The sequence below is a fragment of the Rhinatrema bivittatum genome, chromosome 4, assembly GCF_901001135.1.
Source record: "Rhinatrema bivittatum chromosome 4, aRhiBiv1.1, whole genome shotgun sequence".
Taxonomy (NCBI): domain Eukaryota; kingdom Metazoa; phylum Chordata; class Amphibia; order Gymnophiona; family Rhinatrematidae; genus Rhinatrema; species Rhinatrema bivittatum.
The window spans coordinates 47,547,430-47,598,242 of NC_042618.1; the positions used below are offsets into that span (position 1 = coordinate 47,547,430).

General features: G+C 45.1%; 1 long non-coding RNA gene across 2 annotated transcripts; it reads right to left on the reverse strand.

The window, feature by feature from the left end:
- Nucleotides 1-9,201: 9,201 nt before the first annotated feature.
- On the reverse strand, nt 9,202-39,550 carry LOC115089789. 2 transcript variants are annotated; one of them, XR_003856235.1, is made up of 3 exons: nt 39,444-39,550; nt 38,165-38,291; nt 9,202-10,203 (listed from the first exon to the last, which is right to left on the reverse strand). It is a non-coding gene; the product is annotated as an uncharacterized LOC115089789 (long non-coding RNA). The 2 variants fall into 2 exon arrangements; XR_003856234.1 differs by having other exon boundaries at nt 39,410-39,550.
- Nucleotides 39,551-50,813: the final 11,263 nt, after the last annotated feature.

The window sequence follows — 50,813 nt, forward strand, 5'->3', positions numbered from 1 at the left end:
ATTCTTGGAAGAATGACGGCCTCCGCTAACCACTGCCGACTGGCCTGGCATTCCCGGGATGGTGTGGGCACTCCCGATCGCCATCTTGTTTCGGGAATCAGTCGCGCGCGCGCAAGGGCCACCTTTGTACATGTCATGGCGGGAACCTCGGGGGCGTCCCCTCCGGATGATGTCAACCCGCTACGGTACTTAAGCTGACTGGCCCTATGCTTCAATGAGTTAACAAGGAGTTCTCTCATTGCTGAATCCACGCTTCTTGGACTTCTGTTTCCAGTCCTTCACTTGGCATTCGAACGCTTTGGGTACCCGCTCCTCGGAGGGCCTTCCTGCCTTGGACCGCTGTCTGTCCTGCTTCTCGGGACAGTCTCCTGGAACCTCCTCCTGTGAGTACTACTCTCTTCTACGACATCTTCCCTACTGAAGATTCTCTGCGGTGTACCCCGTGCCTTGGGCCACTACCATGACTCCCTCAGTAGGAGTCGCTCCAGTATACCTGCGCTGCATTGACATCCTCTGCATACCGGATCTACATGTCTGAGGTATTGCTACGCTTCTGAAGAGACTTCCTGGTGTACCCCGCTCCGCGGGCCACTACTGGATCCTCTCATCGGAGGTATCACCCTCTGCTCAGAACTATACTTTATTTACATCTCCCACTCTGCAGGCTCTTCTTTCTTCCTTCATAATAAAGTCTCCATCTTTAGCTGTGACCTACGTCACTGAGAACATGCCTACCAACGGTGAGGCCCACAGGGCTCCTCCCTGTGGGTGGAGACACCTCTCACCTTGCCCAGGGTTCACATCCTTACAAAAACATAACAACTTCTTGCTGGTGGACATCTTTTTTCCTGTCTGGACATGTTAAGGTTAATGGTGTTTGGGTGGATCCTTGGACACTGTGGCAGCTGACCACGTCCACTGGGGCAGTCCCGTGAGGGACCACAGTGTCAGGCTAAACTCCGGACAGACAAACACAGATTTGAATCTTTTAATAAACAGTTTATGGAACCACCAGAGGTGGCAGTAGTGAGTAGTGGTTGTAGAGCCCAGCTGGGCGCGTCTCTCACAGAACACTGGAACAGCAGATCCTCTGTAGAGCAGTGCTGTAGTGGAAAGAGACTGAGATGAGCACACAATAAGATTAGCATTCAGAGTCACAAATAGAAATAGGAGAGCTCTGAGACAGGGAGAGCAGGCCCTCGAGAGGCTAGTAGCTGATCCCTTAGAGCAGAGAGACTCAGTAGCGTTGTACTCACTAGCAGTAGCAGAGATTCCACTAGACGAGAGCTCTGGCACTGGAGCAGAGAGCAGGCCCTCGAGGAGCGAGTACCTGATTCTGGCAAAGCACTACTGTGGAGATAGATGTTTTCTGTACTCACTGATGGTGACTGTAAGTTAGTTCTTCCAAGTAGAAGGGTAGAGGTTGCAGGCAGCGACACAGGGCACATGGGTCCTCGAGGAGCGAGTACCGGTTTCCTGATAGCACCTGAAAGAAGCAGAGAGGCCCCCGAGGAGTGGGTACCCAGTTAGAGACCCCGAAGGGTAGTAAGAGTTCCAGATAGAGCTGGAGTGGCAGAGTAGCTTAGGAACGGAGAGCGAATCCCATCCATACGAATCCTGTTGCTAACTCAACGAGCTAGCAAATACTGTCTTCTTGTTTCCAGTTTGCTTGTGTTTCATACTTAGGGACCTTCATTTTTGGTTTTTATTATTTTTTAATTTTCATGGGAATTTATCAGGGTTTATTATGAGAAAAACAGGAGAAAACCAGTAGAGAAAAATGACTGTTTTTCTAGGTAAATATTGAAGTTTATTTTGGTGGACAGAAGCCAGGGCAGTAAAACATTAAGCAAATTCTCCTACCCATCCACTCAGCAGGATACTCATCTCTACCCTCAACCCTTGCCTAGCCTGTCCCTCTTTCTCCCTGCCCTCACCAATAATCTCCCTCTCCCTTCCCCTCCTTCCTCGCAATTGCAAAATAATTCATTCTTACTGAATAATTCATTCAGCCGAGCGCACTGTATAACCCGCAGTCGGTCGCAGGTGTTCACAACCGGCAGACCGCCGGTAACCACGGGGCCGCGTTAGCAAGGAGGCGCTAAGGTCGCTCAAACGACCCTAGCACCTCCTTGCTAGCACAACCCCCTAATTTGTTTATTGCATGGCGCCCCCCCTTGTGGGCACCATGCAAGCATTAAGCAAGAGGGCGCTGACGCTTTCCGCATTTAATATTGCATCAGCCCCTTTGGTAGCACGCTTGCTGTGGCTCCTGCACTCTGCAGCACTGCATTTCTGCTTTTGTACGAGCTAGGAAGCATGTTGGGAAGGGGTTCCAGTGGGGAGTGGAGGTTCGGGGGGGCGGTCACTTTAAATGTTGCATCAGTGGCACTAGACAGCAGGTACTTTGGCTGGCTGAGGAGGAGAGTGGAGGCAGAACTTGACATGGTGCATCAGCAAGTGCTTTCACAGGTTGAGAACATGAAATGCAGCACCTGCTGTGGCCCACGTTAGCTTTCAGCAGTGGTGGAGGGCTTGAAATGCTGCTCTTTAATCACCCTAAAAATTGGGTGAAAATCAGTTTAAACTGAAAATGAAGGACCCTATTCCTAAAGCATTCCTGCAGTGTGAACTCTGGATGCAGGACTTCAATGAGGGGGGGGGGGGGCAAAGAATCAAGCTCTGGCAATCTGCCGACTGGAAGGCTGGAAATCCTATATGTTCAGACAGAATAGCCGACAATAGTAAGTGCAGGCCTAGGAGCTGGGAGAACTGACCAGTTAGTCTCCAAAGCCTAATGGGGCCCCAGCTGGCAGGAGGCAAGAACTGCCTAGCAGAACCTCACACTTGGACCTTTAAATGATGTAACTTTGTTTATTGACTACCAGCATTCCACACCCTGAAACTATCAGTATCTTGTGGCACAATTTGAATGAGCAACTCCATTCCACTTTGAATACTTACAAACTTTCAGTGTGAACTGGTTTTGTTTGCTGTATATTAACTTTTTTTTTTTTTCAGTTTTGATCAAACTTTCTACAGCAAATTAATGGAACTGCTATAGACACCACTATGATGCTGTAAGTTGCAGATTTCTATGTGGGTGATTCTGAAGATCAAGGATGATATTTTGATGCTGTGGGTTGGTGATTGGGACACTTTACAAGTTTTTATAGATTAGCCGCAAGGCCTTGATGTGAATTTGAAATTTACTTTACATTATGTTCACATGTTGTTTCCTTTCTGGACATCATCATTTCTTTACTTATAGGTGTTTATCATGTTCAGCAGCTTGCGAGATGGGCCGGTGAGCCACTTTACACACTCCCGACACCGCCAACCAAGGAGCGGTATCAACCGCAGCCCAGGACGCTACCATACCGCTGCTTCCCTGACTCTCCCTAAGCACGTGCACATGCTGATGTGCACTCTCTTAAAGGGCCTACGGCGGGAAGATAGCCGTGGCGTCCTCTGATGCTATCACAGAGGCTCTCCCTTATAAGGCTTTATCAGAAGAGCATCAGACGCCTCAACAATGGGTCTCCTGCCTAGAGCAGTACACATTGTTCCTGTGTTCCTGACTCTTCCTGTGTTCCTGGTTGTTCCTGATTGTTCCTGTGCCTTGTCCAGCCTGCTTCATCTAACCTTGCCCTGCCCAGTTGTCTCCTCCAGTGTCTCTTATGTGTCTTCATCCATCCTTGGCCTGAACTCCTGGTACTGACCCAGGGCCGGAGGAGCCACTAAGCGAGCTAGGCCTGTGCCTAGGGCGCCGAGACTTAGGGGGCACCGTGGCAGGTGGCAGAATTTTGAAAGGGCAAAAAGTGCCCTTTCAAAATTCTGCCAGCCCCCGACTCGCCCTGCCTCCCCCCCAGTGCCACCCTCCCGATGCTCCCCTGGTGGTCCAGCGGAGGGCTTGGGAGCGATCTGCCACTCCCGGGGCCTCGGCTGCCACTAACCAAAATGGTGCCGGTGACCTTTAGCCCATACCATGTGACAGGGGCCAACCAATGGCACCGGTAGCCCCTGTCACATGGGAGGGGATGAAGGCCACCGGCGCCAGGGGTGGATTGGCCTATCAGGGGATCGGGCTTCCCTCAGTGGGCCGGTCTAGCTGATCACATGGCCGAAGTCTCTGGCTGTGCCGATCTTCCTTCTGTGTGTGTGTGTGTGTGTGTGTGTGTTTCTGTATGGGTGTATGTGATGTGAGAAAGGAATGGAGGTTCTGTGTGGGTGTATGTGGTGTGTATGTGAGAAAGGAATGGAGCTTCTGTATGGGTGTATGTGATGTGAGAAAGGAATGGAGCTTCTGTGTGGGTGTATGTAGTGTGTATGAGAAAAAGGAATGGTGCTTCTGTGTGTGTGCATGTGGTGTGTATGTGAGAAAGGAATGGAGCTTCTGTGTGCGTGCATGTGGTGTGTATGTGAGAAAGGAATGGTGCTTCTGTGTGTGTGTATGTGATGTGAGAAAGGAATGGTGCTTCTGTGTGTGTGCATGTGGTGTGTATGTGAGAAAGGAATGGAGCTTCTGTGTGTGTGCATGTGGTGTGTATGTGAGAAAGGAATGGAGCTTCTGTGTGGGTGTATGTGGTGTGTATGTGAGAAAGGAATGGAGCTTCTGTGTGGGTGTATGTAGTGTGTATGTGAGAAAGGAATGGAGCTTCTGTGTGTGTGCATGTGGTGTGTATGTGAGAAAGGAATGGAGCTTCTGTGTGGGTGTATGTGGTGTGTATGTGAGAAAGGAATGGAGCTTCTGTGTGGGTGCATGTGGTGTGTATGTGAGAAAGGAATGGAGCTTCTGTGTGGGTGTATGTGGTGTGTATGTGAGAAAGGAATGGAGCTTCTGTGTGGGTGCATGTGGTGTGTATGTGAGAAAGGAATGGAGCTTCTGTGTGGGTGTATGTGATGTGTATGTGAGAAAGGAATGGAGCTTCTGTGTGGGTGCATGTGGTGTGTATGTGAGAAAGGAATGGAGCTTCTGTGTGGGTGTATGTGGTGTGTATGTGAGAAAGGAATGGAGCTTCTGTGTGGGTGCATGTGGTGTGTATGTGAGAAAGGAATGGAGCTTCTGTGTGGGTGTATGTAGTGTGTATGTGAGAAAGGAATCTGCCAGTTTAAAAAAAATGAAATGTGATAATACATATACCTCAACTTCTGTGCTGGTAGTGCAACTTTTGAAAAGTTGGATGAAAGATGAAATTACTGAATTTTAAGCATCCCTCTTCTGGAAAATAAAATTTAACTTACAGTGGGTAGAGACAAATACTTTAATTTTTTTTTTTGCTTTAGTATTTAAAATGTTCATCTCAACAAAACCACAAATTTAAGATACTGATGCCAGGTGGGGTTTGGTTTTTTTTTTAAGCATAATTTAAGCTTGAAGACTAAAATAGTTCCAATCTGAAACGGTTTTTGCTTTTTTTTTTTTTTTTTTAAGCCTTTAGAAAATGTATATTTTTAAATGACTAAGACTGGAATCTTCTCATTTAAAAGGGAAGCTGACTAAAGATGTCTTTCTGTTCCATATCTCCCACATGAATAATCACACGACTGATAGTTTGAAGAAAGACACTTGCTTTATTGCCTGAAAGTGTAAAACAAGAGAAGCTGTACGGTGTGGGTGGCTGTCCCTTTGGAGGACAGAACCTGAAGGAAGAGTGTCATTTTGCCTTCTAATAGGAATGTGGTTTTCTTATTTAAGGGTTGGGAGCATCACTTTCACTTTTAGTAAAAGTGAAAAATCATGCAAGTCTGAAAGCAAGGTGCTTCTGTGAGAGTGTAATATGTATGTGAGACAGGGAGGGTGCTTCTGTATGTGTGTGGTGTATATGTGAGTCAGGGAGGGTGCTTGTGTGTGTCAATGTGTGTGTGCAAGAGATATGGAGCATGTTTTTGGCTGGCTTGTGGCTGTGAGAGAGGGCATGTGTGTGAATGAACCTGTTTGTAAGTGAGATAGAACATGTGTGTGATTGAGAGCTTGTGAATAAGTGAAATAGAGAGAGCATGTGTATGACTAAAAGCCTGTGTGTAAGTAAGAGAGAGCGAGAGCATTGTGTGATTGAGAGAGACTGGCCAGAGAGGTGACGTGTGTATGTGTGAGACTGATCAGGGAGATGACTGGTATGTGTGTGCTTGTGTGTGTGAGAGAGAGAGACTGGTTGGGGAGATGATTAGTGTGTGAGAGACAGAAACTGGTCCTGAGGGTGTGACTGGTGTGTGTGTGTGTGTGAGAGAGAGAGAAGAGAGTGGTTGTGGTCCCTAAGGAAGAAGACTGTGAGGACAGCTTCAGCAGCTACTGTTACTTCAGTTATGGCCTGCAAGGGAAATGAGTAGAAGAACTGCTGGAGAGGGTAAGTAAAGGTAGTTTTTTAAGTTAATTTTTCTTGATTGACTACCATTTTAATTATTGGGTAGTATGTGATGTGTCTGCTGTTTGAAATATTTTATTGGTGTTTGGTAAAGCTTCAAAATTTGCATGAGTCTTTAATTATTGGATATTCTATTCATCAGCTGTTTTGAAATTATTTTATTTGTATGATTTTATAATTATGATTAATGATTTATATAGCTTGATTTTATTGATTTGTTTCATGAGGAAATGGTGCTTTTTTGTTTTTCCATTGTTACACTGACGTGATGCGTTTTACAGTTCAGTTTTTGTCTGCACATTTCTATTTATACTTTATGTGGCTTTATTCTGTATTTGGTGAAGGTTTGTGTTCTGCATGCAAAGACTGAGATGAAGCATTATTTTAGCATGTGGTTTCTTTGTAGGGATTTGTAGTAGCTTGGCCTGTTTTGTTTTCCTGATAGGAGGTGTATTGATATTTTAGATTTTGGTGTAATATTTGTGGTATTCTTTTTCATAGGTGGGGTTGTTATTCTTTGAGTGTTGTTACGGGAGGACCATGCCGAAATATATCACAATAGGTATGATGCCATATGAATTCCAAGATGCAAAGTTTTCTTGTTGGCATCACAACAGTGCATGAAATTATCACAATGACTTGTATATTAATTTTACCTCAGAATGTCAGTTTTCATGTAAAATATGTTATAAATGCATAATTTTAAATTGTGTATGGGGAGGGGGCGCCAGACTGTAAGTTTTGCCTAGGGTACCTAATACCCTTGCACCGGCCCTGTACTGACCTCTTGCTTTGGACTTGATCACAATTGCCTGCTGCTTGGACCTGACTATGCTTGCTTGCCATCTCCCCCGACCCTTGGCCTGTTCCAGTACTTCCAGCTTGCTGCCTGTTCTGACCTTGGTGTGCTCTTTGACCTACCAGCTGCCAGAATCCAAGGGCTCAAGCTATGGGGAAGGCAGCTGGTATAGGTGAAGTTCCAGTCTGTCCTGCTACAGGGAGCATTCATCAACTGTCGAAGTAGGCCTTGTAGGATCGCCTACGAGGCTGTGTTGACTACGCCACAGCATAGAGGGCTCACGCCCACTCCACTCATCACTGTTTTTTTTCTTTTCTGTGTACTGTAAGCCTACAGATAAGAATATGTTCTCATTTTTAAGTTGTCATCCAAAACATCTATGAGATTGCCAGTAGGGCAAGTCCTTCAACTTCAGAAATTGTTCTACCAACTCTGATTTTAAGATGCATGTCTGGGAGATGAAGTGTTGCTTCTACGAACGCAACTACCCTTATAGGCTTGGTGAGAAAAGCATCTATTAGTGTCCTGTGGGCTAACTGTGATTTACATTTACAATCTAGTAATTCCCAATCAGACTCTAGGATTGCATTTGTGCTACCTTTCTTTCCTAAGACTCATTTAATACAACAGAGTATTAGATGGCACTGGGAAGTTCTGAATCTATACATGGTTTTTCAATAAAAATCTGTGTTTGCATTAAGTAGAGAAGGTTACTCATCCAGGTTGGGGACCATGCCACGTTGGACAGCTGAGAAGGACCCATTACCCTTTTGGTAGATACTCTGTTTGTGCCTACTCCTTTCATAGCCAATGTTTAGCTTTTTCTTCCATCTCATCCATTTAAATCGCTTCTTGCAACTAGACTGATGTAGTCTGTCATTTGGTATCTGTGCACACCATTGAACGTTGGTAAATCCAAACACGTTTTATGGACAAGGATTCAGGAACACTTCAGTTGTATCTAAGAACATAAGAACATGCCATACTGGGTCAGACCAAGGGTCCATCAAGCCCAGCATCCTGTTTCCAACAGTGGCCAATCCAGGCTACAAGTACCTGGCAAGTACCCATAAACTAAGTATATCCCATGCTACTGATGCTAGTAATAGCAATGGCTATTTTCTAAGTCAACTTGATTAATAGCAGGTAATGGACTTCTCTTCCAAGAACTTATCCAAACCTTTTTTAAACCCAGCTACACTAACTGCACTAACCACATCCCCTGGCAACAAATTCCAGAGTTTGTTTATTTATTTATTTATTTGGCATATTTATATACCGTTTTACCAGTATTGATACTGACCAAAGCGGTTTACAATAATATAGTTATAAAACAAAATCAAAATCAGGTTTAAATATAAGATAACTAAATAAGATAATAAAACAAAGTTTCATCATAGTAAGAATAAAAATAAAATATATTGTATTATCAATAACATAAAAATTAAGGTGACATAAAGATTAAGAAATTGGCAATTACATTAAAAAACTTAAAGAACAGAAATTAAGACAAGTAAAATAAGAGTATTTTAAATATCAACTGGTCAATGATAAAATTATATCTAAAAAAACGACTCACCTAATGCTACTTACTCTGACTAAGAGTTTCTATATCCCTAAATGCTTCCTGAAACAGGTGAGTTTTCAATGCTTTTTTAAACTCCTTTCGACTGGGTATTTTATTTTATTTATTTATTTTTAATTTTTATATACCAACATTCTTGTATAATATACAAATCATACCGGTTTACATTAAAACAGGAGATGCAGGAAAAAAGTTACCTTTGTCAAATACATTTAACATTAATAACAATGAAAATTGTTAACAAGGGATAACAACTATGACGGTAGCCCCTGTGACATAGTAAGGGCAAAGGCTATCGGCGCTATTTTGAATTCCGGCAGCCGACGGCCCAAGTACAGGAGATCGATCCAGGACCCCGCTGGACCACCAGGGACTTTTGGCAAGTCTTGGGGGGGTCAGGAGGGTGGGGGATTGTAGTTAATTAAATTTAAAGGGTTAGGATGGGGTTTTTTTTTTGTTTTTCCAACTTTAATGGAAAACGAATACCGAATGCAACTAATGGACGAATCGAGTTTCCCCGAAAACTGATGTAACTGATTTGGGTCCCGGCACAATGAATACCGAATAGCAACACATTTTTTCCTTTTGCACATCCCTATTCTTCATTGCTATTGGACAGATTAGTGACAAATATGCTGTACACAATGGCCAAGCTCCTGAGGTCACTTCTGATACTTTTTTGAAACTGCAGTCCTACATTGAAAGCTTATGTTGGAGACAATTGTTTATATATATTTAATATATGTGCTGTATATGGTTGTTGTTGAACATTTAATAATTTATGGTTTTGTTGCAGTTGTTTTTCACTATTGGCCCCCGAAACAGGCTTGACAGTTGCCAAACCACTGGCAGTGTTGGGCAAGCTGGAGAATCTTTGGCTCCTATTGTGAGTGACTTTATTTCTGGACTTTTGTTGCAAAAATGAAGTTTTTATTTTTATTTAGATTTTGCCTTTTCATTGGTAGGTGAGATACTTGCAGATACTGTACATATTTCCCTGTCTTCAGGGTGCTTGCAATCTAAGGTGATCATTTACTACCTCAAAGTATTTTTCTGTGGAGGGGGAAAATACCATGGGCCAGGGAAAAATACGACAGGGGCTTTGCAAGCTGCAGTACTGGGTGTGACAGTTCTGAAACCATGCATGCAAAGCAGCTCATTTAAATATTCACTTTATTTGGCCAAAAATATTGTGCGGTATTTAAAATATCATGCAGTGTTGCCACGATAAGCTTTTATTGTGGCTTAGTAAACATACCCTCAAGTGTGTACCTGAAACCGTGGAGGGTAAAATGATAGAGAGAGTTGATGAGTAAACAACTTTCATATTGAACTGGTTATTTACTGTGGATCAGGATATCCATCTGGACAGCAACAGTAGTAGTAAAGGTGGCCACAGCTTTGGTGATGTGATGTTTGCTGGCCATCCTTTGGGTGTTAGGAGCTTCTAGCACCTGTTACAAAAAAAAAAATATAGAGAACTATCAGAGTCCCTATCTTTTCCTCAGCAGTCCTGCAAGTAAAATCAGCTAGCATGTGGAATCTAACTTCCATCACCATACTTTGAATTCCTGTTTGCTGTCCTGTTTGCTTTCAAACTACTATATGTAATATGTGTCTGTAAGATGTATAGTTTAGCGTTGCTTCCTTTGTAGAATCTTGTTGTTTATGGTAAACCAGACCAGCTAGAAATAATTACCATAAGATCTAATAAGATGCTACTATCAAGTTCCCTCTGAAATTTATTTTATTTTCTGTTTTGTTTACAGAGAACAAAAATTTGACCTAAATCACTTACTTACTCTCCCCTTTCTAGTACAAAGCATTATTTTCCCCAACCAATGACAAGTAATTCTTCCTAATCTGTTTTCCTGTGATCTATAATAGACTATTTCTTTTAATTTTAGTAGTGGTTAATTTTGCTTTTATTTGTGTAAGGCCACTAATTGATTACTATTATGCAAAATGTATTTCCCAGAACCCTAAATGGGCAGTATTCTATATATCAATTCTGAGTAAGGGTTTATTTTATACTTATTTGTCCAAACTACTGCTATATAAATTTCATTATTTTTTACATATAGTATATAGAAATTTTCTCCCTGCCCCTAATTGGGCAATAGTCTATTGTATAGATTTGAGACAGATGGGTGGGTAGTAAAAACAAACAAAGGAAATAGCTCAGACACACTCCAGAACAGAAAGAAATATAATTCAAAGTACAACCAATCTCCCCAGCGCAGCAATATTTTTTATAAGCAAATTAGATTCCATTCTCAGCAGCTCTGGTTTCCATTTATTTCATTCATGCCTTTTCATTGGCAGCTCGAGGCAAGGTACATTTAGGTACTGTAAGTATTTTCCCTGTCCCCAGAGGGCTTACAATCTATGGGCCTGATTCACCAAGGCTTTTCTCCCATTCTGTATCGATGGGAAGGTTGCTTAGTAAATGAGGCCTTAAGTGTATACCTGAAGCAATGGAGGATGAAGTAACTTGCCCAAGGTTGCCTAAACATCAACTCCTTCATTTTTACTTCTATGCTGAATATTCTTTTTTCTTTTTGAAACTGAATATGTGCCTCAGTAACCATTTTCCTTCTCCCCTGGTTCTGATAATTTTCAGAGACTGTAAATGGTTTGGTTTCCAGAATAACCAAAATATGCACATTATTTTCTTTTTCTTCATTAGATACATTGTATGTGAATATTCAAGAAATTAGATCTGTTGTAGCCTTTTAGTACCAGAAGTGGGTCATCCCTATTCCAATCCTGGTTTCATATTTGAGGAAAGTCATTATTTCTCCATTCAATTTATTCTGTGACTGTTTTTTTTTTGTGTCCATCTGTTAAATGTTTCAAAATTTCCCACTGAGCAATCTGACTCTCTTGACAAAATCAGCTATTTTAGGTAATATAGTTTTCATAAATTATTGCAAAACTTTTCATTATAATGAGAAAACACCTGGCCATAAGAAAATTGGGGAATATATATAACATGCATTCCTAAGTGCGAGCTCTGTGGGTGCTTGAGAACACTCAATACTGAGGAAACTCATTTCTTATATCCAGGGAAGGGCAGTTTGTGTTGTCTTTAAGACCTTCAATTATTTTGAAAAGTTGGCTGCTATGTGTAATGCAGCAGATTTGAAAATGAACTGGGAAAATTAAATCTCTTAAGAGAAAGCAGAAAAGCTTTTGTGTGTATCTGCATTATTAGAATACAATTTCATATATTACCTATACCACTGGTCTCACAAACTTCAGTAGATTCTAACTATTGTCATTAGTTTGATCTAAAATGCCTGATTCCCCAAAGTTTTTTTTTCTCTTTCTGCGTCTATGGGGAAAAGGCCTCAATAAAAGGCCTCGATAAATCTGCGTACTTCTGTGACTTTAAACTTTTTTTAATTGTTGCCTCCTGCTCTTTTGGGCCTTCAGCTCAGTCAGAGCCTGCGCTTGGATTCTGGTGCCAAGAACCCGTGTTTGCAACTTCCTGGGAATTTCTCCCCTATTTTTTTAATCCCCTACCAACATACCTAATCTGATCATTGCAGCGACAGTCCTCCACTGGGGATCATGCAGCAGGGTTTTCTCTGGAAACTTGCCCCAATTTCCAGTCTTAATGTTTGATATTGTTTTTTGTATTTTTCTTTTGCATACCTGTCAACTCAGTCTCAAGTCCCGTGTGGGACTTTTTATGCCATGGTGGAGTGGAGGTTTAGCCTAGTGGTTAGAACAGTGGGCTGAGAATCAGGGAAGCCAGTTGCGAGGTAATGCCCATAGTGTTCCCCTAGGAACTGGTGCAGGACCAGGCTAGACTCCTGGTCCACCTTAAATCCCTTAAGGATTTAAGCTGGATTATACTCTATGGGCAGGATCCTGCAGGGCAGGTAGGGTTCAGAGGGTTTAGCCAGAGACTGAGGAATAAGAACTGGGATCCAGGTGGGGATAACCAGACTTTGGTAAGGCATTCAATAATATTGCTGCTGCCACAAAAACAAAGTCCTTTTTTGTGGGTTTCTTGCAATTTAACTCTTCACACAGAGGGCACCTTATCCAAACAAGCATTGGCAGACTGTAACATTCTAATTGGTATATAATGGAACAAACAACCTTGACAAATAGTATTAATCCTCACTGTAATTTATTTTATGCACTAAAACATAATTTTTAAATAAAATTCGCTATGATCCAGGTAACCAATGCAAATTCTTAAGACCTAGTATAATACTAGACTTCCGGCTAGATCCTGAAATTGTTCTAGCTGCAGCCTTTTGTGTGAGTAGAAGTGCTTTTATTGATTTGTTTATTGCTCCTAAATACAATGAGTTCCAGTAAGCAATAGTAGATAATACTAAAGATGGCACCACAAACCTAAAATCAGACATTGGTACCAAATCTTTAAGGATCCTCAGCAAGCGTAACGTGTAAAAGGCATATTTAGCTACAATCTTTATTTGTGAATTAAAAGTAAGCTTTGAATCTAATATAAATTCTATATTGTTGTCAATGGGAGCAACAGATTTTCAAATGCAACTTTTATTTCCCTATTTATAAAACCTCAGTTTTTGGTAGATTCAACACCATCCCATTATCCAACATCCATTGCTTTATAGAATTAAAACATTGGGCTAGCTTCTTCAAGAAAATCAGTCCATCTGTAGTACAGGGCAAAATAAATTGTATAGCATCTGCATATATATAAAATTTCACTTCAAAAGCTGACAAAATCAAACATAATGGTTGGAGACACATATTAAAAAGAGTGGCTGACAACACCAAGCCTTGAGTGTACACAAGACTGCGAAGTCTTCCATTGTGAAAAATCATTTCCCTGCCTTACTTGCTGATATTTATTGTTAAGGAAAGAGGCAAATCATCTCAAAACACTTCCACCTATTCCAATTGTCTGTAACCACAACAGTAATACATCATGTGGGATAGTATCAAAAGCTGCTGTTTCATCTAACATCAATAGAGCCATTTACCTTGATCCAACATTGGACATCACATTTGTTAGTATAACTAATTAATGTCTCAATCTCTTGCTGTTTCCTAAATCTGAATTGATTATCATCAAGGACCAAATACTCATCCAAAATCTCTTCCAATTGAATCAATACCCATTTTCCCAGAAACTTACTCACTATGACTAAATTGGAGATAGAAGGATAATTAGTAACATCTGATTTAGGATTTTTCTATTGTTTTTTAAACTGGGCATATCATAGGTGCTACCCTTTCTTCTAATAATGAATTTATGATCTTTACAATTGGATCAAACAATTTAAGCTTCTTTAATAAAACAAAATGGGCAAGGATCCAATGAACAATATGTAAAAGTAATTCTTGGAAGCAACTGGGTCAATTCAGCAATATTAATTGACCTCAAATTTTACCACAACTCTCTCTGTAACTCTGCCTGGTTTGCAACGCATGACTCTGACAGACTTGCTTTTTAAGATTTGCTACTTTATTTTCAAAATAACAGACAATCATTTCACTCTTAACCTGATTTGGTTTGTTGACCAATAATTTCAGCATATAAAATAGATTTCTAGGTTGATTTAATGATGTTGATATTTCAGAATAATGTTTTTCTTGGCTACTTGTACATTTTCTCTGTAAATACCCAATGCAGTCTCCTAAACTGCTAAATGCACTTCTTGTTTTGACTTTCACCACTTTCTCTCCAATTTTCTCAGCTCTAATTTCTTCTTTTTCAACACATCAGAAAATCATCATTCCTTCTTCCAACTAATCTCTCTTGTTCTGTCATCCATTCATGCTGTGGTTTGCTTATTTCACTCCACCCAAGTTGGCATTGTTTGGAATTAGTGCTGTTCTCAAACTTAAAGCCGAGTACTGCTGTGCACTTCTGCCATGAGACACCTTCTATACATTCCTTGGAACAAATCCAAACTCTGGTGAAAAACAAAGGAAGCTCTGTTCGGTCTGCAGTAATCGAAGCCAGAGCTCTCAGGGTAGTAGCAAAGCTCCAAATTTAGTGCTTGTGATTCAGAAAGCTGGAAAAGTGTTTTGCTAAGGAGGGTAAATGATTCTGTGTATAGATAACAGAGTCTTTCCCTTCTAAGTTGGTGTAATGATTCTGGCTGCTAGGTGGTGCCCTGTCAGCAGGGGCCCTCATTGGGCCACTCTCAAACCCGTTCTAGCCTCCATCTTGAAGGCTGCATGATATAGCAAGGCTGATCCTATAAAACCCTCCCTCACAGGTTATTCTCCGCCTCTGCATGGAGTCTACTCTGCTTGTGGCTTCTTGTCCATGTATTCTTTGACTACTCTGCTCTGGGATTCTTTGTTCTTGTATATCTTGCCTGGTTCTTTGCTCTGTCTTCTGTTCGTCCTCCCAGTGGCCTTCCTTTCCTGTGTGTTCCTAGCTTTTCTCCTGTCCTGTGTTAGGCCTTTCAGTGGCCCCTTCTTCATGTGGTTCCCTTGTGCTATCTGTAGTTGTTACGTGCTTTGTCCAATTTCTTGTTTGGTCTCTGGTCCTACTCTCTCTTGTGCTTACTCATCCATCCCTGTCTTGTCAGTACTCACCCCTGTTTATATTCAGTGTGGCCAGGGAAACTTCCGGTCCCTTGCTTCTTGCAGCCTGCTGGTTCCAGTGTGTGCCCTGTCTATAACCATGTGCACTGCTCCCCATAAGATCTGCTAGCCACAAGCTGGAGGTCCCAACCCAAAGGGAAGGTGGCGGGTCAGGCAGAAGACCTACACCTGCCCTACCTGCTCCTGACCCCCGCACACCCCTGCCTAGGGGGGTACCTTCAAATCGATCAGTGCAACTGTGAGAGTTGATAGCTGAAATCTGTGTGAAGCTGTGAAGTTCTAAAAGTCATCACTATCTGAAAGCCATTTGAAGGGCAACACATATTAGAAACATAGAAATGTGATAGCAGAAAAAGACCATACAGCCTATCTAGTCTGCCCTTTCAAACCAACTAATTCTGCTTTACAATCCCTATCACTCCCTCAGAGATCCCTGTGTTTATCCCATACTTTCTTGAATTCAGATACTACTCTAGAGTCCACCAACTTCATGGGCAGGCTTTTCCATGCAATCAGTACCCTCTCTGTAAAGAAATATTTCCTTAAATTATTCCTGAGTTTACCCCCTTTCCAGGACCAGTGCAAGAGTATTTGGCACCCTAGGCTTATCTTTGGTCATTCATCTCCCCTCCTCTCCACTCACCTCCTGCACAGTGCTCCCTCCTACCAGCAACAGTGATTCCAGCACAGCTCTCCCTTCTTTGGTGGTATTGGCTCTCACGCAGCATCCCTCTGGGCCTCATGCTGTTGAGATTTTGCTGCCTCTAAAACTTTGGCGCTCTAGGTGACCACTTAGTTTGTCTAGTGGAAGTACCGGCCCCGCCCTTTCACTCATCCCATGACCACTCGTTCTAGAGCCACCTTTCCAATGAAAGAGGCTCACCTCCTGTGTGTAGAAACCTTCGAGGTACTTAAATGTCTCTATCATATCTGCTCTATCTTGCCTTTCCTCATGGGTATACATGTTCAAGTCTCTCCCCATAAGCTTTAGAATGAAGGCCACTGATCATTATAGTAGCCACCCTCTGAACTGACTCCAAGTCGTTTATATCCTTTTAAAGGTGCAGTCTCCAGAATTGTATAAGGTAATCCAAATGAGTTCTCACCAGGGACCTATACAGGGGCAGTATCACCTCCTTTTTTTTCTGCTGATCATTCCTCTCCCTGTGCACCCTAGCATCTTTCTGGTTTTTGCTATCGGCTTATCCACCAGTTTAGCCATCTTAAGTTCATCAGATAGGATCACCCCCAGATCCCATTCTTTTTTCATACTTACAAGAATTTCTTCCTCTATACCAGAGGTGGCCAACTCCAGTCCTCAAGAGCCACAAACAGGCCAGATTTTCAGGATATCTACGACGAATATACATGAGATAGCTTTCCATGCACTACCTCTATTGTATGCAAATCTATTTCATTCATATTCATTGTAGATATCCTGAAAATCTATTCATATTCATTGTGACTTTTGAGGAATGGAGTTAGCCACTTCTGCCCTATACTGTAAAACTCCTTTGGGTTTTTGTATCCTAAATGCATAACTCTGCATTTTTTAGAATTAAATCTTAGCTGCCAGACCCTAGACCATTCATCAAGCTTTGCTAGATGTTTTAACAGAAAAATAGAAACATGAAGGCAGAAAAAGACCATATGGCCCATCCAGTCTGCCCATTCAATTAATTTAGCATTATAATTCTTATCACGTCTTTAGAGATCCCCTGTATTTATCTCATGCTTTCTTGAATTCAGATACTGTTTTTGTCTCCACCACTTCCACTGGGAGACTGTTCCACACATCCACCACCTTCTCTGTAAAGATATTTTTAAACATTACTCCTGAGTCTACCCCCTTTCAACCTCATCTCATGACCCTTCATTCTAGAGCTTCTTTTCCATTGAAAAAGACTCATCTCCCATACATGGAAATCTTTGAGATATTTGAATGTCTCTATCATGTTTCACCTTTCCTCTAGGGCAGTGATTTTCAACCTTTTTTGAGCCGCGGTACACTTTTTACACTTAAAAAATCCCGGGGCACACCACCAACCAAAATGGCACAAAATGACACTAAAACAGTACATATTATACATATGTTTAAAAATATAGATTCTAAATGTATCTATACTCATTCAGTGTGAAACCTGGGCCTGTTTCGATGAACACAAAAGGGATATCCTGGCAGGAATGGTGGAAAGACACACACGAAGCTCTTCCTCAACAGTTCTCAGTCTCTCCCTGTTTTTAGTTTTTATGGCAGTCAAGCTTGAGAAGCCCAGCTCACATAGATATGTGGTTGAAAATGGGAGCAATGTCAAAATAGCTTTGTTGGCCAGAATGGGGAACTCCTTGGCAACAGATAACCAAAAACTGTCTAAAGGAAGATCAGCAAACTTTAGCTTTAAACCGCGATCTTGCTTCAGTTCAATGAGTTCCTCTTGCTCCTTTAAAGTCATGTCCTTTCCAGCAACGGATAATGAACTGTATGGGTCCCTAACCCAGTCAAGGCATTCTGTGAAGGCTGAAGAGAAATAAAACGACAATTTCTCCTCAAGAGTTTTCAAATGTCTGCCAATCACCTCGCACATTGCAGCAGTGTTGCCATCATGCAGTTTCTCGGTGAGCGGGAACATCTGAAGGTTGCCACCCTGAACATGTTGTTGCCAGAGCTGCACCTTTAAACGGAATCCGTTCATTTTATCAGTGCTTGTAAGCAGGTTTTCATTTCGGCCTTGCATCCGTGTGTTCAGTTCATTCAGATATTGAAATATATCAGCCAGGTATGCCAGCTTTGTACACCACTCATCACTTGCAAGCAGCTTTGAAAAATCGGACCTCTCGTTTGTCAGAAATATTTTAAGTTCCTCTCGCAACTCATACACACGGGCCAGCACTTTGCCGCGTGACAGCCACCGGACCTCCGTGTGGAGCAATAAGATTTTATGTTCCGCTTCCATTTCTGTACACAAAGACGCAAATAAGCGACATCGCAAAGGTCGCATCTTCACAAAGTTCACTATGCGCACAACATCATCCAACACAGGAACTAGATCTGCTGGTAAGGTCTTTGCAACGAGGGCCTCACGGTGCAAGAAACAGTGGGTAACAAGAACATCTGGGTTTCTTTCTTTAACCCTACTTACAAAGCCTTTGATGCGCCCGACCATGGCTGCGGCTCCATCAGTGCAGACACCTGTGCAGTTTTCCCATGTAAGCCCACTTTTATCAAGATATTCCGATGTGACCTGGAATATTACCTCTCCTGTTGATTTTTCTGGCAGTGCCTTGCAAAATAGGAAGTTTTCTCTAATGGCTTCTCCATCCACAAAACGCACATTGGCCAACAGCTGACAATGTCCACTGATATCCGTCGACTCATCAAGTTGCAAGGCAAATTTCTTACTGATGTGCACCTTTTCCAAAACAACTGTTTCAATGTCAGCAGACATGTCATCAATCCGTCTGGAAATTGTGTTATCAGAGAAAGGCACTTTAGCTATCTCTTTGGCTGCGTCAGGGCCAAGCATCTCATTTACAATAGCTTTACAAGCTGGTAGTATTAATGTTTCTGCCACAGTGTGAGACTTTTTTGATTTAGCTATGAGTTCAGCAACAAGGTAGCTAGCTTTGAGGGCTCTCTCATTTACCTGTGTGCTTTTTCTCAAAAAAGTTGCTTCTTTCTCATTGTTTGTACGTAAGCGTACAAAATACTCCATCGGCTTGTTTTGAACGGAAGAGTGTTTCGTTTGGAGATGGTGTTTAAGCTTGCTTGGCACCATGGCGCTATTGGATAGCTTCTCACCACACACCAAGCACAGTGGTGTTGGTGCTGTCGCATCCCCAGTGAAAGTAAATCCAAATGAAAGATAGCTTTCACTGTATTGCCTTGAGCTCACCGTCTTGTCTTTTTTCTTTTGTCGACCTCTCATACTAGGGCCTTCATCTAGGTCAGAATTGTGTCCAGGGTCCTGTTCGGCATTTGCCTTTTCCATTCTCAAATACTTCTCCATCACTGCTGAGATAGTGTGCACAGCCACACACTAAAATAGAAGAGTATTACATTATCTGCCACACTTAAAGGACCTCTGCCAAGCATATACTGCAATATAAAGGGGTACAATGAGAAATACTATGGTCATGAGGCCAGAGTACAAGTACCAGCTCGGTGATGTCATTAAGTCGCGCGAGCGTTCAAAGCTCGTGCATGTGTTATTGTACACGGCTCCTACACTGTAGGAAGCGTGACTGCGCATCGTAGGGGAACAAAACACAGGGGGCACTATAGTTTGGGGAACTTTCCCCGCGGCACACCCGACCATGTGTCGCGGCACACTAGTGTACCGCGGCACACTGGTTGAAAATCACTGCTCTAGGGTATACATGTTTAGAGCTTAAGTCTATCCTCATATGCTTTAGAACAAAAAAAACACTGTCCAGTTTAGTAGCCAACTTCTGGAGCAACTCCATCCTATTTATATCTTTTTGAAGGTGCAGTCTCCAGAATTGTATACAGTATTCCACGTGGGGTCTCACCAGGGACCAATACAGGGGTAGTATCACCTCCCATTTTCTGCTGACCATTCCTTTCCCTATGCAGCCAAGCATCTTTCTGGCTTTTACCGTTACTTTATCCATCTGTTTGGCCTGTAGTTGCCAGCCTCTGCCTTACTTCCCTTTTTATGAATAGAATCCACATCTTCCCTTTTACAGTCCTCTGGAACTACTCCAGATTCTAAAGAAGCATTGAAAAGGTTAGCCAGCGGAGTTCCTAGAGTATCTCTAAGTTCCTTTAGTATCTTTGGATGTATCCCATCTGGCCCCATCGCCTTATTTACTTCGTTTACTTAGCTCCTTATGAACACACAGTTCTGAAAATTGATTGAGGTTTACCTCACTTCCAGTCTTATTTGTGTTTGTTTTATGTGATCCTGCTACAGGCTCTTTCATAGTGAACATCAAACTGAAATATTTGTTAAGCAATTTTGCGTTTTCCTTATCAGGAAAACGCCACATATTCCTCCCCTTCATCTTTGAGTCTCACAATACCACATTTGCACTTCCTTCTATCACTAACATATTTTTCTGAGATCTCTTGTATTTTATGAATGTTAACCTTTTCTCCCTTACCCTTTTAGCTTTTTCTTTAGAAAACCATGTCTTCTTTTTCACTTCTCTTTATTTACATTCCTAACAAAATGATTAGTTGCACATATGAAATCTCCTTTTAGTTTTGCCTACTGCCCTTCTACTAGGGATGTGCATTTGTTTCAATCAAATTTCAAAAACGAGATGAATAAGGGCAATTTGTTTCATTCGGGGGCCCCAAAACAAATTGGGGGCCCTCCGAATGAAACAAACCTTATTTGTTGCATTTGTTTGAAAGGAATGCATCGGGCCTAAGCATAGGCCTGAGGCCAGGGCCTCGAGGCCGAGGCCCAAAGTAGGAGCTGAGGCTTGGGTCAAAGCGTGATTTCGGGTTCTTGGCCTAGGCCCAGCCCGATGCTGAGGCCTTGGCTGAGACCCAAAACAGATATCCATCGCGAAACCAATAGCAAGGCAGGGGCTTGGCCCACACCCAGGCCCAGGGCCGCCATCAGGAATTTTGAGGCCCCATACAGCAAGCAGACAGCGACGGCCCGCGCGCTTTGCCGGCGCATACTGTCTGACGCGGCGGTGACGTCACAGCCGCGTCAGACAGTGAACGCTGGCAGGACAGAGCGCGCGGACGAGTCTCTGTCTGCGGTGCTCTGTAAATCAATGCTATGTGTGTCTAAAAGACACGCATAGCATTGATTCTCTCCCTTCTCTGGGGCCCGCACCCAGGGCCGGCTCCAGGTTTCAGTAGGCCCCTGGGCGACAGACTGTCGGAGAGAGCCTCAGTGGGCCTCTTTGCCATGAACTAATACATCCCCCAAGCGCACCTGCCGCCTGGCGGCTGCGGCGGGCCCCCATATGTGGCAGTAGATCCTGGGGCCCCATACTGCAGGCCCAAGAATACTGCCCTGATGGCGGCCCTGCCCAGGCCTGATGCCATGACCCAACCCAGAGGCCAGGTCCCAATGCTGAAGCCTCAACCTGGAACCAGGCCTGATGCCACGACTGATCCAGAGGTTGGGTCCCAATGCATGGGCCTCGGGCTAGGCCAGAGCCCAGACCCAAGCCAGTCACCATGATCTGGCCGGATGCTGTATTGGGTCATGGCATTGGGCCCCTGTCTGGGCTCCAGGTCGCAGTGTCAGCCGGTCTCAAGCCTAGGTTGAGGCCCAGATATCAAGCCTGGGTCCGGCCAAGGTGTCGGCCTTGAGTAGGCCGAGGTCATGGCGACATATGGCTCTCTCGGCCTGCGTAAGGCCAAGGCTTCAGCTTTTGCCTAGGCCTCGCCAGTGGATCCCTACTGGACTGGGTAAGTGGGGGCCAGGAGGCCTCGTTTTCATTTTTTGGCTGGTTTTTTTTTATTATTGTTTGCTTCGTTTTTTTCTCACAGACGAAACCATCCACAAACCAAAATTTGTGGGAAAAACCCCTCTCGAAAACAAAACAAAAACCAATTTTTATCCCCTGCATATCCCTTCTTCCCCTAGATTTTTCCATCTAGCTAATGACTCCTTGAGGTCTTCCCCCATTTTGAGAAAGTTAATTTTCCTGAAGTCTAGAACACTCACCTTAGAATGAACCTGCATCTCTTGCATCCTAATATTGAACCACACCATCCAGTGGTCACTGGTTCCCAGATGATAATCCACTTCAACATCAGAAATACTGTCCCTGTTGGTGAGCACCAGGTCCAGTATTGCCCTCTCACATGTAGATTCTGTTACTGTTGCGCTGGAGGTGGACCCATGGCCTGGTGCAGGATTGGTAAGGCCCTCTGGTCAGACCCCGAGAGTGCCTGCCACCAGGAGGCAGAGCACAGGAGGAGATAGAGGCTAGCTGGAGCTTCGCAAATAGAAACCCGGGGTTTCCACAGGTTGAGCCCTTGGGTACCTGGGCCACCTGATCTTAGGTGGGCCTCCTAGAGAGGAAGCACAGGGTCGTGCCCACCACAAACAAGGGTGCGTGGTCGATGTCCAGGCGAGAATGTTCAGAGGTCACAGGAGGCCAAAATAGTGTCCTAGTGGATAGCTAGGATCAAGGCCAGAGTATCAGTCCAGAATGGTCAGCAGAAGCAGGGGTCAAAATCTTTAGTCAATCCGAGAGTAGTCAGGCAGATGTCAAGTTCCAGGCAGTGGTCAGACGAGGTCAGGTTCCAGGCAGCGATCAGACGAGGTCAGGAATTGTGGCCCTCGATAGGAAACAATCTCTTTGGGTAACCCATGTAAGCGGAATATGTGGGTTAAGAAGAGTTTTGCCAGTTCAGGAGCCGAGGGGAGGCTTGGAAGTGGAATAAAATGTGCCATCTTTGAAAAGTGGTCAATAATAACCTAAATTTATTTATTTATTTATTTAGATTTTTTATATACTGTGTTGCCCTTTGTTGGGGGTAGCTCGACGATGAAGTCAGTAGAGATGCTTGACCAGGGTTTGGTGGGAGCTGGAAGAGGTTGGAGGAGTCCCCATGGATGGCCAGTCAGGGATTTTTGCTGTGCACAGATGGGACAAGAGTCCACATAACTACGGGAGTCTTTAACCATGCTGGGCCACCAGTAGTGTCTTCTTAACATCTCGAGGGTCTGAGCCTGGCCAGGATGGCCGGCCAATTTCGAGTTGTGGGCCAAGCGAAAGATGCGCTCCTGGAATCGGCGTGGGACCACCTTCTTCCCGGCTGGTACCGTGGTGGTAACAGTGAGGGATATGCATGCTGGGACTATGATGTGTCTAGGAGTGTCGGGCATATCCTCTGGTTCAAGGGAGTGAGAGAGAGCATCCGCTCGGGTATTCTTTGCTGCTGGGCAGTAGCGGAGTTCGAAATGGAATCGTTCAAAGAACAGCGCCCAGGGGGTCTGTCTTGGGTTCAAGAACTGGGCTTCCTTTAAGTGTTCGAGGTTCTTGTGATCTGTAAATATCGTGAATTTATGTTGCGCTCCTTCTAATCAGGGGCACCATTCTTGAAGGGACAATTTCACAGCTAAGAGTTCATGATCCCCAATCCCCCTCCGCGGCAGAAAACCTTTGCAAGTAGAAGGAGCAGGGTATTAAGACCCCCTTGGAAGAATATTGCTCAGGACCACCCCAGCCCCAATGGCGGAGGCGTCAACTTCGATGATGAAGGGGTGGTTAGGATCTGGGTGTCGTAGACATGGTCCGGTACAGAAGCCCTCTTTCAAGGCATGGAAAGCAGATTGAGCCTTGGGGCTCCAAATTTGGAGGTTACTACCTTTCCTAGTCATGGCCGTGAGTGGAACAGCTAGTGTGGAGTAGTTAGTGATGAAGTTCCTGTAAAAGTTTGTAAATCCAAGGAATCTTTGTAAGGTTCAGAGGCCTACTGGCTGGGGCCAATCTCTAATACCTTGAAGTTTCTCAGGATCCATGGTGAAGCTATGGTTGGAGATGATGTACCCCAGGAATGGAAGGCGGTTCTCTAACTTTGTGTAGAGATGATTGTCTCTGAGGCGTTGGAGGATGGTCTGAACGTGTGAGCGGTGGGACTTCAGGTCTTTGGAAAAGATCAATATATCATCCAGATATACCATGACAAATGAGTATAGTAGATCTCATTCATCAAACGTTGAGAGATCGCAGGGGTGTTACAAAGTCCGAAAGGCATTACTATGTACTCGTCGTCCCTCATATTGAAGGCGGTTTTCCAGATGTCCTCTGGCTGAATTCGTACAAGATTGTATGCCCCTTGGAGATCTAACTTTGTAAAGATCTGGGCTCCTTGTAAACGCTCAAAACGTTTGCTGATGAGGGGCAGATGGTAACGATTCTTGCGAGTCACGGCGTTTAACCCACTGTAGTCTATGCAGGGACATAGACTGCCATCTTTATTCTTCACAAAGAAGAATCTGGCTCCTGCCTGGGAATTGGAGGGTCTTATGAATCCTTTATCTAGATTCTCCTTAATGTACTCTGACATTGCTTGGGTTTCCGGAAGTGAGAGGGGGTAGGTTCTGCCCTTGGGAGGCGCGTGGTGCCTGGTAGGAGCTCAATGGGATAATTGAATTTTCGGAGTGGAGGCAGGATGTCAGCATTTTGTTTGGAGAACACATCTTTGAAGTCAGAATACGGAGCAGGTAACCCAGAAAGGGTTGCAGAGTTCAGAATGGTGACCGCTGGAGACACCTGTCGCAGACAGCGGTTCTGGCACTGGGGACCCCACTGAATTATCTGCAGGGATTGCCAGTCGAAATGAGGTGTGTGTACTTGGAGCCACGGAAGTCCTAAGATTACCGGGTGCATGGAACACTTCAAGACAAATAGCGAAATTTCCTCTTCAAGGAGGGTTCCCACGGTGAGGCGGAAGGCCATGGTGCGATGAGTAATGCGTCCTGGATGGATGCAATGCAGAGAGGCACTTCCAGAGATTAAGTGGGATCTGGAGTAGAATGATGATGTCCTCCAGAATAAAATTACCACTCACCCCAGTGTCCACGAGTGCAGTAGTGGCAAAAGAGTGAGATTCCCTAAAGAGGGACAAAGGGAGCACCCAAGCTCGGGACCCCCACCGGGCTTAGGCTTTGTAGTTTCCTGGCCGCACGGGGCAGGATTGCAGAAGGTGTCCAGAACCACCACAGTATAGGCAAAAGGCCTTCTTTCTTTCGTTGGAGGCGCTCCTCATGAGACAAGTGCCAGCGATTGATCTGCATCGGTTCCTCTGGTGAAGGAGGAGGTGCTGGTAAGGCCTTTAACTGGGGGCTTGCAGCACGAACTGGGTGTACGGCAGTAGGTCGGAGGACCTTTACCTCTTGGTGTTGCTGGCGTAGGCGGTGGTCAATCTTGCCGACCAGGGAAATCAGGTCCTTGAGAGATGTGGGAATCTCACAAGCAACCAGCTCATCCTTGAGGGCAGGAGACAGGCCCTCCATATAGATTGCCCGTATGAGCTGGGTGTCCCCCAGAACTCAGAGAGGCCAACCACATACAACAAGAAGAATGGAGATCGCAATGGATGACAGAAGACTCAAGATACTGAGACCAATCCCTGTGGACACTCCTGGCAGGCCACAGGCACGCCTTGCTACTGTTTTAAATTGGGCAGATCTCTGTGTCAGTTAAACTCCAGGGCCATTCAGTTTAGATGGGGTTTAGGTATTGCTAAGGATATTCTGACCCATTACTCAGAGCTTTTTCTTGCCTATCTTGTTTTTCTGTTTGCTAGTCCTGAGAGGACCAGCGTTTCATGCATGTTCAATTACATATTGTTTTGACCTATGTAAATATAGATTAGCACACTGCCTCTCATTAATTACAACACATGTTATTTGTAGCTGAACATCTTCATTCCTGAGATTTGGCCTGTGAAAAGACGACCTATCCCATCATTGGTGGGATATTCTCACTGAAAAATCACCCTCAGCTGCAAATGTGTAAAGTGGCTTACTCATCCATTATTGATAACTTTATTCAGTAGCATTGCATTAAATATGTGGAATTGTGATTCGACTCGTAAAATATAGAAACGACCAGAATCTGTAAGGGCAAATATGATAGCCTATAGCAATCTTAAGCTGAGTACTGCTCGTATGATACATACCACAACTCAGGTCGAAGATAGAAGGGGTGAAGAAAGTAAGAGTAGTTAAAAGGGAGGTGTTAAGGAAAGCTTCGTCCCCAGACTGAGAAGAACGGCTCTCGTCTCTCTGCTAGTCCCCTGTGTGAAGACATGAAGACTTGAATACCAGTGTGAATCAGAGGCCCCTCTGATTCAAGGGAGGATTTGTTGATTTGTTGATTATACCCGGGTTCAATCCCCGGCCTTTCCACCATTACTGAACATACTGCTGGTATGGAAAAATACCAGCAGGCCCCAGAACACAAACCTGGGACCTTGAATGCCAGACAAAGCTATAAAACTGTTTTTGCAGGAATACACAGACACCAATCAACAAAATTAAGCCACAGGATGGGGCAGGAGATATCGCAGAGAGTACGCAGCAAATAGTCTGTGGGAAAGAATGCAGGGGGGAGAGAGAGATAAGGGGAGACAAACAACAGCTGCAGACAGCGTAAAAAATGTAGTGGTGTGAAGCATGCAAGCAGAAATCAGATAATTAGCTGACTTTGTATTTTTAACCTATATAAGAAAAGCTGGTATGTAATAGGGCTGGCACGGATTCTGTATCCGTTGCAGAGCCCAGCGCTGAGCTCTTTTATTATGTAAGTATACATTATTTCTGCTTCCTGTGTACTTTTTGCTTCCTGGGTATTTATCTGTTTTGTGTATGCATATTATATGATTTATAATAAAGATTCTTAATTACCAGTAGTATCAGGGTTGTTCTTTTAAACAATTTTACCTCTGCGGTGGGATTTTAAACAGCAGTCCTCTTCCCAGCCCAGTTTGGTAGCTAAAGTCCTGAATTCTACCGTGAATTCGGTGAGCGAATGCGAGCCTTGATGGAGGTGAAGAAGATGGTGACCAGCAATCGCCTATCGGCCGGGGTCCTCAAAGGTCCGCTTGAAAACGGAAATGAAGTGGGAGAGATGATTGAGGATGTCATCAGAACACTCCCAGAGTGGGGAAGCCCATGCCAGAGCTTTCCCTTCAAGGTGTGAGAGGATGAAGGTAATCTTGGTGGTCTCACTTGGAAACAATGCAGGCTGCAGTGCAAATTGCATAAAGCACTGATTGAGGAAGCCTCGGCAGAGGCACGGATCCCCATTGAAATAGGGTGGAGCTGGAAGGACCAATGATGTCCTCAGGGGCAGGGTTTGAGCCAAACCCCCTGAATTGGCCATAGCAAGATCCTGTAGTTGAGACTGTAGTCTTTCCACAGATGAAGCCAAAGCTTCTAGGGTTCGCTGTTGTTCTCGGACATGAGCAGCTATGCCAGGAATGGCCTGCACAGCGGGAGACTCCGCCGAGTCCATGGCCTTGGCAACCTGTTGTGTTGGAGGTGGACCCTGGGCCTGGAGCAGGATTGGTATGGCCCTCTGGTTGGACCCAGAGAGTGCCTGCCACCAGGAGGCGGAGCACAGGAGGAGACAGAGTCTAGCTGAAGCTTCGCCAATAGCAACCCAGGGTTTCTGCAGGTTGAGCCCTTGGGTACCCGGGCCGCCTAGTCTTAGGTGGGCCTCGTAGGGTCTCCTAGAGAGGAAGCGCAGGGGCGTGCCCACCATGAACAAGGGTGCGCGGTCGGTGTCCAGGCGAGAATGTTCAGAGGTCACAGGAGGCCAAAATAGAGTGTCCGAGTGGATAGCGAGGATCAAGGCCAGAGTATCAGTCCAGAATGGTCAGCCGAAGCAGGGGTCAATACCTTTAGTCAATCCAGGAGTAGTCAGGTCAGGCAGAGGTCAAGTTCCAGGCAGCGGTCAGACGAAGTCAGTGTACAGGCAGAGATCAGGTTCCAGGCAGTGATCAGACATGGTCAGTGAACAGGAAGAGGTCAAGATACGGGCAGCAGTCAGACAAGATTAGGAGCAAGCAAAGGTCAGTACCATGAGATCAGTCCGAAGGGTACGACCAGGAATGGAGAGATGAAGGAGCAGGAGACGCTGGAACAGGAGACACTGGATCAGGCAAACTAGCAACACCGGAGTGTACGACCCGATTGCCAAGGCAGGCATCATGGGTCTGAGCCCTGCCTTATATATGATGGTTCTGTGATGTCATCAGCGTGCGCCTCCCAGGGTTTCCCCGCGCTTGGCCCTTTAAAGGGCTGCAGGTTGGCCACACGTGCGCCTAGGGGCAGGGCCGAGGACGTGGAGCCGTGCTGTGAGGCCTGTACGGGAGACGAGAGCCCAGAGCTCGTGAACAGGAGAGCAAGGTGAGCAGGGCCGGCCATGGAGCGGATGCGGCCGGGACGCTCAACAGTTACTTCTTGACAGAAGAGTTCTCCTCCCCAAGCAGCAGAACCTCCCCTTTCACAGCAAACCTATGAATATCCTCCATTAAATCTCTATCCATCTCCTCTGTCTGTAATGGAGGTCTGTATATTACACCAATATGAATAGATGTCCTATTCCCTGTCCAGATTAACTCACAATGCCTCCTCCTACCTTACTTGCACCCAAGGGCACACTGGAAAAGGAAAAAAGAGATGGATCCTTTCTTCACCACACCCCTCCAATGTCTCTGTCTCTCCTTCACTCCGCCAGATTGCTTTACTTTCTGAGTCCCAGGATTCCAATGTGGAGCAAACAATAGTTCTTTTGCCTGCTTCCTTTTTGCAATAAGCCCTTTCTGTCTCTAGTATGTAGCACTGATAACTATATTAATTTATGCATCCAATAAACACACATGAGACAAAGAGTGGTTTCCAACTCCTTTATTGATAGTTAATTAGATGACTAAATAATATTTACAGCTTCAATAAATTTGTGACTCTACTTCGTTAGCAAAGTCTCTACTTTTACTGGAAGCACTTTATGTTCACTAAATTCCTTCTTCTTCCCAATTACTCCAATTGCTTCAGAATTATCAGATTGAAATTAGTTCAGTCACCTTTTAACTTTTCCAATTTATTTTCCCAGCTCTTCCCACTGAAGGTGGTCAGAATATAGTCCCAACAGATTATCAGAACTTAGTCTCAGATTTTACACTCCTAGATCCTCTTGAATCCTTTAACTCCTTGTGCAGTGCCTGGTGGGCATTTTATTCTCCCCTTATGTAATACTCCATGTAGCAGCAACAAAGTTCTCATTACCTTTACTTTGTATTGTTTAGTTTCCTTCCTTCCTTTATTTTATTTTATTTTTATTTAGATATTTATATTCCACTTTTCAGCACTTCAAAGCGGATTACATTCAGGAACTGTAGATATTTCCCTATCCCCAGAGGGCTTACAATCTAACAGGCCGATACCGTACAGTGCGCTCCGACGGAGCTTTTCTGTGCACCCTCCGACGTAATATCATGGCGATATTAAGTCGGAGGTCCCGAAGAGTAAAAAAAGTTAAAAAAAAAAAAAAATTTAAAACGGGCTGGCGGCTGTCGGGCCGAAACTGGACGCTCAATTTTGCCGGCGTCCGGTTTCCGAGCCCGTGGCTGTCAGCGGGCTCAAGAACCGACGCCGGCAAAATTGAGCATCGGCTGTCAAACCCGCTGACAGCCGCCGCTCCATGTCAAAAGGAGGCGCTAGGGACGTGCTAGTGTTACCTCGATCGGGGCGCGCGGCGGCGCGACGCGCGGGAGGAGCCGGGCAGGGCACGGAGTGTGATGGCGCGCTTCGGTTGGCGTCTGCGGCGCGGGTCCGCAGCGCAGGAATAGCGCTTCCCCCGCGATTCGCTGGCCTCTGTGCGCGCAAGCAGGACCAAGTCTCGCGCGATTTGGACTGGCCACGCCCCCTGACGTCAGACGCCGACTAAGGCCACTTTGCGCGGGAGATTGGGGCTATTTAAACTGAAGTACTTCTCCTGTCCTTGTTAGAAGGTCCGGCCTTAGCATGGGCTTCTCCTTTGTGGGAACGAGATGATCCCATCCTCAATTCTCTGGATCGATTTCTCAAAGAATTCCGTCTGATCTTTGACGAGCCAGGACGTTCATCCTCCGCGGCAAATGACTTACTTCAGATTAAGCAAGGCGCACGAACTGTTGGGGAGTACGCCATTCACTTTCGTACCTTAGCCGCTGAATTGGCATGGGGTGAGGAGAGCCTTACGGCAATTTTCCGTCAAGGTCTGGCGGAGAATATTAAAGATCAATTAGCGGGTAGAGACCCTCCAGAGACTTTGGAGGGCTTAATCCGATTAGCTATTCGATTGGATCTACGTTTTCAGGAGAGGACACGAGAACGAGCTGCCACCCGAAGAAATTTCCGGTTGGCTCCGACTTTTCAACAACCGATGGTCGCCCCACAGGCTGGCCCGGCATCAGGAGATTCAGACGAACCGATGCAGATTGATAGATTTCGTCTGACTTTCGAGGAACGAAATAGGAGACGTGCTAAGAACCTCTGTTTATATTGTGCGGGAGCGGGGCACTTCCTCAACAAGTGTCCTAACAAACCGGGAAACTCCCGGACCTAGGTCGGGTAGGAGAGGCCTCCCTGGGTCCCACCATTCCCTCTCCACAACTGCTATTACCCACAACCATTGACTTCAACCGCGAGCCATTGCACTGTCAGGCCTTCATAGACTCAGGGGCGGCGGGTAATTTCATTCAGGAACTGCTCGTGCAGAAATATCAAATTCCGGTGGAATCATTGTCCACTCCCCTGTCGGTAACCTCAGTATCAGGGCAAGCTGTGGGTATGCTCATCACCCACATTACCAAACCCTTGTTGCTTCACACCGGCTTACTTCACCAGGAAAGCATTCAATTATTTGTACTTCCTTCATCAGTGAACCAGATAATTCTGGGCTTACCGTGGTTACGTTTGCATCAGCCTCGCATTGATTGGGCCTCGCTACAGCTTGCAGAGTGGAGTCCATTCTGCCTTCAACACTGCATCAAGACTCTACCTAAGATTCCACTGCAGTCCACACGACTTGTTAATGGTATTCCACTACCCTATAAGGATTTTCAAGACGTCTTCAACAAACAGTATGCGGAGATATTACCACCTCACCGCAAGTACGATTGCTCCATCGAACTTTTACCTGGAAAGACTCCTCCCAAAGGGCGCATTTATTCCCTTTCGGAACCTGAATCATTGGCCCTACGTCAATATATTGCGGAGAATTTGGAGCGCGGATTTATCAGACCTTCCACTTCCCCGGCCGGCGCCGGATTTTTCTTTGTAAAGAAGAAGGATGGGTCATTAAGACCTTGTATTGACTATCGTGGCCTTAACACCATTACCAGAAAGAATAAATATCCTATTCCTCTCATTTCGGAATTGTTCGATCGCATTAAAGGGGCACAAATCTTTACCAAGTTGGACTTACGAGGGGCCTACAATTTGATAAGAATTCGGGAGGGGGACGAGTGGAAAACCGCATTCAATACTCATGATGGTCATTATGAATATTGCGTCATGCCCTTCGGTCTTTGTAATGCCCCCGCGGTATTTCAGGATATGATTAACGACATCTTTCGTGACATTCTGTACTCCCATGTAATTGTCTACCTGGACGATATTTTGATCTTTTCTCAATCACTATCTCAACATGTGCTCCATGTCCGACAAGTCCTGCAACGCCTTCGGGAGCATAAACTGTTCGCCAAACTAGAGAAGTGTGTCTTCCATCAACAACAATTGCCCTTTCTTGGCTACATTGTCTCGAACCGAGGATTATCCATGGACCCTGACAAACTTCATGCCATCCTTCACTGGCCCCAACCGGTGGGGTTAAAAGCCTTACAAAGGTTTTTAGGTTTTTCCAACTACTACAGGCAGTTTATTCCCCATTTCTCATCGTTAGTGGCACCTCTCACGGCGCTTACTAAGAAGGGAGCTTCTACAGTGTCCTGGCCGGAAGAGGCACGATTGGCCTTTCATCGTTTAAAAACTGAATTCACCACTGATTTATGTCTCCGACGACCGGATCCTGCACGTCCTTTTACCCTCGAGGTAGACGCCTCTGCTGTTGGAGTGGGGGCGGTTCTTCTTCAAAGATCCGCAGAAGAGCAGTGGGTGACGTGTGCCTTCTTTTCTAAAAAATTTACTCCTGCGGAACGGAATTATACCGTTGGTGACCGGGAATTATTGGCCATTAAGTTGGCCTTTGAAGAGTGGCGACACCTTTTGGAGGGGGCTCGTCATGTGGTTACGGTATATACAGACCACAAGAATCTTGAATATCTGGCTACTGCCCAGCGTCTCAACCCACGACAAGCCCGGTGGGCACTATTTTTTAGTAGGTTTCATTTTGTTGTCCGCTTCCGTCCTGCACAGAAGAATGTTCGAGCGGACGCTCTTTCTCGGAGCTTTGACTCTCTGGATGACCCGGATCCTCCTCGCTACCTCATCGACCCGGCTCACATCCAGTTGGCCGCCACCTTTACGGTACCCGTCGGGAAAACGGTCGTTCCCAAGCGGTTGCGCCTAAAGGTTCTTCGGTGGGCACACTCCTCCCATCTGGCGGGACATCCGGGGGTTGCTCGTACCCAGGAACTCCTCTCCCGTCAGTATTGGTGGCCCAACTGGGCAAAGGACGTTAAGAATTTTGTGGACTCCTGTCCTGTTTGTGCTGCCCAGAAAACGCCCCGGCGGAGACCTCTCGGCTTCTTACATCCGCTTCCTCCTCCTCGGTCTCCGTGGACCCATATTGCCACCGACTTTATCACTGATCTTCCACCCTCGGAAGGGAATACGGTCATATGGGTGGTGGTGGACCGTTTTTCTCGGATGGCGCACTTCGTTCCTCTTCCCGGGTTGCCCTCCGCTCCCGAATTGGCTCGTCTATTTTTGCTTCATATTTTTCGCCTCCATGGCCTTCCCCTAAGTATTGTTTCCGATAGAGGTGTTCAGTTCACGGCTCAGTTTTGGACTAATCTCTGTCGCCTCCTCCGGGTACGGCTTGATTTTTCGTCGGCCTATCATCCGCAGTCCAACGGCCTTACTGAGAGGACTAATCAAGCTGTTAAGGCATTTCTTCGGGCCTACGTGAATCAGCGACAGGATGATTGGGCGTCTCTATTAGTCTGGGCCGAGATTTCCCATAACAACCTTGTCCATCAGGCCACCGGTAGTTCTCCGTTCTTTCTGGTGTATGGCCGACATCTGAACTTTCCTTTACCTGTTAGCACCTCCTCCAATTGTCCAGCTGTCAACGCCACCGTTACCTCCATGTCCCGTTTATGGGCTGAGACTCATGCTCTGCTGATTAAGAACGCCGCGGTTATGAAGCATCAGGCCGATAGGCTACGGACCCCGGCTCCTGATCTTCATTGCGGGGATCTGGTCTGGTTAAGCACTCGTCACCTTCGCCTACGCTTACCCTCTGCTAAATTTGCTCCTCGGTTCATTGGACCCTTCCCCGTCCGGAGACGTCTCACCCCGGTCACCTATAGCCTGTGTTTACCCCCCTCCTTGCGGATCCACAACGCATTCCATATCTCTTTCTTGAAGCCTGCAGTCCTAACCTGGCCGCATTGACCGCGGCGATCCGCTTGTCCGGTTCTTCCTGAGTCTGATCAGTATGAAGTACAGGCTATATTGGATTCCAGACGTGTCAGAGGGCGGCTCCAATATCTCATTTCCTGGAAACATTGTGGTCCTGAGGAAAATACGTGGGAGCCCTCCACTAATCTCCAGGCGCCTCGGTTGCTTCGGGCTTTTCATCGTCGCTTTCCCTCTAAGCCTGGCCCCCGGGGGCGGCGGAGGGGGCCTTGCGGAGGGGGTACTGTTACCTCGATCGGGGCGCGCGGCGGCGCGACGCGCGGGAGGAGCCGGGCAGGGCACGGAGTGTGATGGCGCGCTTCAGTTGGCGTCTGCGGCGCGGGTCCGCAGCGCAGGAATAGCGCTTCCCCCGCGATTCGCTGGCCTCTGTGCGCGCAAGCAGGACCAAGTCTCGCGCGATTTGGACTGGCCACGCCCCCTGACGTCAGACGCCGACTAAGGCCACTTTGCGCGGGAGATTGGGGCTATTTAAACTGAAGTACATCTCCTGTTCTTTGCTTCGGCCACTTTTGTTCCTGGGAGCATCGCTGTGTGTTGGCTTGCTGTTTCGCTGCTTCTGACCTGTTTCGGACTGCCTCTGGATTACTCTGCCTGCTGCCTGCCTATTCGGATTATCTGCCTCTGGTTCCTGATTGCTCGCTGCCTGCCCCGACCTCGGACTGCCTCTGGATTACTCTGCCTGCTGCCTGCCTATTCGGATTATCTGCTTCTGGTTCCTGATTGCTCGCTGCCTGCCCCGACCTCGGACTGCCTCTGGATTACTCTGCCTGCTGCCTGCCTATTCGGATTATCTGCTTCTGGTTCCTGATTGCTCGCTGCCTGCCCCGACCTCGGACTGCCTCTGGATTACTCTGCCTGCTGCCTGCCTATTCGGATTATCTGTTTTTGGTTCCTGATTGCTCGCTGCCTGCCCCGACCTCGGACTGCCTCTGGATTACTCTGTCTACAGCCTGCCCTGACTCGGACTGCCTACCGATACCCGCGCTCTCCTCCTGAGTCCAGACTCCTACGTCTCCAGGTAAGCGGTCTAAACTGTGGTTCCACTATTATCTGAATACTAGACGTAACAGCTAGTGTCCCTAGCGCCTCCTTTTGCCCGTTTCTACCGCACCACCTAATTTAAATACTGTATCGCGCGCACAGGCGAGTGGGCGTTCGTCCGCTCTCCTGCGGACTTTACTGAATCGGCCCGTAAGTTTTTACCTGAGACAATGGCGTACTTCCTTACTCCTTTCACATAACTTAGGAAAACTTAGCAAGCAGGAGAAAGAGAGCTCGTGTCAACTTGAAACTGTAACTAAAAATCCAGACAGGAGGCAGAGATCTCCTGCGTCTGGAAAGAGTAACAAAAAATCCATGAGTATAGATGGTGCTTTGGAATGATAAACAGCTAGGACACACCATCTGCTATTCCCACATGGGGGGAGCAAAACCCAAACCTCTCTCACTAACTTCTACACAGAACTTTCCCAATCAATTGGTACACTCCTTTTAGTTAGGGAAACCAAAGGTTCCCTACACATAAAACATTCATTAGAGATTTTATTCATGACTAAAAAAGGGATCTATCTGTCCTGTAAAAGTATTTTAATTTGGAAGTTGCGGAATACAAGCATTTTAAATAAAATGAATAAACATATGTGGTCTCAATAGCTCATGTAAAATATAGTTGGATAATTCTTACATTGATCTAATAAAAGCTATTACAGTGTGTAGAGAATTCAGTTTACTCCAATAGCCATAAAGCTACTAGATCAGGACACTGAAAATAAAATCCTTTTTTTTCTGCATTTGTAGGCTGATGGATTTTTTCCTAATCATATTGATTTCAGTCTTTTTTTTTCTGCTTTCTTCTTGTCTGTCTTCTCACTCTTATTTATTTATTTTAAAGAATTTCTAAGCTGCACACTCCACAGATCATGGTGGCATACAACATAACGTACATACATAATCAAATAAAAAACATAAAACACAAAATGATCGAACAACACATTAACGCATCATCTGATCAATCTCTTAATAGTGGATATCATCACATATTTATAAGCCTCCAGATGTTATCTAAAATTAAGCCACTACTTTTCTGGGCTTTGTTCCTTGACCTCAAAAAGGCGATTACCCCTCGAAAGCAGTATTAAATAGCCAAGTTTTCAGGGCTATTCTAAACTCTTTAATATCAATCAAGGTGAGAAGTGAAATGGCCATCATGTTCCATATTTTCCAGATCCGCCTTTCCATTTCACTTTTCTTCTCTTTCCTCCTCTGTCATTTCCTTCTTACATTGATCTTCTCTTTCATCTAATTTTCCGCTATTTATGTTTTCTCTTCATCTAACTCACTCCCTTACATCACCATCACCACTGTCAGCTGGATCCACTCCTATTTCTCCTTCATACCTCTTGTTTTGTTGAGCATCTCTCACCCTCTGGTTCTCTCTGTTCCAATGCTTTACTTCCCTAGTTATCCTCTTCATGGCCCCTCTCAATCCTCCATCTCCTTTTGGGGTTGTTCCTCCCCATCCATCTCCCGCCATCTGCTTTCATTCTTCCCAGCCAGCCACTGCCTATCTGGCTTTCTCACCAGTCCCCATCATCCCCACACGGACTCTCTCACCTCCTACCATTTTCTTTTATTCTTACCCCCTCTCCACTATTTCATTTCATTCATTCCCTCTCATGTTCTCCCATCCCCTCCAGTCTGACTCCCTTATCATTATCTCTCTGATTCATTCTCACCCCCAGTCTTCCCCTTGCGTATTTTCCACTTTCACTCCCTACAGCCCTGTTTGACTCTTGCACATCCATCCTAGTTCTCCCATCTCTGTGTGTGCCTGTGTCTCTCTCTCAAATTCTTCCTCTAACCCAATTATGACGTCTGGTTCTCTCATCCTTCTTCACTCCTCCCCCTTCATCACTTACTTATTTACATCCTTCATCACCTCCTATGCCCCATCCCAATTTCATCTTTTGCCTCTTTCATTCCCCTCTCCACCCCTTCGCCACTATGACTTTCTTTCACACACATATACACCCTCCCTCTGTCTCCGTCTATCTCATCCTTCTGGCTTACTTGCACCCTTCTACTCCCTTTCCCAGCTTGTGTGCCCCCCCCCCCTCATCCTTCCCTCATTCTCTTACACACAGCCTTCCCTCCCTCCCACTGGAGTCTCAATCGTCTCACAGCTGTTGCAGAATACATGGCAGGGCGAACCTTAGGGAAAAGAAAGGGTCCAGTCAGGAAGATGGGGCAGGTATTCAATCCTTCTAGAACTCAATTCCCTTCTCACTGCCCAAGCGTTCACCTAGTCCTCCCTTTCCCCAACATTCATTCCCTTCTACACCCATTCCCTCCTCTGGCATTCATTCCTGTCGCACTTCCATTCAGCATTCACCTCTCCCTCCTTACAAATCACTCACAACTGTGATCAGGAGCTGTGTCTGCTCCAGCCCTTCCACTCTTCCTGTCCCTGTGGCAACAGTCAACACTTGGGGGTGCAAGAGTGAAAGGGCCAATGTGGTCATAGCAGAGCAAAAAAAAAAAAAAATCCCCTCAGCTTCTTGTTCCATACCTCTCTCTCTTTCTCCTGTTCCCACATACTGCCTATTGCTGTAAGGGATAGGAGTGGAGGGGCTGGTCCAAGGAGCAGAGGGACTTCTCTGCTCTGCTTTCTGCTCTAGTTTCATTCCCTCCCTTCCTGTCCACCTTAGTGCGGTCTGTTGCTGCGGGGAAAAGAGGGGAGGGGATGGAGCATAAAGCAGAGCAGCTGTTCTCTGCTGTCTTAGGTTTGGGGTCTTATCCAATAGGGCTGGGATATGGGCCCATGTGCCCATGCCAAGCGATGACCCTGTATGCTGCACCTGCCTACCACTGTACAATGACTTGCTTAATCCACCTCATAACATCCCTTATGAAGCAACTTCCCTGACCAAGATCTGTTTGTCCACCCTTTAGATTGAGGCATGGAAATCGCAGGAAATCCATTCCTTAAGTTGCTGGCTTTGACTCACCATAACATTGGTCTCAGATAAACATGTTCAGACGAGACAAAGGCCACTGTCCATCCAAAGTTCACCACTGGGGCCTCGAAGCCAACCCATTGTGCACAAAGTAGGTCACACATTATAAAGGAGTGTCCACTCTACAAACTAAGAGGTAGATGAATAGCTTTGAACTTGGTTAACGAGGATGCTATTGCTTGGCTTCATGGATTTGCATTTACTAAATAATAAAATGGATAATTTGTTTACCAGTCTTCTAATGCAGAACCATGTCAAAGGCCTTATTGAAGTCAAAATAGGCAACACCCCCTGTTGCCTAACTCTCATGGTAGTCTAGCTCTAGATGGCTCACTCGGCCAGTGGCTCTCTCTACTTAAGAATTATGTGGGTGGTTGGTTGACCAGATCTCCCCTGTGCAATGTTGTTTAGGTCCTGTAATGCTTACAGGCTGAAAAGCAGTGGGGAAGCCTCCCTCGAGGAGTCCCTGCAGTAGCAAAGCCAGCAACCCTTGCGTTTAGCCAGCCACCATTTTCTTTCATTTTATTTTTCAATTAAATACCAGCCAGCAAATGGATAGAGCTGGGGGGGGGGGGGGGGTTGTCCTGCACTTTCACATCTTCCCCTCCCCTGGCACGTTGTTCTTTTTAGATCCTTTTAGCTCCCTTCCCCCCAGCTCTCTCTCTCCCTCCTTTCTTCTCCCCTCCTGGTAACTTTCTCCAGCATCAGCCCCTCTCTCCCCTCCCGCCTACCTTTTTGCCGTGATCATGCTGCTGCAGGACAGGTGTTGAGGCAGTGGAATAGCCGCGCTTGCTCAGTTCCTCCTCCTCGTGTGCCATCTCTTCAGCCGCTGGTGTTCCCCATGGGACAGAAGTGATGCTGGGGAGGCAGCAAAAACACGGGTCGGTTTTTTTCTGGGCATCCCGAAGAGAGGAAGAGGCACAAATCCAGTGGGCCGACACAAAAAGGGGGGGGGGGGGGTGTGGAGATTTTGGGGCACCTTGCAGGGCGTAAGTGGAAAAAAACAAAAGTGGCAGAAGCAGCACTGGAAATCAAATATTTCACTGCTGCCCTGCACACCAGTGGAAATAAAGCCAGCAGAGAGGTGACAACACTGTGGATCCCTAAAAGGCTAGAGGATGGGAATAAATAAAAAAAGCTAAACTACATGGAGCGGCAGTTACTACCCTTAAGAGAAACATGGGGTAACCAGCACGGAGCGGCAGTTACTACCTTGGGAAGCTGCTGGGCAGACTAGATGGACCTTTTTGGTCTTTTTCTGCCGTCATTATTATGTTAGTATGACTGAGAAACAATGCTGCAATATACTTGTTTCAATGTAATGCATTATCCTTTCATTGGTAGTGTTCCCAGAACTTTGCTCACTGTTAAAGTTAACTGGCAAGTCTCTAGTTATCTGCTTCCTTCTTATTCCCACTTCAAGCCCTGGTTTGCAACCTTTGGCATATTCCGTCCGCTTCTCCTTTGCGTTAACCCCTGATGGGGCACATAAAACATGAGAGGGGGCTGATGCCTGTCTTGGAGCTAAGCACCAGGTCTCTCGGTGGGTTCGCTACAAACAATGATCAGAGAGATGCGGCAGTGGGCCGGGGCAATATTTTACAAACTGAAAAGGGAAACCCACCCACGCCTGTTTCCCCTCTGTGACCTCCCCCTCTGACTGCTCCCCACCTTCCTTCAACTCTAATACCAGCTTCTGACGAACCCATCCCTTGGAATAAAGGAGGGTCTCACACACAAAGGCATCATTATTTCTGGGGTTTCCAGCAGTCTGAGATTACAAAACGTTTAAAAGACACTGATTTGATCAGGGTGCAAAGGTTTCTTCAGCGAGGCTGTAGTAGCATCTTCGCCACAACACACAACACTTGCACTTCTTATCTTTTATAAAGAAATACGAAAAGTACTCCCCAACCCTCTCTGCAGGGGAATATGTTACTCCCTTTCCTCTCAGTGTTGACATCAGAATTACTCACATTACTCATTTGACAGCTGTATATCTCTTCTCACCATGCAAAGCAACTCTGTATCCTTCCCCGACAGACTCCAGAATTCTCCCCTAGGGATTCCCCAGCTTCCCAATGCTCACACCCCTCTGATCCTTTTCCATGCACGCTGGGGCTCCCAACCTTCCGCTGGGTGCCTCCAGTTTCCTGCGAAACGTTGAACACAGGTCTTTATAGTCCTCAGAATACTCCCTCTAGTGGACCCTTCTTCCGTAGGCACGTAAAGGAAACACTCAATAGAACACCAGATAGAAATTCCATTCGCAAGCTCCCCATTAGTTAACATACACCATGTTCTTCTGCCAAACAATTCTGCCATCTGGTGGTCATTCATGGTAGCTGTCTTATCAGTCCTTTTCCATAAGCAAGAAACGCAGAGAAGACATCATGGGGACTTCCCTTCAAGGGTCATACTCAAATGACGCAGGGCCTAGCTTAAAGCCCCATCACGTTTGTACGCTAAGAGTCTGTGAGTAACTTCTGTGCCAATTCTGTCGATGCAGCATTATAGAAAACTGGGGCTCTAGGCTATATTTATTTAAAGGTTTTTTTATATACCGATAACTGTTTGCACATGGTATATCTAACCATTTTACCAACATACTTATAGGACAATGCTCTTTGATTTTTCTATATTAATCCTTAAAAGCTACTTTGAAGCATTCAGGAAAGGACATAGAAATTATTCGTCTGCTAGATTTTAAAAAAATAGACTGAAAGAATATACTGGATTTAAGACTTAGTCTGGCAACCGTCATCACTTTCTGCTCACAGGTCTGATGAGGCATTATTTTAACACCTATCTCCTCACTTTCCCCAGTTCACAATTCTTCAAACACCTCTAAGGACTAGGATCTTGCTAATTTATGCAAAGCCATCATCTGAAGTGCTCTACAGCATTTATTTCCTGCTGACCCCACACTTAGGGATATACTGCATGTGCTTCTATCCTTGATCCTTGCTATCATATTTGAAGAAAGGACCTGTTTAGTCTCAAAAGATTATATACAAATACTTTTTTTTTTTTTTTAATAATTTTCCTTCAGGTCCAGGGAAAGCTGTTGCAAAGAATCTTTCAGGGAAGTGAAAAGTATAACCTTTGTTTAATGAAGTTGAACAGAAAATAAGAATGAATCACTCACTGGCAGGAATAGGTGTCTGAACGAAGAGGATTTACTAATTAGGCATTACAATAAAAAAAAAGAAAAGAAAGGACTTCCTTTACTTTTAAAGTTAATGAGGCATCAGCCAGCAGGAGCCAATGTTTTAACAATGTTTTAAAGTGTCTATTATGCCTCTCATTGGCCATCAAGGACTAATGTGCAACCTGCTAGAAGGAGAGAGACGTTCTTCAGGATTCTGGAATGGGTTCTCCAGCTTGCCCAGGGGGGTAGCCTTTGGAGCCAGCTTCACTTTCTCCTTTCGGTGATTTGTAGAGAAACTGCTGATGAGGGGAAAGGGAGGTGCACTGCCCTGCAGAGAGTCCCTGCTTCCAATCCCTCATTGGTCTGCTGCACCCTGGAACGCTGCAGGCAGTTTTCACAGCTGCTGGGAGGGGGAAGGGGAGCTGTGCTCATCAACAAGGGCGACACCTGGTGGCTGGATTTCAAGTCCCTGATAAAGAGCCCCAGAAGGAGGTCTGGCGCAAGGCTCCCAGCCTTAGGACCGTTGTTGTTATGACGAGGAACGGTGGGGAGAGGATCTAGAAAATAGGGTAAAAATCCCTGGGTACTTATGAATGAAGGCTCGTGGCATAAGGATCCCAGCATGGCTCTGATTAAGTTACGTTAGGAGAAAAGAGGAACTACCGCCCTCCCCTCCCCCCCCCCCCCAAAAAAAAAAGTCCTCTCTGATCTTTTCTCTGCAGGGGCAATACTGAGGGGAGAGCTAGGGAAGGAGTAGGCTTATGGGTACCATAATCACCCCAAAATTAGCCTCAGCCCTCTTTCCCATTGCTACCCTTTCCAGTACAAAGCACAAACACATTTGTTAAGATTGCAAGCAACATCATTGCTTTCTCTCTTGCACCCCACAGATCTCATTTCTCGTTCTGGGACTGGTTCTGGGTCAGCCTGTGCTTCTAGGCCCCTCCTGGCTTCCGTGCAGGAGGCAGAACCTGTGAGGGCACACGGGGCCATGTCCCTGCAGCTACTGCCGCTCCAGCGAGTGATGAGGTCTACCGAGGGAAAGAGAAGCAGCCTCACCCCACCCCCATCCCCAATGTTCTGTCTACCCTACTAGGGAAAAGACTAGCACCACTCCAGTCTGTTTTTTTTTTTTTTTTTTAAGGCAGAGCAGCGAGACACTCACTTCTGATATATATAGGAGTTAATTTGAAAAGAATTTCTGCACATAAACCTCAGTGTCTGGGGAAAAGTGAGTGCAGGACAAGATTTTGTGCGTAATTTGGACTAGCGAGAGGCGTTCTGGGGGCAGAGTTCGGATGGGGAAGCCGTTTATGAGCACACTTGTGATTTTACAAAGTATGTGTTGAGAGCAGGCGTAACTTGCTGGGTGCATGTCCCAGCGCTACCGGCACTACCCACAAAAACTTTCAAAGGGGACCTATGCTTAGAAGTCCGCTTTGAAAATTTGGGCTAAAGTCTTCCATTTATTTTCTACCTGCAGACTCTAGCCCTCCATGAGCTGCTGAAAATTTCCCTCATAAAGAATAATATGCGTGCCAACAATATTAGGGATGCAGTTCCTACCGGCTCCTCAGTAGGTTCACTGCAAAGATGCTCTGAAAGGACATATCAGCGCTTCATTAACTGCTTAAAGGATGCAGATGAACTTTGCTCTCTAACGCAGAGCTTCTCAACCAGTGTGCCATGGCAAAATCCCTACTGTGCCAAGATGGTCTCCCTTCTCCCCTCCTTTCTCACACGGTGATGTTGCACTGCAACCTGTAACTTTTGATCCTCCACAAGTCCCTTCCGGCCTCCCATGCTTGTGCTAACCTATTAGCCCAATGTCTTCCTGCCATTCACAGCAACTTGCCTTCCAATAGGCACCTGCTGCATGTGCAACCCAGCCTCGTTGTTGACAAGCAGCGTTCCCTCTAAGCTGCGTGCCCACGCACAACTTTTTCCCATGGGCGCGCCCAGCTGTGGTGGAGAAAGTGAAAGACGACAGACCTGGCTGCGGGATGCCACTGAAAGTGAAGTATAAAAAACAAAACAAAACAAGAGAGAGAGACCCATCTGCAGGCTGCTGCATGAGCCCAGGTCAGCGGGGCCGAAATGGGAAAAAAAAAAAAAAAAGCCACATCCTGCTGAAGACCACCGCCAGAGCCCAGGCTGGCGGGGCCGAAATGGAAATAAAAAAAAAAGAGATCCCTTTGCAGGCTGCTGCTGGGACCTAGGCCGGCGGGGCCAAAATGGATAAAATTGGGAGCTCCTGCTGAGGGCTGCTGCCAGAGCCCAGGCCAGCGGGGCTGAAATGGAAAAAAAAGAGAGATCCCATTGCAGGCCGGCAGGGATTAAATGAAACAGGAAAAGAGAGATTCTGCCGCAGGCCATAGGGTGGGACCGAAGTAAAAAAAAAAAAAAAAAGCCAGAGACGCAGCTACCAATGCTGCTGAAGCCCAGGCCCATGGGGCTGAAGAATGCACAGAGGCACAATTGTGTGAGAGAGATTAGGAGCCTATTTGTGAGTGTGGCTGTGAGAGAAAGCAAGAGAGAGAGGAGATTAGGAGCCTGCTTGTGTGTGTGTGCCTGTGTGTGAGAGATTGGCAGCCTGCTTATGCTAATGTGTGCCTATGTGTGAGAAAAAGAGAGAGACTGGGAGCCTGCTTGTGAGTGTGCGTGTGAGAGAGAGAGTGGGAGTCTGCTTGTTTGTGTGCCTGTGAGAGCGCCTGTGTTTGTGTGCCTGTGTGAACATGTGTGTACCTATGGAAGTCTGTTTGCTACATGCAGACACTCACATGCATACCACACATAATGTATCTGTGAGGAAGAGAGAGAGAGCTTGTGTATGTGAGAGAGAGACTGTGTAAGAGTATAGGCATGCATATGAGAGAGAGAGTGTGTGAGAGAACGAATGTGCTACTGTGTATGTGTGTGTGTGTCTGAGAGAGAAGATAATCTGTGCAGCTCTCCTTCTCCAAGCCATGATAATCTCAGGATAACTGGAAATCCCAGTTATCCCAGCAGGAGTTTTTAAAATTATTGGTGGTGTTTCTGCTGTTTTGTAATATTTTCTTGGTGTTTTTGGAAATTTCTAGCAAGTTTTTTTTTAATTATTGGATGTTTGTCAGCTGTTTCAAAATGTATTCTTTTTATTAGTATGATTCTAATATTATGAATATTTTATGTCTTGATTTTATTGCTTGATGTTTTGTGAGGAATGATGTTTCTGTTTTTCCATTGTTGCACTGCATAATACAGTTAGGCTTGTGGTTCAGTTTTTGTTGGCACATTTCTATTTATACTTTCTGGCCTTTCTGTTTTGTTTTGGTGAGGGTCTGTCTTGTGTAACTTTAATTCTTTCTGTCTAGCTATTACAGAACTATGGTCATCCCTTCTTCATTTCTCTTTTAACAAAAACTTGCTCTTTAATAATTTTGCCTGCATGCAGAAAGCGGTTCGAATGTTATTGCTGAAAATATTTTTTCATACACATTTTATTTTCACTGCTGTTAGTAGATATTAGGTGATTATTTTAAGCCAGTGTTTCCCTTAAGGACTGTGTTGCGATGAGTAGTTCTCACAGGGTACTATAACCAAAACGTTTTGCTCACACCAACCCATTCCCTAAAGGGAACACTGGGTGTTAGAGAGAAGGAGATTGGGATTAGATCTTGAGGGAGGGGGGGTTTAGAGAGAAAAAGTGTGCTGTTTGGGTTGGCCCTTGGGGAGGGAATGTTGTGCTATTCAATTTAGTTAAAAGTAAATTTCCTGTCATTTTCAAAGTCACATGACCAGTGACCGGTATGAATATATAACATTGCAAAATTTGGTTCGGTGCACCACAAGAATCAAGCAAACTTCAAAGTGCGCCCTGATATAAAAAAGGTTGAGAAGCTATGCTCTAAGGCAGAGCTTTCCAAACTGTGTGTCGCGACATATTAGTGTGTAGCCTGCAGTGTGAAGGTGTGTCGCACGAATGTAGCACATTAAAGCCCGGTCCACATAGCACTTGGCACGTCGGAAGTTGCTCCCCTCCAGCGTCACGCACATGCGACGGCACGTGAGGCCGTGCCACAACGCAGCGCTAACGTTGGCCAACTGAAATAAGCAATACCGACTTGCATACAACCATCTGTTTCATTGGGATAAAATGGATAAGTTTCTAATTAAGAAAAGAACATCTGAAGAAGACGTTTGTGATGAACAAAATGTATCGACTATAGAGAAAACTACACAAGAATCAACTGTTGAACGGTCTGTATTAATAAGCAAGAAGTGTAAAGGAAACATTTCCACACCTCGTTTATACAATGCAGATTATATAAAACTGGGGGTTCACATTTTCTGGTAATGAAAACATTCCTTGTCCCCAGTGTTTAGTTTGTGGGACGATACTTGCAAATGAAAGTATGGTACCAAACAAATTAAAGCGCCATTTTACCTCAAAACACAGTCATTTGTCAGAAAAGCCAGTAGAATACTTTATTGAACTTTCAAAATCTATAAAGAAGCAGTCTGCATCGTTCATCAAGAGAATGAAGACATCAGAGAAAACTCAAAAGGCAAGTTACTTGGTTGCTCAAATAATTGCCAAAAATAAGAAGCCACATACTTTTGCCGAAACCACTATAAAGGAATCTTGCTGTGCTATTGTTCGAACAATGTTTGGGCCCAAATTTGAGATAGAAGTTAATAAAATCCCTTTGGCAGATAACACGATTGGAAGACGTATTCAAGACCTGTCTGCTGACATTAAGCTTCAAATGAAGGATATTTTTCAAGACGATAATATGCTTTTTACATTGCAGTTAGATGAATCAACAGATGTCAGTGGGTTAGCACAATTACTGGTTTTTATACGTTTCATTCATGCTAATAGAATTATTGAGCAATTCTTGTGTTGTCTAGAACTTCCAATGAGAACTAGAGGCGAAGATATATTTAAAACATTAGATTGCTTCATGAAGGAAAATAATTTTCAATGGTTAAATTGTATAGGAATATGCACAGATGGCACTCCTTCAATGGTTGGTTCAAACAAAGGTTTTACAGCTTTAACAAAGAAAGAGAATGAAAATATTATACTTACTCATTGCTTTTTACATCACAAAGCTCTAGTCGCACAAAGCATTGGTAACGAATTAAGAAAGATTATGGATCAAGTGGTTCAAATGGTCAATTACATTAAAAGTAGACCTCTTAAATCAAGATTATTTGCTCATATTTGTGAAGAAATGGGAACAAAATTTAAAAACCTTATACTACACACAGAAGTTCGTAGGCTGTCAAGAGGTCGAGTGCTTTGTCGTATATACGAATTGAAGGAAATGATGCTTAAACTTTTTGAAGAAAATCGATAAAATAAATTCTGCGATCTAATTCAAAACAAACTATGGTGCACAAAACTGGCAGATCTTGCCGACATATTTGAACACTTGAATAAAATAAACAGTATGCAAGGAAAAGGAGAAAATATTTTTAACAGCGGTAGATAAAATTTGTGCTATGAGAGATAAGATAGCAATTTGGAAAAGGAAAGTGACAGAAGGAAATTTTGAAATGTTTTCCAAAACTGCTGTAAGCTAAAATGTGAGATCAGTTCACTAATTGTTGACTATTTAGCATTGCTCTGAGAGAAAGTTCATCACTACTAGGGATGTGCATTCGTTTTGAACGAATGCACAATACGTAACGTATAGGTCCCTATTCTTTGCATTCGTGGGGTTTCAAAACGTATGGCGAATCCCCCCGAATGCAACGTATCACTAACAAATAAAACCCCCACCCTCCTGACCCCACCAAGACTTGCCAAAAGTCCCTGGTGGTCCAGCGGGGGTCCTGGAGCGATCTCTTGCACTCGGGCCGTCGGCTGCCAGTATTCAAAATAGCGCTAATAGCCTTTGCCCTTACTATGTCACAGGGGCTACCGGTGCCATTGTTCGGCCCCTGTCACATGGTAGGAGCAATGGACGGCTGGCGCCATCTTGTGCTCCTACCATGTGACGGGGCCGACCAATGGCACCGGTAGCCCCTGTGACATAGTAAGGGCAAAGCCTATCGGTGCCATTTTGAATACCAGCAGCCGACAGCCCGAGTGCAGGCGAATGCTCCAGGACCCCTGCTGGACCACCAGGGACTTTTGGCAAGTCTTGGGGGGGGGGGATCGGGAGGGTGGGGGATTGTAATTAATTAAATTTAAAAGGTTGGGATGGGTTTTTTTAAACTTTAATGGGAAACGAATACCATACGTAACTAATGGACGAATCGGGGTCCCCCGAAAATGGATGTAACGGATTTGGGTCCCGACGAATACGAATACCGAATCAAACGTATCCATCCCTGCTGCACATCCCTAATCACTACTTCCCAATTATTGAAATCCAAGATTATGATTGGATCAGAAATCTATTTCTTTCAACTGCAACAACTGACTTTTCACTTAGGGGCAGATTTCCAAAAGAGTACGCGCATAAGATACGCATGTATCCCCCAAAAACCTGCTCCAGGTTCCCCCTGCGCATGTCGAGCTTATGTTGAATAGGCTCGACGGCGCGCGCAAGCCCCGGGACGCGCGTAAGTCCCTGGGCTTTCCTGGGGGGCGTGTCGGGGGCGTGTCAAGGCGGCGCATCATTTGGGGGTGGGGCCGCAGGCGTGGTTCCGGCCCGGGGTGTTTCGGGGCGTGGCATCGTGCGCGAGATACGCCAGGCGTAACTTTTAAAACAAAGGTGGGGGGGTGGATTAGGTAGGGGAAGGGAAGGGAAGGTGAAGGGGGGGGGGTAGAAGGAAAGTTCCCTCCGAGGCCGCTCCAAGTTTGGAGCGGCCTCGGAGGGAATGGAGGCAGGCTGCTCGGCTTGGCGCGCGCAGGCTGCCGATTTTGGGCAGCCTTGCGCATGCTGACCCCAGATTTTAAAGGATATGTGCGGCTACACGCGTATCTATTAAAATCCGGCGTACTTTTGTTTGCGCCTGGTGTGCGAACAAAAGTACCCGCGGGCGTACTTTTATAAAATCTACTCCTTATTGAAGAAGAAGGATTAGCTGAAATAAAAAATAATCGAAGTCTATTAATGATGTATGAAGATGGTGACTTAGACAACTTTTGGATTCATGTTTCAAAAATGCATCCAAACATAAGTAAAAAAGCATTAAAAATTCTTCTGCAGTTTTCCACGACATACACTTGTGAAGTATCCTTTTCAACGATGACAAATTTGAAGACATTGAAACGTGGAAGCTTAAAAATGCTTGATGACGAAATGCGAGTGTCTTTATCTAATATTCCACCAAATATTCAAAAGCTGTGTTCATCCCATCAAGCTCATACATCTCATTAAAGAGGTAAATAATTATTGGTGTTATTCAATTTGTTTTATTATTGTTACTCATAAATTATAACAATAACATTAATCTTGGAATATTATATATTTTTAATATAAATGAAAGGTTTTCATGAGATAGGTTGTGTTGTGAAACATTTTATTTATGTATCTATTTATGGAAACATACATAAATTGTCGAAGTACGTTTCATTCATTTAACCTTTAATCTCTGGTTTGCTAGTAGACTGAATTACTATGTCGTGAAATTATGTTTGTCTAAAAAGTGTGCCACCAACATGAAAAGTTTGGAAAGCTCTGCTCTAAGGTATGGAACTGGTGTGGATCTGTGGACTCAAGCCAATTCTTAACGTTCATTTATTTAGGGTTGATGGCCATCTAGTGGTTATTTGTGAAATTGCAGGAGCAGCTGGGTCAATGTTCCTTTGGTTTGCAGACTATTCTGCAGAGTGCTAATGGCCGTGTCAGTGCCGGAATGAACAAAAAATGCATTTGTTTTCCATCTTCCAAAGGGATGCAGAGAGGTGGGTATGTTCACTGACCAGGTGGGATAGCTTGGATCCAGAAGGACTGGTACAGTTCGATTATCTATTTCTACTAGATTTCTTGATTTCTGTGGGGTGCTTTTGAATTGCTCGCCTAGTTGCACTTTCATACATGTGCATCTTGTGGCTTATTTTCCAAGAGAAACTTATCTCATTAGTGCACATCCTATGAACTGATACTGTAGGCGGCTGATCGGGTGTAAAACAGCACGTGTACATTTGAAAATATCAACACAGTTTAGTCCTCCTGACCTAACTCCCCTACCAATACCCTTTTTAATCCGGTTAAAGAATGCACTCTGTATAAGCCTGTGCTGAGGAGGACAACTCTCAGCCCAGCCAATCTACCCAGTAAATGCCTTGGAAAACTGGCCACCAAGAAGGCAGCACATATCTCAGCCAGATGCGGTCTTCAGTTTTTACATACTTTTCTATTCTCTTCTGTAAAGAGCATCTTTAATGCATATTTGCAATTTTGTGCCAGTATTTAGCAGTTTCTCAGTATCACATTACTAAAATAAGAAGTCATTAAGGAGGTTTTTCCTGCCAATTTTCTTTTGTTCCTTGTGGAAAAAATTGTTAATGTATGACAGCATTTTTCTTAGCTCTCTGGCACCTCAGCTGTAATGTTCACTTATCTAGATTTAATATTTTTAATTTTTAAAAAAATTATGCATCATACTTGGCTTTGTCAGCTTACATAGCTGACATCCCAAACACCTAAACAGAACATTTTTAAAAAAAGGTTAAATTCTGGTTTTGTTGATGTCAGAACTCAGATTAAGCGCTCACAGTCAACTACCCGTAACCCTCTTTACTTGGGGTCCTTTCTGAAACAGGGCAAAGGGGCCATCTTCGAGTACTGCAGAACCCTAACAAACTCGGGTCAGGATTCTCTCATTGGGAGGAGTATATTTCTACGACCCAAGAGGCTCAATTTTCAGTCCCTCAATAAACAGTCCACACACCACCAAGAGTTTTGCTACAAAACAAAATAGATTTTACTGATCAAAATATAGGTAGCAAAATATTACAAACATAACCCCCCTCAAAAAAACCCCCCGAAAACCAGTTCTTTAGCGTTTCAACAAATAAACAAAACAAGAACACTGTTTCTTCTGCCACTTGAGTAAAGCTCGGACTTCCTTTTCTGTTCCCAACAGGTTTCCGTGCTGCTTAGCAAGCAAGACAGTCCTTTCCTCTCTCTTTTAAGCAATAGAACCGCCTGGTTGGTGCCTTCTGCCTTGCAGACGAGCATTCCTTATTCCAGAGGGATAAAGGACAAGCACCTTCCAGAGCACTGCTGGCAGCCACTGCAATCAGCTGTGAGAGCAGCCCAGTCTCTCAAGGGGAGAGGAAAGGCAAAACCGCTCCTTGCTGCTTCCTCTTGCTTGTCTGCTCTTCCAATGACTCCTGGACTCACTCATACAGATGTAGACAGTGACCCACCCTGCGAAGGGAATAACTTTCACTCACAAACAACTCCCACCACCATGTCCATTACTGGAAATGTCCATGTTTTAGCTAATAGTAGGCTCTAAATATAAATTTGTAAAAAAACATTTAAGAATAGAAACTAAATAAGGTTGTCCCCTAAATACTTGCATCATAGCCAGCCACAAGGTAGAAAACATTATTTCGAGCTCAGTTTTCGAAAGATTTTACTCAGGTAGCTGTCACAGGTTGCTGCCTAAGCCCTGCAGGACTGACCAACTAACATTTTCTGGAACACAGCACTCAGAGCCAGCCACTTGCACTAAAAACAGCTTTATTCCAGTTATCAGTGTTTACTTCACACTTGAAAGTTTTCAATTCTTTCTCTGAGACACAAGTGTCACCCCCAACATGATACTGTTACATGTGGCAGCTCACCCCAGGCATTGCTGGTCTCCTCATGGGGCAAGGACGCTGCCAAGCGGCACACCCTGCCGAAATCGCCACCATGACCCAGGGCCTTCCTATGTGCACATCGAGCCTTAAACAGGCCGCAGAGGGAAAGTCAGCATACTTCCACTATTTAATAGGGATGTGAATCGTTTTTTGATGATTTAAAATATCGTCCGATATATTTTAAATCGTCAAAAATCATTAGAGGTGATATATAATAGGAATTCCCCCGATTTATCGTCAAAAATCGTAAATCAGGGGAAGGGGGAGGGCGGGAAAACCGGCACACTAAAACAACCCTAAAACCCACCCTGACCCTTTAAAATAAATCCCCCACCCTCCCGAACCCCCCCAAAATGTCTTAAATTACCTGGGGTCCAGTGGGGGGGGTCCCGGTGTGATCTTCCACTCTCGGGCCACGGGTGCGTTGATAGAAATGGCGCCGGCGCTACCTTTGCCCTGTCATATGACAGGG